The 72,089-nt window shown below is 31.4% G+C and overlaps 4 protein-coding genes across 8 annotated transcripts; 3 read left to right on the top strand and 1 right to left on the bottom strand.

Annotated features, from left to right (window-relative positions):
• Positions 1-1,329: 1,329 nt before the first annotated feature.
• On the top strand, positions 1,330-6,371 carry LOC105766384 (tRNA dimethylallyltransferase 9). Of its 2 annotated transcripts, none has more exons than XM_012585820.2 (12): positions 1,330-1,737; positions 1,947-2,000; positions 2,731-2,773; positions 2,911-3,019; positions 3,278-3,476; positions 3,599-3,824; positions 4,093-4,181; positions 4,710-4,804; positions 5,073-5,148; positions 5,555-5,694; positions 5,867-5,927; positions 6,130-6,371. In XM_012585820.2, the coding sequence occupies exons 1-12, from the start codon at positions 1,501-1,503 to the stop codon at positions 6,142-6,144; spliced, it is 1,344 nt and encodes a 447-aa protein (XP_012441274.1). In that variant the 5' UTR covers positions 1,330-1,500; the 3' UTR covers positions 6,145-6,371. The 2 variants fall into 2 exon arrangements, 1 of the variants encoding a protein (XP_012441274.1); XR_001125204.2 differs by having other exon boundaries at positions 1,332-1,737; positions 5,867-6,027.
• Positions 6,372-15,342: 8,971 nt separating this feature from the next.
• On the top strand, positions 15,343-18,343 carry LOC105766386 (malate dehydrogenase, mitochondrial). Its single transcript, XM_012585825.2, has 7 exons — positions 15,343-15,667; positions 16,240-16,413; positions 16,783-16,951; positions 17,171-17,232; positions 17,357-17,478; positions 17,589-17,706; positions 17,934-18,343. Exons 1-7 carry the CDS (start codon positions 15,437-15,439, stop codon positions 18,072-18,074), a joined length of 1,017 nt encoding a protein of 338 aa, XP_012441279.1. The 5' UTR covers positions 15,343-15,436; the 3' UTR covers positions 18,075-18,343.
• Positions 17,924-21,541, bottom strand: LOC105766385 (transcription factor GTE4). Of its 4 annotated transcripts, none has more exons than XM_012585823.2 (5): positions 19,648-21,541; positions 19,507-19,552; positions 19,277-19,390; positions 19,096-19,155; positions 17,924-18,798 (listed from the first exon to the last, which is right to left on the bottom strand). In XM_012585823.2, the coding sequence occupies exons 1-4, from the start codon at positions 21,259-21,261 to the stop codon at positions 19,127-19,129; spliced, it is 1,803 nt and encodes a 600-aa protein (XP_012441277.1). In that variant the 5' UTR covers positions 21,262-21,541; the 3' UTR covers positions 17,924-18,798; positions 19,096-19,126. The 4 variants fall into 4 exon arrangements, with proteins under 4 accessions (XP_012441277.1, XP_012441278.1, XP_052485991.1 ...); XM_012585824.2 differs by having other exon boundaries at positions 17,924-18,836; XM_052630031.1 differs by lacking the exon at positions 17,924-18,798 and adding an exon at positions 18,859-18,927.
• Positions 21,542-25,247: 3,706 nt separating this feature from the next.
• LOC105766387 (uncharacterized) lies at positions 25,248-26,903 on the top strand. Its single transcript, XM_012585826.2, has one exon. It carries the CDS (start codon positions 25,269-25,271, stop codon positions 26,733-26,735), a length of 1,467 nt encoding a protein of 488 aa, XP_012441280.1. The 5' UTR covers positions 25,248-25,268; the 3' UTR covers positions 26,736-26,903.
• The last annotated feature ends 45,186 nt before the right edge of the window (positions 26,904-72,089 follow it).

Below are 72,089 nucleotides of genomic sequence, written 5' to 3' on the forward strand. Positions count from 1 at the left end.
TGAAGCCACGGATCCACGCTCCTCTCTCATCACGCACCAGACCGTTAGTTGAAGCCACTGTATCGTCGCGCTAAACGCGCCATTTGTGTTCAGAATGCAGCAACCCAAACGGAGGTGGTTGTCATTGTACCCAGCGAGGAGTATGTTGTTTTCTTGGAACCGCTAACTGATACTCTTTGCCAATCTCCCAGGTAAATTGTTGCGCATAACCAATGACCTGTATTGGCAATGTAAGCTCCCCTTAAAGCACTCTTATTACGAGCTTTCCATATCCCTCATAAAGCCATAATGAATAAAATATCCTATAGTGACCATCAAAATGAGGAATAGATGGTTAATCAAAGTTGTCGGTGACCATCACTTTGTTTGTTGCTGCTGCTGCAAAACAAAAATTAACCCAGCTCGGATACCACTATTAGAATGAATAGGAATTAAAAATAGAGACAGGAGAAATGAACTCAAAGTTCTTGTAAAACTGATCTAATTTATTATTCGCATATCAAAGCTTTAAAAAGACGAAAGAAAAAATTATGAACTAGAAAATATGAGCCACTACTAGCAGATATTCGAAAATAGTGGAATAAATTAGTAAAAATATTAACTAAATCACTAACAACTCAACTCCTAAATTTAAGATTTGCGAACCACCTATTTTTGACTTAATCAAACCCCACAATTGACATGTAACTAGCAGATACAGTTTATTTTGTCTCAAGAAGGCCGATGACTTTTGCGATATATCCCTCTGGAATACAACTAGGTTGTAAATTCTTTAGCAAAATTGACTTTTGGCTAATAAAGAAGACTTGCAGACATTTGATCTCCCTTCAAAGGAAACTCTGGTTTCTCTCGAAGCAGATCAAGCAAAGGGTGTTTTCTCCTTTCAGTTTAATTCTATGTAATTTTTTTAAGTAATTGTTTTTATTCAAAAAAAAAAGTTACTGACTAGTGAGATAAAACTTTCAAAAGGTGTAATTTTTAGGTTGATATATGTTATTAGTTCTTCTACTTCTTTAAAATTTGAGATCTAATTGTATATTTTAAAGTTAAAATTTAATCCTTCTACTTTTAATTAAAAATTCTAGTCCGATATTATTGCCATTGATAATTTTCATAAAAGAATTGTCTATTTAAATATATTTATTTTCTATCAATCATTTACAATATTATATGAGAACAGTCTAATCAACATACCAAGTTGATAAATTTTAGCGACTTAATTTTTAATTATTTAAGTATAGTGATTAAATTTTAGATTTTGTAAAAGTACAAAGACTTTATGCAATTTTGACCAATTTTTTGTTAACCAAACTGTCACAAAGGGGCAAAAGAAAAAAAAATGGATATCTTCTGAGTTCCCATAGAAAATCTAATCTAAAACCCTTGATAAAACCTTACCCACTCCACCAGTTTAGTCCCTAAGACATACCACACCAAATCAAATCCTTTGAACACCCAAAAAAGAAAGAAAAGTAGTCATAACACATTCATTTTGAAGAGATGATATTGAGTGGAATTTACAGCCTTCGAAGCATACGATTGCCTCAAAGACCCATTTTTCCTTCACTTCGTAATGGTAGAAAAACCTTAGTTACAAGCTCAACTTCTGTTTCTGTCAACCAGAAGAAAGAGAAGGTGATTGTAATATCAGGGCCAACTGGGGCAGGCAAAACTAGGCTTGCTTTGGAACTTGCTAAGCGTCTCAATGGTGAAATCATCAGTGCTGACTCTGTTCAGGTTACTTCCTTCATTGAACAATACTGTTGTTGTGTTTTCGGAAATAAAATGAAAAAGGAAAGGAAAATTGGGTTTTTGTTTTGGTGAGGTTTGAGTTTGGTTTTTGGTTGTGCTCCATTTGGTTGCTGATAAAATTTCTGGGTTTTAGTTGTTTCTTAAGCATTGCTTGTTTTCTGTTTAAGTGGATTATCGGATGTTATTAATTGCAGGTTTATCGAGGTCTTGATGTGGGATCTGCAAAGCCTTCTCCATCTGATAGACAGGTGCCTAATTGTAGTAGATTGCTACATATTTTGCATTTTTCTTTTTTGTCTAACGGTGGGTTTGGATGGGCGATTGGGTGCGGTGCGGTTCGTTTAGTTTACTTTTTGTCTCATACTAGAGTATTGCTACAGTATTTAATCTCACCGCCACCGTTATTTTTACACTAACCACAAGTAAACGCACCGCTCATCTAAACTCATCCTAAGATTTCCATTTTCTGGCTTATACAATTGAGTATGTTTGTAATGTTCTTTGAAGCTTTATTTATTAATATATAAAGGGGTAGGGGTTGTCCAGAGATGGAATCCATGAGTGGTGTCAATTGAAGTTTTGAACACAAATTTTTTGCCATTCTACCCGCGGTTCAATCAACATGTTCTTTGAAGCTTTTGCAGTTTTCTATATTGTTGTTCTTTGACATTTCAGTGCTTTAATGCCATTCTATATATGGACACACGTTCAGATTTTTCAACCATAATTTTCTCATCAGTTCAGAGTTTATTAAAAGATATATGTATTTTTTTGGCGAAATATGTACCTAGTCTTAGGGCGGCATTAAGTTTTTTTCTCTCTTTTAAAGTTATCCAGAAAAAGAATACTATGTATTGTTTACAAGTTAGTTGCCATTCACATCATGTATTGTTTTGTCTAGGAAGAACTTCTTTGAAAGTTCCTCAAAACTTTGATGCATTTAAAGGGAAGGCTTTATGACTTCAAATCTTTCTGCAGGAAGTGCCACATCATCTGATTGATATTTTACACCCATCTGAAGGTGACTTTCCAGTGATCCCACTATTGTCAATAAGGCATATTAAGTCATTCTCTTTGTTTTTAGGCGACTTTTAGTTCTGCTTTTCTGATTTACTTCACTGATTATATATATATATATATATATATATTCGAATGCAGACTATTCTGTAGGACAATTTTTTGAGGATGCTAGGCAAGCGACAAAAGATATTCTTCGTAGTGGCCATGTTCCCATCGTTACTGGTGGGACTGGATTGTATTTGCGATGGTATGTTACCACATATCCTTTTGTATAGGTGAGCTGTAATTTATCCTGAAAAGCAATCTGGATTTTTTGTCTTGATTTTCTTCTTCCAGCTTTATAAATGTCTCTTATTAGAACACCTAGGGTAGCGCTGGTTCACGATATGGTTTAGTTGCAGAATTTTTATTGGTACTTCATTAGTAGTTGGCTTTCCTTGCTCAAAAGGTGGTGAAAAACATCAATGGAGATAATTACTATTTTCATTTTTTTAATATATGTTAGGTATATATATGGAAAACCAGATGTTCCAAAGGCCTCTCGAGAAGTTGCAGCTCAAGTATATTCTGAGCTTGCCAATTTTGAGAGAGATGGAGACTGGGAGGCTGCCGTGGAATTGGTGGTTGATGCAGGTGATCCGAAGGCCCAGTCTTTGGCTGCCAATGATTGGTATCGCTTAAAACGTAGCCTTGAGATAATCAGGGTATGAATATTGAGTTGTTTTAACCTACATAAATAATTGGACTTTCTGTTCTGTGTCCGTGTCTATTACCAGACTTGAGAATTGGTATTCATCTTTATTTGGTCTCTCTTTTGGGTTGACAGTCTAGTGGATCACCTCCATCTGCTTTTCAAGTACCATATGATTCTTTTCGAAATCAAAATGACCCAAGTGAAACAAGTGACACTTGTGACTTAAAGCCTTCTGCTGATGAACTCGAGCAACATAAAGTAAAGGATTTGGACTATGAATTCATTTGTTTTTTCCTCTCAAGTCCCAGACTTGATCTCTATAGGCTTATTGATCTGCGGTGTGAACATATGCTTTCGGGTAGGTCATATTGCTCTGGTCTATATTTTATACAATTCTCAAATATTGTATTCATTTAACTTTGAGTGACGTATAAGATGAACTTCGTGTTACATATGTCATAGATTCCCAACAGATTTGGGTTTTGCTGTCTGAATAAAATGTTGTATTTGATCAAATTTTCAACAATTGGCCGGATTATTAGTTTGTAGTATTTTTCTTCCTTTGCGAAAAACAAAAATTCTTTAGTGGTATTCATTCTAGTTGCTTGGCTTCAATGATATAACAGATGGTATTTTGTCCGAGGCTAGATGGCTTCTGGAGACGGGCCTTCTTCCAAATTCAAACTCTGCAACTCGAGCAATCGGTTATAGACAGGTATAATTTTATACCCCCTCCTTTTTCATAATAATTTATTTTAGGATGTGCAAATAAATTGTACCTTTTCATTTCTTCTGCCATAGAATAAGTTTTGTGAATTTATCTGGTGTCCTACACCAATGCTTATAATTTAACAAGACAAAATCTATCGGTTTTCTTCTAATTGATTTCATGTGAAATTAAATTAAAATTAGTGAAAAAGGAAAAGACAATCAAAGTTGAAGCCAAATTTTTTGAAACTAGCAGTCCGGACAAGGCAAATGCTTGTAGTTACCAACTCAATGGTTGCTCATACATCCTTCCTAGGGTTCCAACTTCCAACAATTAACTCTGTCTCGTATTTATGTCTTCAAGTCATGAATGTATTTGCTTGTAATATAGCTGCAGCCTTGCAACTTTAACATCTTAATAGATTTCTGGTTAAGTCTCCATATATTGGTTTTTAAAAATGATTATGCCCTTATTCAGTTCTTTACTTGTTTTGCTGAAGTTTTTTTCCTTTTTTGTTTGATAAAATGATTTCAGGCAATGGAATACCTACTGCACTGTAGGGAACAAGGGGGCATAAGTTCCACTAGAGACTTCTATTATTTTTTATCCGAATTTCAGAAAGCGTCTAGGTATCATATTTATAACTTCTGAAGCTACATTTATTTACTTTGCCTTGCAAATTTGAATTTGTTTCGGAATGCCATATTCTACTTTTTGGTTTTCCAACGTTTAAGTTGTTGCGGCTTTAAATTAGGTAAAACTAATTAGATTTATCTTTTCATGGATTGAAACTAGTTTGCTTCATCTATTCATACATCAAACAGCCATCTTATATTACTTACTTTAAAAAATGTATCCTGCAGATTTGAATCCAGCTGCCCTTAATCTGTTTTGCAGGAATTTTGCGAAAAGACAAGTAACTTGGTTTCGAAACGAGCGTATTTATCACTGGCTGAATGCTTCTAGACCACTGGTATCTCACTTCTACCTTTCTTTCTTTATGTTGTTTAATGAAGTCTTACTTTGTAATGATTATCGTAGATGGTTAAACAATTACGCTAAGTGATTTCTTTGAAATTCCTAATCTACCCTTTACCTCCCTGTGCTTCTCTACTTAACTCACCTAAAAAGCTCATGACATGCCTATAACCTCTAGGAGCCGCTCCAGCATTCATGCCATTGAGTGGCATCATCATGCTAAGTGATTCACAAAGATGTTCTATTTTTCCTTTCCAGAATGCCTTTTAGAATCAAATTTTTGGTCCGGTATTTATGTGACTCTAGATTGCAGCTTCCAAGCCCTGAACATTATGCTTAAATGGTTTAGTTGAAATCCTTTTGAGCCCTACAATACTAAATTCTTAGAGGTCAATTTTCAGGATAAGGTGCTTAACTTCATTTGCAATGCATACAATGACCAAAGTGGAACTCTACATGTGCCTGAATTACTTCAAATGAAGAAATATATGTCAAACAAACGAGAAGCTGCTGAACTAAAGGCTTATCGTGCTAAAAACAGGTACCGTTCAAGAACATTAAGCTTTGTATGTATCTCTCAGTTTACATGTTTGTATTCGTACACAAGTGACATGTAAACACGCACTTGCATTTTTTATATTATATAACATGTCCGTGATTTACGAATCGGCTATAACTGTTTCCATTTCCTTCTTTTTTTAATAAATATGAAGGCATTTTGTCCACCGCGAAGATTGTTCAGATATTCTAGACTGGATAAGGAGTACTCAAGAGGTGAAGAGCTAAATTCATTCTTTCAATTTGATGTGATTCCATTTTGTTCTTATAGAACTGGACGTCAGACATCCTTATCATCCAACTTTTTTGCCATAAGGTGTGGTTTTTTTGGACTATTTGCTTTCCAAAAATCTCTTGAATCTTTCTTTCACTATTCACTTCAAGGCTTACTGATATTTTCATGCATCGATCCCGTCAGCTAAACGTTGTTTAAAAAGTCATCTTCGGATTGGAAGAATACCGATATAATCTGCCCCCCGGAGATGGAAGGAATTGTATGTATTTCTCCGAATATAGTGTTACCAAACCGGTCGCTTCGTTTTTTCTTCTTTGCCTAATCTTTTTTTGGTAAGTTCAGGAACTGATTACTTGTTGTAATATGAGATCAAGTACATTAAGTGATTGATGTTGTTCATAAAGTTTCAAAACAATTGTTTTTAATTGTGTTTTACTGGTAATGTGAAATTTTGTTGGTGATATTATCATGGGAGGGAGCTGGCCCTAGTGTTACAAGTTCTTTTGACAAACCCAAAAAAAAAAAAAAAAAAACACTGTTGTCAATGCTTGGTTGTGTTCTATCTGATGAAACGAGAGACAGCTTTTAGATGATGACAAAGGCCTATCATCAAAATTATTCCCCATGATTGTTTTGATAAATAAAAAAAACAATGACCTTTGCCAGCCAGACATCTATTTCCCAATCCAATGTTTAGAACAAGGATCATACATACATACATATATATATATATATATATATATATATATATGCAAAAGGTTCAATGTTTACACAAATTCAGGAGGTTCGATGTTTCAATTTTGTTACATAGAGAAAAAAATTAAAAATAAAGTTTAAAACCGAATTTTACAATTTTTATGCAAAAGGTTACCTGTAAATAGTTTAAGAAAACACAGTATAAATGCAACATGTTTCATAAACTAAAAAAACATCATAAAAATATTAATTTATATTTGATGCAGTGTTTATATACATCATGGATGACTTTTAAAATTTTATTTTAAATAATTTTATCATTTAATTTATTAATATTATCTATATTTAAAGGGTTAACGAGCTAATGTTACTCATCAATCGGTTTTAAAAATGTATCAATTTTACAAAATAATTTTTTTATATAAAATCTAAAAATACATACACATTATGGTGGAGACATCATAATTTTGGGTAATTTACCAAAAAAAGCCGTTTTTTTTTAAATTTACCGAAATGGGCCAATTTTTTTATTATTTACCGGAATGGTCCATTTTTCGAGAAATCGCGTCCACGTTAGCGCGATGCCAGGGTACATGGCAGGACATCGCGTCCACGTCAGCAGGTCACGCTGACGTGGACGCGATGTCCTACCACGTAGCACGTTCCTGGGGACGCGATTTTGACGTATTTTTCACGTTTGGTTTTTTTGGCTTTTAGGGTTTAGGGTTTAGGCTTTTTAGGGTTTTTAGGTCCCGGAATAAATTATTTCGAGTTCACGTTTCTGGTCAAATTGTATAAAATCGCTTCTACCAGGATGCTATTTGAGAAGAAATTGTGAAATCGTGCCCTCGTGGACGCGATTTTGCTATAGTAGGTCATGTAAGAAATAATTTTTTTTGACGTTTCTGAGCAAATAGTATAAAATTACTTCTACGAGGATGCTACTTGAGAAGAAATTGTGAAATCGCGCCCTCGTGGACGCGATTTTGCTACAGTAGCAAGTTTGGGCTAAGGCTATAAATTAGGCAGAAAATGTTCTTAGAATGCATAAGTCATAGCAGAAACAATTTAAAGAGGCTAAGAAAGTTAGAGTTTCAAAATGAGTGAACGTATTAGTGCTGTTATTTACTACGATGGTGAGGTTTGCCACACCGAGAATAGTGTTATTTTTTTGTCGGAGAATACGGTGCGACTGTCATTTAACCAGAACATAGATTTGACAGAACTTTGTAAAAGAATTAGGCGTAAAATCTTCGGAACGATGCCAATGAAAATTCTGTCAATCACGTATCGATTTTGTTCTTGTGTTGATCCGGTGACATATGACTCGTTCGACATAAAAGGTGCTCGTAGCTTGGAGGCAATAGTGCAGACTCATCTTGCTAGTGGAGCAACTTATATTGAGTTATATGTACACTTTACGTCGCCAAATGGTGTACTTCCGTCCGGTGTTTGAGATGTATACACGACCCTTGGCCGACACTCGGTTAGCGGGTTACAAAATACGGAACAGCCCATGTTCGGTAGCGGTGTCGAATGCACATCCCCCGCAAGACACTCTGTCGGTGGATGGGACATGTACATCAGTGGCTCGACGTTTGATGCTGGAAATACGTACTGGGGAACTGCATCAAGTTCTAGTGAATGGCAATCTACATCCAATTGGGGACGTTATCAAATGCCCAGAAGAAGGGATGACGTACTACCTACGACGTCAACTGGTAAGGGGACGTCGTATGCTGCAGATGATTATGGGTTAGAAGATGACTCCGATGTGGATCCACCTCGAGAGCCCGGGTCGGATGGTGCAGAAGTGGGATTATTTTCTGAACCGAGGCCTATTCCAACAGAAGGTGATGATGCTGAAAGGAGTTCGATGATGAAGAAAATCCACGATTCAGAGCATACTCACCTCCAGCCCACATGCATAATGTCGATCTATCAGCAGATGATGCGTTAGAGTTTCCAGATCTACCACACTGGTTGTGCGATCGTACAAGTTCAGGGGTAGATTTTGGTGAACTTGAAGTTGGTAATCAGTTTACCAACAATGATAGTTTTATTGGTGCTTTGAAACAGCATAGCATCAAAAACGGCGTTAATTACCACGTCGTTAAATCAAAATCTGATAAGTTTGAGGCGAAGTGTGCGGTGCAAGACGGCACATATTCATGGAAAATCGTCGCCTCGTTAAGGAAAAGGACAGGGTTGTGGGAGATAAAAAAGTACAAAGGTCCACATACATGTGCTGCAGGTACAGGATTGAATGTATCTGAATAATAATTTTATTTTGCAATGTTGCATTATTTAATGTACTCCCTCTGTAGGTGTTTCACAAGATCATCCCAAAATGGATTCAGCTATGTTAGCTAGCTTGATACGCCAGATAAAAGCGAGATCCTGTGACTTCATGCGGTGATAATTACCAATATCCGTAGCCAAATAGGGTACACGCCTTCTTACCGCAAGGCTTGGATAGCTAAGCAAAAGGCGTTGGAGAAGATGCATAGTGGGTGGGATGCCTCATATAATGAAATATGGCAGTAGTGTCAGGTGCTAGAGAGATACGTCCCAGGTGCCATCACAGACCTTAAAACGGAACATGCGTACTACAACGGTCGATTGCTACGTGGATGCCAAGTGTTCAAACGCCTATTTTGGACCTTTAAGCAATGTCGAGACGCATTTCCATACTGCAAGTCGTTGGTACAAATTGACGGTACATTCATGTTCGGTAGGTATACTCATCGGCTATTGGTTGCAGTGGCACAGGACGACGGTGGGAGAATTCTTCCAATTGTATTTGCAATAACACCGGGGGAGTCGTCTGATGACTGGGATTTCTTTCTTTCTAGGTTAAGGAGGTATGTCTTCCCCCAACCTGATATCTATGTTATTTCAGATCGGGGCGTCGGTATACTAGCTGCATTTGATCGAGAGGGAAGCTTGTGGCAGTGCACACACCATAGATATTGCCTAAGACACGTTGCTTCGAACTACTACAGGCAATATCCATCTAAGAGCGAACGACAACAAGTGACCAACATGGGTATTTAGTTTATAACTGTATTATTTCGTTTGTCAATTTGAATTAGTTTTATTGGTAGAAGTGGTATAAAATATTTGCTATTATCTTATATTGGCAGGGTATGAAATAAATAAAGATCGTTTTCAAGAGATGTTGGCAATTTTATGATCCCAAAACGGAGAAGGAGCGGACTACCTTTGTAACATACGTTTCGAACAGTGGACACAAGCATACGACGGAGGCCTACGATATGGCCATATGACGTCGAACCTGGCTGAATGCATAAATTATGTTATTAAAGGAACGCGCCATCTACCGATAACATCGGTTGTGCGAGAGACATATTTCCGTTTGGCGGCGCTATTTCCAAAGCGAGCAGCAACTTATGCAGGCCAGATGCAGGATGGCCATGTATGGTGCAGTAAGGTAGTTGAAGAAATTAACAAGGCGAAGGCGAGGGTAAACATCATGCACACAGTGTGTCACGATCGAGACAATTTATGGTTTCGCGTGACGGAGTTTGACAGACCGCACCAAGGTGTTGTTAGCGGCAGTATCGTGTACACTTGCGAAACAAGACTTGTGACTGTGGGAAGTTTGATGCACTTCGTTATCCATGTGCTCATGTTATTGCAGCTTGTCAGAAACTCCGTCTAGATCCGGTGAGTTATGTGGACGAAGTGTACAAACTAGAAAACATGTACAACGTATGGAGACAGGTTTTCCCACCGGTCCCAGATGAACGTAAGTGGCCGCCCGTATCTCTTGCTCCTTTTAAGCTGTTACCGGATAAAGAATTACGTCGCAAACCAAATGGTTGACCTTGCTCCACCAGAATACGGATCCGAGAAACAGCCAGTTAATAGAAGTTGTGCGGATGGTGTAGGAACCCAAGCCATACAAGTCGAACATGCCCTAATCGCAATAGCTGAATGTAATTTTAGAAAAAAATTATATTTTCTTCAATTATTAATTGATAATTGTATTAATTGTTAGTAAAATTATCAAATTAGTTTAATTTCTTAATTGTTAGTACCAGTCAAAACATTTTACCAAATCTAACATTATGTAAAATTATTAAGCCAAAAAATTTTGTTAATGGTTAGTAAAATTATCAAAATATGTAAAATTATTAAGCCAAAAATTGTGTTAATGATTAGTAAAATTATCAAATTATGTAAAATTATTAAGTCCAAAAATTGTGTTAATGGTTAGTAAAGTTATCAAATTATGTAAAATTATTAAGTCCAAAATTGTGTTAATGGTTAGTAAAATTAAGTTAGGTTAGGGTTAGGGTTTTAATTTAGTTAGTTTAGGGTTAGGGTTTTTAATTAAGTTAGGTTAGGGTTAGGGTTAGGATTTTTAATTAAGTTCGGTTAGGGTTAGGATTTTTAATTAAGTTAGTTTAGGGTTAGGGTTTTTAATTAAGTTAGGTTAGGGTTTTTAATTAAGTTAGGTTAGGGTTAGGGTTTTAATTAAGTTAGTTTAGGGTTAGGGTTTTTAATTAAGTTAGGTTAGGGTTAGGGTTTTTAATTAAGTTAGGTTAGGGTTAGGGTTTTTAATTAAGTTAGGTTAGGGTTAGGGTTAGGGTTTTTAATTAAGTTAGGTTAAGGTTAAGGTTTTTAATTAAGTTAGTTTAGAGTTAGGGTTTTTAATTAAGTTAGGTTAGGGTTAGGGTAGGGTTTTTAATTAAGTTAGTTTAGGGTTAGGATTTTTAATTAATTTAGGTTAGGGTTAGGATTAGGATTTTTAATTAAGTTAGGTTAGGGTTAGGGTTTTTAATTAAGTTAGGTTAGGGTTAGGTTAGGGTTTTCAATTAAATTAGGGTTTTTATTTTATTATATCAAATAATATCAAAATAACTCAAAAAAATTTCTATGCCTATTATATCAAATAAACTTCTATTTTATTACATCAAATAATATCAAAATAACTCGAAAAAATTTCTATGCATATTACATCAAATAAACTTCTATTTTATTACATCAAATAATAAATTTAAATACGGCAATCAATGTCTATGCTCGGGGGATTCGGTTCCACATGGCGACCGTTGACTGTTGCGCGCTGGATTCCTCCTTCCTCTAGCTTTCGGCAGCAGTTGTTCTTCTTCCGGTGGTGATTGTGCTTCTTCCGGTGGTGATTGTGCTTCTTCCGGTTCGACATCTGGTTGTCGGACTTGGGACGATGATCCACATTCAAAGAATAGTGTATGTGGAGGTGTTTGCATCATAAACGGTGACGGTGTTTGAAAGCCATACGTTGCTGGCGATTGGTAAAAAGGAAAGCTCCCCGAAGGCATGTGCGATCCCTCCTGCGCCGCTGGCCTAGATATCGACTGTCCACTCGGCATAACAGGAAATGGAGCTGAACCGGGCATTTGGCTCCAACCTGCCATAGTATTCAGAAAAGGATACATGTAAGGGTTAGGGTATATATAAGGGCTAGGAAACACACCTGGCATCATAGGGAAAAGCGGTTGCGTGGGTATCATCTGTTGAATTGCTGCGTCAGGTGACTGCGTCGGTGCTCTCATTGGGGCTGGTGATTGCATGGCCGCTGATGATGAGCCGGGTGACTGTCTGGGCCTCATTGAGGGGCTGCCTTCGTAGTCTTCTCATCTTGGATTTAGAGGCCCGCGCCTTTCCCTTCTGACACGTATTTGCCGCTGCCTCTCCTCTGGCGTAAGTAAATACGGCTTGCCATGGATCCTAAACCTAGGCATGTATTCTGGAATGCACGCTAACTCCGGAACGATGATTTGTTCCCGAGTAGGTAGATATTTATGCCGATTTTCCCATATTTTCGTGTACTCGGACCAGTATCTAGGCCAATCCGTACCTAATAGCCGAAGGTCGATTTTGTGGTGCTCGTCAAACTCCTCAGGGTCCGCAGGAATCGGTTGTCTACATCCAAACTGTCGTAGCACTCTGTCTGTCTGGTGGGGCTCCACGGTTGCATAGTTGATCAACACCACTTTCACGTGCCAAGCATTCGGATTTTGTAAAAACTCTTCCGGGATTACTGCCCGAATTGCCGGATACTCGTATGGTGTCCATTGAAACTATATGAACATGATAGAAATATTAGTTATATACATAATACTAAATACTAAATACTAAATATCAATCGACTAGCGAATGTATGGAAATATCTATTTGCAATAATACTTACTTCTGCTTCCGACCGTTGGTCCAATAGAAGCCATATATCTTCAAGTTCAGACGGTAATCCACGATAACTTGCTGGATGGTTCCACCTAATTAAATAAATTTTTAGCATACTTTTATTCTTACAAAATCTACATAATAATTCCAAAATGTAATATAAAATTTACCTCGTTACGAGTGGGAATGTATATGGGTGGTTCACTCGAGGACGTAGAAATGGAAAGCGAAACCGTGCCCATGATTGCAGTAGTGACAGGCAACCTCCGATGTTTGCTCTCCTCGGTCACGTCGCCCCGTACATCTCCCGATATAATCTTGCCAAGACAGCAGACCCCCAACTAAATTCACCGGCTCTTCTAAAATCAACGAGTTTTAGCAACCACCTTAGATGTACACGGCTCCGTGACGTGTCCGGCATCAGATAGCCTCCAATTATTTGAAGAATGTATGATTGAACATATCAGATTCTTTCAATTTCGGTTGAATTTGCATTCGGATTGGGGAAGGTGGCATGTAACCAGCTCATCTCGACCTTACCTCCATCTATTTTTTCCGGAATAGCGCCCAAAAGCTCGTAGCACACTGTCTCCCAATTGCTAGATTGGGTATACCCGGTGACTGGGTGCCCGTCCACCGGCAATCCCAACTGCATGCTGACATCTTCTAGAGTGATAGTGCACTCTCCACATGGAAGATGAAATGTGTGCGTCTTGGGTCTCCACCTCTTGATCAACGTACTAATCAGTTTCGGGTCCAACTTGCATCCCCGGCCTACCATCGCCACGTGCCAAAAACCCGCTTCCCGCAGGTAGTTCTCTACTAACGGTGATGGAGGAGCATGCATATTCCGGATATTGCATTCCAATACTCGATCTTCAGACTTTTATAACAAATAATAAATTAATAATTATCTAAAAATACATAAATAAAAAATCTTAAATAATAATTAAAAATTAAATTTAATATTTACCATTTTCATTTGCTCCATCGATATGTGATTCCTATCAAGACGAATCAATGATCCGCCATTGATGAAAATATAAAAATTTTAAAATTATTTTTAAAAATATAAAAAACTAAAATTATTTTAAAAATGAAATTGAGGGAAATTGAAATTAAATATGGATTTGTGAGAATTTTCAAGGAAATTGAGAGGAAATTGAAATTAAATATGGGTTTCAGAGAATTTTGGAAGGAAATTGAGAGAATTTTGAAAGGAAATTGAGAGGATTAGAGATGAAATATTAGATAGGATTTGTTTGTGAAAAAAATAAAGGGGTGGGGGTATTTATAGTTTTTTTTTTTGACCGTTGGGGGGGAACGATCAAATTTTTGACCGTTGGGGTACTGTTCACGCGCGGAGGACATCGCGTTCACGTCAGCGCGACCTGCTAACGTGGAAGGAAATCGCGTCCTTGACGTGGACGCGATGTCCTGACATGTACCCTGATATCGCGCTGACGTGGACGCGATTTCCCGGAAAATGGACCATTCCGATAAATAATCAAAAAATCGGCCCATTTCGGTAAATTTTGAAAAAAACCGGCTTTTATTGGTAATTTCCCCCATAATTTTATTATCTCAACTTTAAGGTGATAATTTGGTATAAAAATTTATTGTGACAAGTCACTTTTCCATTTAAGGTGATAAATTGGTATAAAAATTTAACGTGACAATTCACTTCTCCATTAAATTTAGGTGGCCATTATATTATATCACGTCACTTCTCTGTTAAGATAGTAACGACTATTAATAAGTGGATGATCATAATGTTATAATTTGATAGCGTTTGACTAAAACATAATATTTTATAGTTAATTATTTCTATAGTTTACCCTAAATTATATACTTTTTTAACTAAAAATATTCATGGGCAAGACCGAGTCAGGCTTAAGCATGATATTAACACATTTTATGTTTGCCTAAATCAGATTAGACCTGAAATATCAGTTTAAAATTTTAAACAAATCCGCTTATATTTGTAAATGGCTAAATTAAATTCTATTTTAAAGCCCAAACATATTATTCTTTATTATTTATAAATATATTTATATTATTTTTATTTACTATTTAGCAATTAATATATTTCTATTTATTAAAATTTTATATATATACATATTAGCATTTTCTCAATCTTTACATCAAAACATTGTACATTACTATAAATTTGATTTTTGTGTAATAAATAATACAACATAAAAATAAACATAATATAATATATTTGAAATTTAAATATTCAAATTCAAATTCAATTCATATTTTAAACAAATCTATTTTTTACGAATTAATCTTCGAATAAATTAACTCATGAACAGATCTATTCTAGAATCACGATTGCTTTTTTTGTGGAACATTTTAAATGCTACGTGTCTACATCTTAACCTATTATAACGTTCATGTTTTAAGATTTTTTTGAAATAATAAAAAGACGCTTTTATTTTTATTAATATTTTTTATATTATTTTATTTTCAACTTGACTAAATAAATACACAATAAAACCCCAATACTACTCCTCGAAGCCATCAAACCAGACTCCCCCAAAACCCTCGCCACAAAAGCAATCTCTTTTCTATTTTTCCCCACTCTCCTGCAAAAATGTTTCGATCCGTTGCTAGATCGGCCGCCGGTAAGAACCTCCTCCGACGAGGATATGCAACCGCCGTACCTGAACGGAAAGTCGCTGTCTTGGGCGCAGCTGGAGGGATCGGCCAACCCTTGGCTCTCCTCATGAAGCTTAACCCTCTTGTTTCTCAACTGGCTCTCTATGATATCGCTAACACTCCCGGTGTTGCCGCTGATGTCAGCCACATCAACTCTAGATCTGAGGTCCATATTAAAGAAAAAAACTCTTCATTTCTTTTCTTGATTTAAAAATGTATGCTTATGAGATTCAAATTTCCTTGTTTTTAGTTCACAACGTTAGTTTAAGCTATTTACGATATGGGTTTTGTCTTGATTTTGGTGTTTTATGTTGGATTTTCATTTTTATTTTATGTATTTACCTGATAATAGAACTTATTTTTTGCTTTTATAATGTGATATTCTGTATGGATGTGAATCTATAGTGAAGTTTTGAATAGATCTAATATTTTGTATACGTGGTTTAAGTATAACGATTTAGTTCTTTGGTTCCTTTCAATCTGACTTTGCTATACGTTTTTCTTCTGTGTAAGTGTATATGCTAATCTATTTACGACTTCATCATTTTACCCATTTGTCTTTGATACCTGATCATGCACCCTATCTTTAATTTGATTCAAATAGACTACTCTGTTTTTGTACATGGTCATTCTTCCTTCAGGATTATGATCTGCATTCTAATTGATAATATTATGGGCCTTAATTTGTATGTTTCTTTGCTCTTTTGTCAATTTAATTCTTTCTTGTATTTGCTTTAGGTTGCCGGATATGTAGGTGAAGAGCAATTGGGGAAAGCTTTAGAGGGATGTGATGTTGTCATCATTCCAGCTGGGGTGCCTAGAAAGCCCGGTATGACTCGTGATGATCTTTTCAACATTAATGCCGGAATCGTCAAGGGTCTATGTTCTGCAATTGCTAAATATTGCCCCAATGTGAGTGTCTGGCCTTTTCTTTTAATTTGAAAACTTATTTTATCAGGGTCCTTGATGCTTCTAAGAATTTAACTAGTGTTGGTTCTAGTTCTTGTATAATGACTATTAAAAGTCTTGTCTTACCAAGGTGGGGTAACCATAGAAATGATCGGAGAAGCTAAAACTGAACTTTAGAATCTGATTTAGTAATGAGTTATGTTTGATCTACCAACATCACTCATTTCTCTTTGATTTGTAAAATGTAATAAACAACTTTGATAATTGAAAGATATTGCTTACTTTCAAAGATCTACATGTATATATATTTTGCTTTCTGTTGTGAGCTTCTATAAGGCTAGAATATTTTAATGAAACAAATTTGTGGCACAGGCACTTGTCAATATGATCAGCAACCCTGTCAATTCAACTGTTCCTATCGCAGCTGAGGTTTTCAAGAAGGCAGGGACATATGATGAAAAAAAGTTGTTTGGCGTAACCACCCTTGATGTGGTTCGGGCTAAGACTTTCTATGCTGGGAAGGCTAAAGTAAATGTTGCAGGTTTGTTTACTACGTCTCCTTTCCTCACCTCACCTCACCTCTCTTATTTTCTTTAAAAAAGAGAGCAAATTCTGAGGCTTATCAATGATTTCTGGGGTTCAGGATTTATGTCTTAGTAGTAGATATTGTCGCTCTCTCATGCAAAATAGTCATAGCATAAGAGTATTTTGATTATATGAGGGATTTGCTGGTTGATTAAGTTTCTTCACTTGCTTGCAGATGTTAATGTCCCTGTTGTTGGTGGTCATGCTGGAATTACCATTCTCCCACTATTTTCTCAAGTATTTCCTTGTTCCTTTATGCCTTTAATCATGGATTTTATTTCATATCAATTGTTTTTTTCATTTCAGTTTCTTGTTGATCAGTCACCTTTGCTGATTTTTAGTGGCATTTTAAACTTTTTAGGCCACACCAAAAGCCAATTTACCTGAAGAGGATATCAAGGCTCTCACAAAGAGGACACAAGATGGAGGCACTGAAGTTGTGGAAGCCAAGGCTGGAAAGGGTTCAGCAACATTATCAATGGCGTAAGTTTCGGTTATGGCTTCACTGAATGGTTTTCTCCTAATCAAAAGATGGAAGTGTATAATTTTAGTTTACTTTTAGCCTGATGAATTTGTGTTGTTTCTTTGCACAGCTATGCTGGAGCCATTTTCGCTGATGCTTGCCTTAAGGGACTGAATGGCGTTCCCGACGTAGTGGAGTGCTCATTTGTGCAGTCAACTGTCACTGAACTCCCTTTCTTTGCTTCCAAGGTAATTTTCCCCGGCTCATATAGTTGATTTGTTCAATGTTACCTGTGCTCTACTTTGTTAACCTTCATGGAAAGGAAAGCTCCGAGTTTTGAATTCATGATCTCTACTGAAACTTGCTCCCACCGTACAGCCACTGCGAGGATATTAGCCTTGTACATTTTGCCATCCTATTAGGCTTTTAAAGGGTTCCACTTTATTTTGATCACTTAACACTGTCTGGCTCGCAGGTGAGGCTTGGAAAGAACGGTGTCGAGGAAGTTTTGGGGTTAGGCCCTCTCTCTGAGTACGAGAAAGAAGGGCTGGAGAGCCTCAAACCAGAACTTAAATCATCTATTGAGAAGGGGATCAAGTTCGCCAACCAGAGTTAAACCTGAACTACTTATGATTTCTTCCATTAGCCCAATCCGAAATTCTTAAAAAGTTTTTTTTGTGTTACTGTTGTATTTCATGCTGCAAGCAGCATCGGCTTTACTGAATAGGATAGGCCCTACATACCATCAAGTTTTCAAGTAATAATTCCCAGTGACCTGTTACAAAGGAGGGTTTGGTTTTAAAAAAAATCTATTTTTCCAGTTTAGTTGGGGTGTTCCATTCATTTAACTATATAAATTATGAAATCACATTTGCTCTGGGGAAACTGCTTTTTGGCTTGTGTTTTTATTTATTCTGCAGCCCATCTTTTTTGCAGTCAAATCACCCGGATTTGAAAACACCTTAACCTCATATTGGCTTATAACATCTTTAATAAGAGAAATTGATGCTTTATCTTTAAAAACTTGTGTTATATCCTAAAGGAATGAAGGCTAGCCAAAGAGATAAACAAAAGTAGCCATAACTAATACTACAATTTGTTTGAAAAGAGGTTTACCATTGGATAAGGTTTGTATGATCCAGCTTTGGTGAGTTCAGTGATGGAAAACAAATGCATTGCTTGACATCCATCCATTTCAATATGTTAGAACAGACGGGATTTGTTCACGCATTTCGATAGGGGTACTCTTGTCGCAGTTTTAGAAGTTTTTGGCTTCTACTTGGTAATGATCTTGAGTCAGCTTCCCTTCTTAAAATGATCTACAAAAGCAACACGTGGAACTAGGAGCAAATAGGTTAACTCCGACGCATGTCAAACTCTGAGAAGCATGCACACAATGGTTAAAAACGATTCATCGTATCTTAGAGTTCCTTTTCATCTCGTATAACAAGGGAAAGCAATTAAAGGCTCTACACAGAAGCAAAGAACTAATTTTCAGAAACCAAGTGCTCTGGTGCCTTGGTATAATTTCAAATGCAACTCAACTTAGCACCATCAAGAAATTGCACAACTTTTTTGTGGGAAATAAGAACTGAAAAGTTTTCAGTTAGTTCATTAGCCAAGAAAATATCCCCTACCTCAGTTAAGTCCATCAAAGACAGGGTCACCTTATCCGGATAAATTATCACTGTCAGAGTCTGCACAAAGTTTTAGCGTTAGATCCTAACAAGAAAGTATTAGCGTGAAAAATCTGGCATATATACAGTATACACTCATAAGTCGTAAGAGCAAAACAAAAGGAAAAACTTTAGTATTTACCTCTTGATGAGGATCCAGAGCCACTACTAGAACTGCTTGAACTACTTGATCCACTCTGATTATTTTGTAGCCTTTCTCCATGAACTGAAGGTGATGTGGGAACAATCCTCTCCACTGCTTAACAATCAAACCAGTTCGATAATGAATGCAAGAACATTTCATCTTCTTCAGAACCAAACAAGTGAAGAATAGACCAAAGCGAGCAAATTCTTGTAGGTCATGGTAATTACCTGTTTCAGCTACTTTTGGTACCTCTTTAGTAGGTGGTTCCGGATTCTGCAAAAAGAATAACAACAAAATGTTCCAGTGAGCAACAATTCAAAACAGGGAAAACAGTTAGGTGTTTCAAAATCACTTGTTCATCATCTTACAGTCTCCTGAATATCATCATTTTCAGCATTTGCTTGATGTGCAACTTCAGCTTTTCTCTTGTGTTTGCTCAAACTCTTCTTATAGTTGGTCATAAATCTATCAAGTTCCCAAAGTGTTTCTGGATCAAAACTGTCAATATCCACCTCGATCTCATCTTCTTGCTGGAAAAGTGCTGGGTTCCTCTTCTTAATAATCTGGACAATGCTATCAAGTTTATCCGAAGGCAAGTTCTGGAGGTTTACACTGAGTCTCTGTTTCTCATCATAAGTCATATCCCTCTTATCAGGATCCTTTGCCTTGGGTTCCTTTGGTGCTGCAATCCTACCAGTAGGAGTCAAGTCAACATCTCTTGACTTGGGATCATCGGGCATTGCCATGGATCCTGGTCCCTCCAAAGTCCTAGCTTCTAATGATAGCGATGAAGTAGGAGGAGCTTGAATCGGAGCTGAAGCTGGAGCCAGAGCAAGAATTTTCCTTGAAGGGGGAGTTGGCAAACTATAGTCGTGAGTCCTTTCAAACCTCCTATTAAGATTATACTCGGACTCTATAGCTGCCCAGTTTTCTTCAAATATCTCCAACAATTTTTCAGCCATAAAATGTACATCCTGTCCTTTTGGGTTATAAAGCATTGCATTATTGAAAGTTAGTCTCACATCCTCTGCAAACTTCCTAGGTGACTTGTACCAATTCTTGTTCAACCTAGTCTTCACCGTACCCAAATCCATAGGATGCTTAACAATTGAACAATAATCATGCAACCCAAGTCCCTTCACATCCACCGGTTTATTAAACACCCAACCAAACTTATGTTTCATTAACTTCCCCAGCAAATTACTACATCTCTTCAACAACCGATTTGAGAACTTCTCCGATGCAATCCCACCTCCCATTTGATCACCGTTACTCTTCCCAACGGTCGGCTTCATCTTCTTATTACTCTCCCTAGGCTTCAACTTCTCCATCCCTAAAGCAAACTCTGGATTCTTATAATACGGATTTGCCTTCGGGTTTCTCTTCCGTATCTCCACAAACTCGCTTCCACCAACATCATCATCGTTACAAAGATCATGCTCTGCCATTGCCATAGGTAACCCATGAAAAGACCTCGAACTAGGCAATCCTACAGAACCGACATCCGAGTTCACTCTAACTAAACACCCACCACCTCTATCAACATTCTCATTCCCCGAAACCCGAGAATTCGCATACCCCCCACTAAGCCTACTTTCTTTACCTTCAAATTTCTTAACTAAATCCCGAACTTGTTTAAGTTCACTAGCTAGCTTCCTCTTCAAACCTCTCACCTCATTCTTTGACAAAACATTCAAGCTAATCTTAACAAGATTATCATATTTTACATACCCAGATGTTGAAACCCCATCGGTAACATTCCGTACACCCTGCTGCAACCTATTATGAATAGAAGAATCATCAGACGCCACAGCATCGAAGGGTTGGAGTGGCAACTGCTGAGAGTTGTTATCATCAGTTGTAGTAGTAGTAGCAAGAGTTTGCTGAGGGACGAAAGTGGAATTTTTGGGTTTATTGTGGTTTTTCCTGGTATAAACCTTATTGTTCTTTGCTTCTTCACCTTCAATTTGCCCCGTAGCCATTCATATAAGATTAAAAAATTGGTAAAACCCTAATTGAGATAGGTTAAAGGCTTAAAAAAGGGGGGGTATGTTGGGATCGTACGGAAATATTAGGGTTTATGAGAGTGATAAAAGGTAAATTGATAATTAGGGTTTAGGGTTTTTTCCTAACACTGTTGAAAGAGGGAATTTTGGAGGGGCATTGGATCCGTACGATTTTTGGGGTTCTTTTTGTTTGTTTTCAGAGTGGAGAAGACTAGAGAGAGTTGAGAGTCTGAGACTGGAAGATGAGTCTCCACGCGCTGAACAGAGCGAGTGGGAGAAAAGGGACAGAATGTTCAGGGGGGTATTGCCACGTCAGATGGGACCTATAATGCAATTTGGCTAATAATAACAGGGTTATCCTGAATTTAATTTTAGGTCGAAAATCGTGGATTTAATTTCATATTATATCGCCCTAAACTTTTCAAATTTTAAAATTTCAGTCCTTACTAAACTATATTTGTTAAATTCACTACGTTAAGTTTAGTTATTTCCAAAATCCGATATGGTAAACATTTTATCCTATGTGCAATACTATGTTAGCTTATTATTTTCTCATATTATTCACTAAAAATTTAATTAATCGATTAACGACTAATATTTTTGTCAAAATTGATATTTTAAAATTCAAAACATATAGGGACTTAAAATGATCCAATTAGAGAAAATAGACTAGTTCTATAACTATACGCATAAGACAAGACTAATAATTTAACTACGATTGTTTGAATTAGGACTTCAATTTCAAAATATGAAATGTGTAGGGATTAAAATTGGCCAATTTGAATCAAATTAAAGTACAATGACTAAATCCACTAATTTCACAAAGCACAAGGACTAATAGTAGAATTTAATCATAATTCTATTTTATTTTATTTTTACAAAATTTAGAATATTTAGTATGTTATGTTTCATAGACTGAAAAATTAAGTGTTGAATTTAAGTTATAAACTTTGTCTGGTATTTTAATTAAAATTAAATACTAAATATAATTAGATTGTTTGATAAATGATAATATAATCTTAAATGAAATATAATAAAATAAAAAAGAATGTCTTTATTTACTTTTATCACTTTTTATATTTTTCAAGAAAAAAATTATTTAATAGGTTTTTTTTTTGGGTTCTCAACGTGTTTAATAAATTAAGTTAGTGAAAATTAAAAGTGGTTTTATTTAAAAATTAAAATATTTTTATATAAGGTGTAAAACTACCTATAATCTTTTCCAATCATTAAATAGAAGGATAATGCGTTGTAGCATATTCAAACCCACAATCTTCTGCATTGAAAATAATGTTAATACCAATACTAATCGAGCTAAAACTCAATAATAAAAAAGTCCTAAAATTTTGAATATAATTTGGTCCCTCAGTTATCAAAATTTTCAATTTCATCACTAAACCTTTTAAATTGGTTTTTTTTAGTCACTGTGTTAAATGTTAACACCGTGATGATGTGGCTTTTATTTCTTTTTCTTTCCTTAAAAAAAAACATTTTGGTTTCTTCCCCATATCTTGCTACCGCCGCCGTCGTCGGAATCGTTGTTCTTTGGAATCTTCTTTGGTCACTCTAGGTATTGACGAACTCGTCTCATCGTTCTCTACCACTCTATTGGTTTAGATTTTTCGAAACCCTCTTTAAAACTTACAGAGCTTCAAGCCGAAATCCAAAGGAAAATGATTTCGATATGCAAGGTCAATCGTCTGATCAACATGGAATCGAGTTATAATTCTCTTCTCCTCCTGCCGTTGGCATTAAGAGGAAGATGCTATAGCGCTGAAGAATTAAGGGAGTTTGAAAACGAGTAGCCTCCTCTATTTTTTGTTTTGGGGGTTCGTCGGATTTTAGGGGTTCGAGGTGTCCGTCAGAGAATCCCAACAGTGAGAAGCACTTGTTCAAGAAGAAGAACAACATATGACGAAACCAACCCCATCGAGGGTCGCCGACAGAGATTGGACCAAGATACGGACGAAGCTTTGGCTTAATTTTTATTATTTTTGAGTGGGTTTCAAGGGAAACCAAACTGAGAAGAAGAAAGAGGGGAGAAAGGGGACTGTTTTGGTGCCAGTTATGTCGCGAACGATGACTGGTGACCAGCATCGACAGAACGGTAGTGGAGGAAAGCTTAAGGCTTTTTGGGAAAAATGCCCGTCAAGTGACCAAAAAAAACTAATTCGAAAAATTTAGTAATTAAATTAAAAATTTTAATAGTTAGATGATGAAAATAAAAATATAATAAAAATTAAGGGACTAATTAAATAGTTTACCCTCAAAGCTTATCAAAACTGGGAATTAAAGTTTTAATGTTTTCGAATGTGTTAATTAACCAAAAAAAAGATATATATATATACTCTAACATATAACGGCAATGTGATATTCTTAAAGAGATTGATTTTGAAATTGAAATTTGAAAGTACGTTTGATTAAATTTTGAAAAAGAAAATAATTTTAAATTTTAAAGACTTTCAAAATTAGAGAAACGAGTTTTGATCTTTGTATTCAGTATTTCAAGTCGTGCCCTTCATTCTAAATTTGTTAGCCTTTTATAGAGGGTTATTATCTCTTTACTTCATTTGAAATGAAAAATTTAATCCCGTACATCATTACATAATTGAAACTTTTCAGAGAATATATTCTCTGGTTACAAAAATACAAATTACAGAGAATTTTCACTGTTCATGCTAGAGAATCTTACTGTTTCGGTTAGAGATTTCTACTGTTCATGCCAGAGAATATTTCTTATTCATCTTTATTCATTACTTTTGCATTAATTTTTCTTTATCCTAATAATGAATACTGAGGTGATATCGTCTGCAAGATTTGAATATTTGTAATTGGATTTTGTCAAGGATTTAGCCTGAGAATTTATTACATCGGACAAGTTGTAAGAGAGAAAAGCAAATGCATAAACTACATTGATTACTACAAATGTGTCATCGGAGTTGTCATTCTATTATTCTCCTTATACCAATATTTCATATGAAGATTTCTTTAAAAGATTTTTCTTGAGATATTTTTATCAACACCCAATTCTTCAATATTTATAATTTTATAATTTTTTATAATTTTCATAAATTTTATAGTTTTATTATTAATATTAATATATTAATATATTTATGATTTTAAATAATCAAGCACAGAATGAACTTAGACTAATAATATCTAGATTCAAATGAACTTGGATGTTCATTTGTCAAAATAGAAGAGTTTAATTGATTTTATTTTCATCATTGAGGGTTCAAGTGGATGCACATTTTCCATAAAAGACTTGTTTAAATTTTTTTTTTTATAAACCATATGTATCTTCATTCGTTTTATGGTTTGAATATAATCATATTCAAACCAGAGATGATATTTAAATAAAGCCTTTTCAACGATACCAGTTTAAATATAATCTTATTCGGGTTGGGGTGATATTTAACTAAAGCCCTCCCAATAATATTGACTCCAAAATTCGAACTTAATTCAAATGACGGGAGAAGAAGTCAACTCTTGAAACTAATATTTTATCTATACTTGAGAAATAAAATTAAATATTAACAATTTAGTTAACATGCTACTAAGCATACTTTAACAACAATTTGTGTAATTTAGCCCCTTTGTAATTAAGCACTTGCTATAAATATTATAGATAGCAAAAAAGTGAAATGCAATCCATACTCAGTTCAATGTTTAGAGTGATAGGGACGAATTTGGAATACAAACAGAAATAATAGAGAATCTAAAATTGCAATAAATTAGGCTTTTTTGACATTAAAATATACAAACAAATTCAGAAGTATCCTTCACTTCATCACTTGCAAGCTTTGAAATCAGTGTAGCAGGCGTTGACAAAATCTCATGTATCACCCATGTGCATCCGCATAAAAACTTGCAAAAGCTCGGAATAGATCCACCATTAATGGTACCTTGCATTAATATCATGCACAATTCCACATTTTTCAATCTCATAGATCACCTTTTCTTCTTGAAAACTGCAGGCAGCCATGGGTTCTAAACACCAAAGCTCCAGATTCTCTTCTTCATCGTCTTCTCCTTCAATTTGTTTCTCTAATAGATTTTCCACCATTTTAACTGTAACCATCCTCTTTACTTCGCTTTATCTTTTCATTTCACCCATCAAGCATGGCTCTGAACCATTGGCTAGGACAATAATGGAGACAGGATTCAATGGTGATCTTAGAGATGCTAACTTCCCATGGAATAGCCTTTTTTTTGGTAACAATTTTGAGAAGCTTAAGCTTGCTGTATTCTCCAAAACATGGCCTATTGGTGCTGCCCCTGGTGGCATGGAGCGTCATGCTGCAACATTATACCAAGCTTTAGCTGCTAAAGGCCATGAAATCCACGTCTTCACCGTGCCGTCCGATCGAAAGCCTCACATTGACATCCATCAAGGTAATCTCCATGTATATTTTGCAGCCAATGATCATGGTTCTGTCAATTGTTCATTAGCATTCGAGATATTCAACACAATAAACGCTAATGGACAGTTTGATTACGTGCATACCGAGAGCGTTTCCTTGCCTCATTGGCGTGCGAAAATGGTGCCTCATGTAGCAGTAACTTGGCATGGAATCTGGTATGAAATTATGCACTCAAAGTTATTTGAAGAACTTGTTTTTAACTCACAGGAGACAATACCAAAACCAGTAAGTGAACTTCACGAAGCAATGCCGAGATTAGTCGATGAAATCCGGTTTTTCCCGAGCTATACGCAACATATATGTATCAGCAAGAGTGCTGGTGAAGTACTAGTTAACATCTATCAACTCCCTCAAAGGAATGTCCATGTGATACTTAATGGTGTTGATGAGACCAAATTTGTTCATGATCCTGAATCCGGCACAAGGTTCCGGAAAAAGCACGGTATCCCCATAAATGCAAGCATCGTAATGGGGGTTGCCGGACGTTTAGTTAGAGACAAAGGCCACCCATTTCTACATGAAGCTTTCTCAAAGATTACCAAAACATACACTGGTGTTTATCTACTTGTTGCAGGATCTGGTCCATGGGGGAAAAGATATGCAGAGTTAGGCTCAAATGTGAAAGTTTTAGGTGCATTGGAGCCTTCGGAGCTTTCCGAGTTCTACAATGCGATCGACGTGTTTGTAAACCCGACGTTAAGACCTCAAGGGCTTGATCTTACGTTAATGGAAGCAATGCATTGTGGGAAACCAGTTTTGACACCAAATTATCCTAGCATAGTTGGGTCAGTAGTTGTGAACCAAAGTTATGGATACACATTTTCACCCAATGTAGAGTCCCTTGTTGAAGCATTGAAATCAGTGATAAAAGATGGGGCAAAAGTGTTGAAGAACAAAGGGATTGCTTGTAGACAACATGCATTATCAATGTTTACTGCTACTAAAATGGCGGATGCTTATGAAAGGTTCTTTCTATGTATGAAGAATGATAGATTCTGTCACTACCCTCTTCCCACAGATTGTTAGAAAAACATTCATTTTCTTAACCTTTTTTTTTCTTTTCTGAAATTCATGTAGGTATATGAAGATTTAATATACTATTTGATTATGTACTTAGTTGTTATTCTTATACTTCAACACTGTATCTTTTCTTGAATCATTTCAGAAATAAAAATGTGTTAATCCACAGATAAATTTCATCTTATCATCATCAAAAGCTTCCATTTCTCTACCTCAGGCAATGCCATGTCCCAAGTTATTACATAAACATCTGAAAACCTGTAAGAATGGTAAAAGTACCATGAGAGCCTTAACTAGGAGTTAGATTTGCTCTGTAGGTACGAGCAAAATGCAATCTGAATACTACTAGTATAGGGGCTTTGTAACATTAAACTGGTGCAATCACCAACCAATCAAGCATTGTTGTGAGACAACCTAGATTCTTTACTATGAGCTGCAGATCAATTAATGGCTGTTTCAACAAGTGATCAATGAGCTTGAATGTGGCAGAAAACTGTAATTCTCTATAAAACAGAGGTAATCTCTGATAGGAGCATATCGTTATATGAGTTGGATAAATAGATTTGGGTTTCAAGAATCAAGCAAGAACCATTATTTTTGAGCCCATTTTGCTTGAATGGTTCTGCGTCAATCCCCATTACCTTTATTCATTTCCAACCCTTAGTTGCACTGCAAAGTTCAATTCAGTATGATTAAATTTGGGCTGGCTCTATTCTATAAACTTAAACGACTACTTTAACAAGGCTTTATTATTTTAATGTGTTTGTATTTATATATTGCTTGTTGAATCGGATTTTTTATTTTTTTAAAATTTCAATAATTTATTGGGTAAACTACACCCATTGCCACTTTTATTTACCTTATGTTACGTTTTAGTCACTTATGTTTGAAATGTTACGTTTTAGTCATTTACGTTATCATGTTGTAACATTTTAGTCACTGAAACTTTAATCGTCGTTAATGGTGTAACGGTAAGCTGACGTGGCACATTAAATCATCATTTCAAACAAAATTTTAGGTTAAATTATACAATTGGTCCCCATATTTTTTTCGTTTTAAGTAATTTAATTTTTTTTCTTTTATGTTCTTTAAACTTTCCTCTTTTTTTCCATTCTCTTTTGTTTCTCCCTTTGTTTTCATACCTTTCCCATTTCTTTTAACATATTAGGAAGTCGAATTGGCAATGAAAAAAGAAGTAGGAAGTCGACTGTCATCATTTGCCTATAACCAAAACCTTATAACTAAAACCCATAAACCCATACCATGCTTCTTTCTTCACTACCAATTCGACTTCCTGGTATGTTAAAAGAAATAAAGAAGGTAGAAAAAGCAGAGGAGAAGCGAAGAGAATGGAAAAAAAAAAAAAAAAAAAGAAAGTTAAAAGAACATAAAAGAATTAAATTGCTCAAAATGAAAAATTATGGGGACCAATTGTATAATTTAACCTAAAGTTTTGTTTGAAATGATGATTTAACGTACACGTCACTACCATTACACCATTAACGACAATTAACGGCTCAATGACTAAAATGTTACAACACGATAACGTAAGTGACTAAAACGTAACATTTCAAACATAAGTGACTGAAATGTAACCTAAGGTAAACAAAATTGACCATGTGTGTAGTTTACCCTAATTTATTTAATTAAACTGGATGGATCAAGGAAATCGGTGATTAGCAATCATTAGTCTGATTTTGAAATTTTTCTAGAAATAAATTTACTAATTTATGTGATGATTTAATTTAGATTTGTTGAAGGATGGATTATATATGCAAACTTCATTCTAAATATTTTATAGTTAAAATTTATTAAATATTTATAAATATTATTCATATATATTAAATATATTTTAAATACTATATTAAAAATTATACATCAAAATATATCAACACCAATATATTTTAATACAAATATACGATATTATAATGATTTTTCTGAATTACATTTCGGTTGTGGCGACTTGAAAATCTAGTCGTTCTTGTCCTCTAGTGCCTATCTCAAACTATGAACAATATGACAGAGTCACAGTGATTGACTCATACTCCATTTGTCTGCTTCTAAGCTTTTTCTATCAGTGGAAGGAAAACCTGTATACCTATATCGAAAATATACCTTCTTTAATCTGTTTGTGGACTGTGGTCAAGCATGCACAATTCATTAGTTTATAGATGGGATCTGAAACTTATGTTACTTGGAATTGAGGGTTGTTATGGTGTTGGTATGACACGATCCTATTATTTTTGTATAGTTTATTTATATGGGTTCGTATTATCATGCAGGTTAATCTATATTAAGGAGATTCATGTTGGTCCTATAGTATGATATGTGTCGATATACATAAGATTTAGTTAATCTTAGTACATCAAATCGAGAAATCATGCCTTGTAAATAGAAAAATTGGTGTTCATGAAAAGACTCACGAAAACACACAACAATATTAGGTATGTTAATGCTGGTCAACAATATGGGCAGAAAGAGAGGGTAATGATTTTTGTATTGAATTTTATAATATTTAAAATTTAGGGTTTGAGTAAGAATTGTGAACAAAGTATCAAATAAACTTTGAATTCTACTAATTAGTGAAGATAGAGTCATACATCACATCAGCTTATCTCGTCTACATGGAACAAATAAGTGACTAAGACAACATATGAATCTTATTACATGCATGTATATCTGCAAATATATATAGATATAGTCCAAAGATTACTCAACTATACTCACGTTTAATGGTCCAAGTTTCATCATTCATCATTGAATTTTGATATGTTAAGATCATGAGTCCTAAGATTAATAGTATTATAAAAGTTTTGTATGAAAAATCAGATTATATTTTGTCTTCTCTGTTAAAAATTTAGGAAAATTAATCTCCATATATAAGATTAAAGAGCAAATTTTGGATCCTGGACATCAATATGTGCCAACCACGTTAGTTTTTAACAGTAAAATAGATGAAATTTCAATAGAAAAATTAGTTTGCTCTTTGATCTAACGTACATGGATTAATTTTCTTATTTTTAAGTAAAAAATATAAAATATAATCTAATTCCTAATATAAAATTCTACATGATATTTTTACAACCTAACGTTTATATCTCAAAAATATAATGGAAATTGCAGATAGAATCAATATATGTGTCATAACAATGTATTTACAACTTGTTATATCTCGAAAATAGCAGACAAAATTCAAGTGTTGCACAAAGGTTTCACGGATGCAACTGTTTGAGATTTGTTGGTGGAATCGAAGGAAAGTCAGATCCGATTAAGTGTTGCATGTTATCCTATATGGATAACATCTATGTGAGTAACACATGAAGCATTGGAAGTTTCTATAAGATACTGCAAATTAAGGACTTTATATAGCATATTGGATGTCTACTTTGAAAAGCAGATCCATTAATCTAACTATAGCTACCATATCCATGACACCATCTTCCACTTATATATTCTTCACAAAATCGATATTTTATTTAAAGGAATTGAAATATATCACTACACGAATAGAAAGTTGTCATAACTCCTTTATATATTCTTCACAAGGACTTATGACATGATTTAACCAGATAGGAATTACCATTGTGTAAAGTTGTTATGAAAGGTTGAATTATAGTTACACAAATTTTACTGTAATGACAAAAAAGTCATTGCTGGGTATATCGATAACTTTTGTAATTTAATTTTAAATATTTGAGGTAAACTACACTGTCAGTCCTTAATTTTGTCTCAAATTACATACATAGTAGCCAACTATCCTACAATCTTTACTTTTGCTATATGCTAAGTTTGATTAGGTAATCCTAAATATTGGAGTCTTATTTCACTGAGGTTACTAAGGGTTAAAGAAATTAAACTTTAACAATAAATGAATGAATAAACATTTAATGAGAATAAATTTCCTAATTTGCTTTATGAAGCAAAAGTGATTTGTAATGAATTGTAAATAAGTAAAAGCATTTGGAGTTATGAAATCGAATTGATGGAAGGTTTAAATTTGATCATCATAAAATGATGGAGTTAATAGATAGAATGCATAAACATAAATTTAGCACATAACTTTTACTCATTTTGTCATTTTGGTCTTTTTTTTTTGGGGTTTCATTTAGTCCCTCAACTTTTGAAATTTAGTTAAATTGCTTGCTTTTTAACGGAAAAACTGATTGAACTATTAAAGTTTTAATGACATTGGCATGGCAACTCACGTGGCATTTTACGTATATATCACTGCTAATATGGATAAATTTGTTAAAAGTTTTTATGAACTTTTTTAAATTTGCTAATTACTTTTTATTAATTTTTAAATTTTTATGAATTATATGTGGACTGTCACGCTAGTGGTCACATCAATACCATTAAAATTTTAATAGTTTAGTTAAATTTTCCATCTAAAAGTAAGCAAATTGACTAAAATTTAAAGTTTGTGGGTAAAATGATCTAAAAAGAATAAATGCCATAATGACAAAGTGAGTAATCATTATGGGCTATATTTTTATTATGCCTAGATAGAATAACTTAGTTTGATACTTAACAACCGTTTAATGAGGAAAGTAAATTGATAAGAAGAAATTGTAAAATGGTGTAAGATTTAGTTAAAGTGATTGAATAAGTATATAATTCAAAAAAGAACTTATAAGTTAAATGATTAAGTAAATGATATAATTTCAAACCATAATTCCTTATTTATAAAAGATCTGTCATAAGCTTAAGAAAAGGTTAAGTAGAGAATTCTTGTGTACTTACTAAACTCATCGAGCTTAACATGTTAATTGTTGAAACGTGTAGGTGAAAGGTTTATTTTGAGAAAGCATTCGGACTTGGCTATATCAATTGGATCACATCGCACCCTCTCAAAAATGCAAGGTCAATTCCTTGGTATCATCTAAGGGCTCTAGAGTGGCACGTACATGGATTGTATGGATTTATAGTGAGTAATGTATTGAGTGTTTATTAAGTTATTTATAAATGTGTCTTTATTGATCATATGATGTTTCAAATAATAATGTGATGTTCTTTAAGGTTCAAAAAGGTCTTGTTATGATTGGAATTGATATGAGGATGATAGGGGATGTTCTGAAGTGTTTTTGAACTAATTTTGAGTTCAGTACACCTTAGACTCGAGACATGACACTTAAGTCTGGAGAGGCAAATAAGTTCAGAAACTCACTTTTTTTCTTCAAGGGTCCAAAGTCTCGAGCATAGACTTTTATCTTGAGACAGAAAAGTTTGAAGTAAACAATCTTGATCACTGTCTCAAGACATATAGCTCAAAGTCTTTGAGACATGCCAGGCATGTCTCAAGACATGCTCCATTATTCATATACAACTTGTATTTTTTGACATTTTGGGTCACCAAACGTTCGTTTTATGCATTTTCCATGTCGAAATACCTAGAATATGGTTTAATATGATTTTAAAATGGGTTTAAAGCTTTATAAATGTTGAGAATTGATTTAAAGGATTTTACCAACTAGTTCAAATGATGACTTTATTAAAAAAAAATTTGTAAATGCAAAGAATGAGTCAATATGACATCACTTATTCATGATAGTCATCGAATCGGGTAAGGGTATTACAATATGTAATTGACTAAGGTACCATAACCTTGAAATTGTTTAGGTTAACACTTCTATTATAGGCCCATAGCTAAAGTATTATTGGATTTGCACACATACCAAACCAAAAAGTATATTTACATGTTCATTTGTACTAATGTTTGTACTAAAGTTTTAACCTTTGGAACTTAAGGTGACAATAAAGAAGTCTGAACCACTATCCAAAAAATGTTAACAATTTTAATTTTAAAGATAATATATATTTTTTTCTTTCACTCACATCGTGGATATCACATAATCTAATATAATTAATACTTTATTAAGTTAGATAATTAGACTCCTGTAATTGACATCAAACTTATATAAAATTATATTATAGGGTTATGGTGCAAATTTGCCACCTTACTATAAGTGAACATTTAAATCTGCCTCTACATTTTATTATGATTGATATTCGTCATTATACTTAAAAATATTGGTAAATTTACCATTAAACTTTTATATGACTGAAAATTGTCATTAAACTTTGAATTTTACTAAAATTTGCCACTAACTTTTATTTTTTATTAAAATTTATAATTTGATATTGATATTGATGGTTTAAGGAAAAATATTATTTTAATATTTTATTTTAATAGTTAACAATAAATTAATTTATAGAAGAACTAAAATTAATAAATTAATAACTTCTAGTTTTCATTTGATGAAAGACTTAAAAATTTAAAAAAAAGATATTTTATTTTTATAAATAAGAGTTTTATTATTCTTTAACATTTTATTAATAAAATTATTATCGTTAATTATATAAGTAAAATATTAAAAAATATTTTTATTAAATTTTTCTTCAAATTATTTAAAATAAAAATGAATAGTAAAATATAATAACATAATCAAACTTTAATTTCAAAATTCACACAAGCAAAAGTGAAGTGATAGAATTCAACATAAAGTTAAAAATAGAGTGACCAATATACCTTGAGTTGAAAAGTATAAAAACAAATATCAATAAAACTAAAATAGTATGACAAATTTCAATTTTTAGCTGACATATTTACACATTAACCCATTATAATAATATGTGAGTCTATTAAACAAAAACTTTCCAACACCAAAAAGGTAGGAGGGTAGGGAATTGGCATTCATGTTATCATGCTAATGAATATGATCTCCTTTGGGTCGTTTTCTTCTTTGACAAAATGGAAAAAGGTACAGTTGTGTAAATTATTGAAATCCTTTGGGTTGTTTTTGTTGAAACTTCAAAAGGCAAAAGGTACACAATTATGTGGAATATTGATGAAAGAAGGAAAAAGTGACAAACACCTGAATATTTGGATAATAGAGAAGGAAGATTCAAATAGCCAACCTTTGTTTTCATAAGATTCTCAAAATCTAATCCTTTGGAAATCCCAAACCCAGAATTTTTGCTGTCTCGACAGCAAATTAAATCATATTTTGCCTTCAAAATCTCATAGTTGCCAAAATGTAGAAGCTTGAAAGATTCTTTGTTTAATTGTTAGGTAGATTTCACAAGTACTGAAAACTACAACAATACCTCCAAACAATTTCATCATTTAGTTTGGAGTTGGAAATTTTTAAAGAAAATTAATCCCATTTTACCAAAGCATTTTATTTGTTCAAATTTTTTATAATCACAATTTTTCACATACGTTTTACGGTCTCAGCTTAATTTTGTTCAGATTAGGAATGATATTCATGTAAAGCACTCCTAATAACATTGACTTCAGAATTTAAATTTGATCCAAATATCTAAGAAAGAAATCCACTTTCACTTCTTTGAATAATTGAGAATGCATGAACTAACATTTTAAAAGAGTAGAATTTAATCAACCTTTCAAAAAAATCGAATTATTGTTTTAGTTGAAATACTGATTAAAATGTTAAATTTTTAAACATGACAGCACACATGACAATCCATGTGTACTTGATTTTTTATATTTATATTTGAATTTTTAATTTTATGAATATTTTTATAAATTTTAAATTATTTGTTGATGTAACATATAAGATAAATTGTGTCATATCAATATAAAGTACACACAAACCACTATGTGGATTATCATATTAACATCATTAAAAATTAATGTTATTAAAATAGGTGATTTAACTTTTTAAAAACTAATAATAAATTTAATTTAAAAATAAATTTACAAAATATAATTATCCTTTTAGAAGAAAGAACATAACTTTTGACTTCATCGACAAAGTCTGGCTGCTTATAAATTTGGTTTCCTAGAATATTCTTGCGGTAAGGCTTATTAGATTAGAATTTAACTTCATTGATAGATACGTAAAGATACTGGAACCTAGTGAGTAGGGAACGTTTCTTATAATTAATGTTTTTAGAATTCCATTTGTAGTTGAATTAATTACATTATCTGTTCATCAGTTTAATTAGTTTGATTAAGAATTAATAAAATTTAAAACATATTTAAAATATCTAAAAAATAACAAAAAATATTGATTCAACCGTCGATTCAATCAGTTTTTCAGTCGATGCAACTGATTTGTACTGGTTCGAGGTTCAATCAATCTGATGGCTTTCTTCATATCGTTACCTTAGGCGGTTCATGTGTCGAGTCGGGTTTAAGCATGATACTAATACACTTTATGCTTGCCCAAGTCAAATCCGACTCAGAATATGAGCCTAAAATTTTATCTAAGCTCGTCCATATTTTTCAATGACTAATCCAAGCCCATTTAGGTCTACTAAATTTTTTGAAAAATATTTATATTACTTTAATACGATATTTAATAATTTTATAAATTTTTCATTTTTTAAAATTTTATATATTCATTTAAGCCTACCGATTATAGGGTATGATATGCAAATGTGAATGATACAAGGTATGAAAATGTTAATATATATGATAGTTGCCCAAACAAATTTAGTAAAATGTTAGGATACGGTTAACATGCCAATAGGTCATATGCACGCTTGTATGGGATATGTGATGATACGAAGATTATGATAGGTTATATCAAGATCTCTACGATGACTTACATTGATTTGATACGCAACGAGGGCGCGAACGATAACTGACCTCAATATTGGTCCAGGACATTCAGATCAACACCAACCTTTAAAATAATACTAAAATTTAGTAACTTAAAATGAATATAAACCCTAAAACAACCGCCCAACACATCCCCTTCTAAATGAAAACAAAACTACACACTTCCTTGCAACCAACTGCACTTATCAAATTCGAGTTTCCAAACTATTGGAATCGAATACTCCTATAAAAAATAAGATCAGAAGCTGATTAGAGTGAAGAAATATAAATCTTAACCTTGTTGGAGAAGCGGCAAAAAGAAGAAAAACCAACACCCCATAATGGTGGTTCTAAGGATGACACACCACCATAATCGACCACAACAAGGGTTATTTTTGTATGGCACCAAAAGGAAGATTTAGGGGCAGATTAGGGATTATTTTTAGGCAGGTAAAACTCAGAAAAAGAGGGCTGGAACCACAACACAAATAAGCAAATAATGGCTCAAATTGGCAACCAACAAAAGGAGTTCCTAGGGGCGACAAACATCACTCACGACGGTGGATCTAGGAATTGTTTTGAGTGGCTTAAAAGAACTGTTTAGGGGCTAAAGGGGATTGATTAGAACTGTTGGATCGCCGGTACATTCCATGGCACAACAAAAAGATTATTCCGACGATCGTCAACCAAGGATCCATGTACATGGAACGAATCGGGTTGAAACAAAGGTTGAAAATATACCTTTCAAAATTGAAAAGCAACGAATGGCGTTGTTGATAGGATCCCTTCTAGAGATGTCGATTACAAGCTGCAACAATAACATCTCTGTAACAACCTGATTTTCAGTGGCGTCGGAAACAGTGGTACGGGACCACCAAATACGACGAGTAAGCTCATAAATTTTATTATTTAGTATTTAAGAGTCAAATGTGGTTTTAGGAAGATTTTTGAATTAGTAATTTGTGTTTAATAAGGGTTTAATTGGTTAAGTGGTTTAGAAAATGAGGTATCGAGACCTCGACTTTATAAACCGAGCCGTAAATATTTTTATAAATATTTACGAAGTGTCATTAAGGTAGTATTAAAGTTTCGTTAGAAAATTTTAACGTTTTGATAGTTAATTAATTAAAAGGTCTAAATTAAAAAGGTGCAAAACTTGCTAATTAAAAGAAATAGTAATTAAATGACTTAAATGGTAAATAGGAAGGACTTAAAGAGTAAATAAGCCACAAAGAAATGGCTGAGGCGACATAAGAGTTAAAAATAATAAAACAATGTGAACTAATTTTAAATTTTATGAAATTAAACTTAAATAAATTGAAATCTAAAGAATATTCTTCTTCAATTCTCAGCTAAAACAATCATAAGAGCTCTTAAAGCTAGTTTTTATATTTTAGCTCTATCTCCATATCAAGAGCCCGTAGACAATCGTGAAAAAGGAAAATTGGAAAAATAGTCCTTGAACTACTACAAATTTTATAATTTAACTCAGGTAAGTTCGTATGGTTAAACTTTAATGTTTATATATTAAATTGATGAATGATATTATGTATTTATTCATATCTATTGTTGAAAATAAAAAAAAATTATTGTTAAAATTATGAAATTGAATTGAATATTCAAAATGAGTGGAACGCGGGATTGAGTACAATCGTTCTGTGGCGAAAGATAGTAAAGGAAGAATTGACGGCAAATTACCCAAGTAAACCGAAGTTCAGCATTTGTTGCTAACTTTCGTGTTTACTTTCCGTTTAGCTCTCACGAGCTTCTGTTTAACTCATATGAGTTTCCGATTAACCTTAATGAGTTTCCGTTCATCTCTTTTAAGCTTTTGTTTAACCCTAATGGGTTTTCGTTCAGCACTTTTGAGCTCCCGTTCAATCCTTATGGGCTTCTCTTAACATTTATGTGCTTCTGTGCAGCCTTTGGGCTTCTGAATATGATGTACTCATATCCGTAAGTCGTTCTCAAATTCAGTAAGGATTGGTAAGTGAAATTATGAAATTAATATTGAAAGACTTATTGTAATTATTGGTAAGTGTAATTATTGGTATTAATATATGATGTAAAATAAAATGAATATACAGTAATTAAATGAGTCTCGAATTATAGAAATACAACTGGAAATTTCGAGCTACTCGTCGATGGCTTTGGATTTTCTTTTCCCTCTAAATGAATTTGGGTCAATGATAGTTACAGATTAACATAGGACATATGACACTATCAATAATCAGCCAATTCACAATAAATTATCAATTGATTAAATTTTTACAATTTATTCAATTTATTCAATTTAGTTCCTAAAATCAGAACTAACATAACTTTCAATTTAAAGCTTCAAGTTGAATTCCAATTTCACTATTACTCATTAGGGACCTCCTATTTCTTATTTCTATAGCCAATTTTACATTTTATTCAATTTGGTCCATAATGTAGGAAACTATCAATTAAAATTTGCAATTTAATCCCTTTTCAAATCCAAGCTTAAAATCTATTAATTTAACACCTAAAACCTCCAATTCTCAATAATTGCATCTTTCAAAACTTAATAGATTTACAAATTGATACATGGGCTAGCTAAATTAAACTCCCATGACATCAAAAATATAAAAATTACAAGAAAATGACTTAATTTCCATACCTAATTATGAAGTTAAAAGCTTGAAAAACTTGAACTCCCTTCAATGGCGTTTGGCCTTGTGAGGAGTCCTCAAGCTATTTTCTAATTAAAAATCTATACCGATTGGACTTTACAAATTGATCCCTAAGCCCTAATTAACCATAATTTGGCTAAATTGAATATCTAAAATATAATTCACTTATATAATAACTCTGCAAATATCTCTATTTAATATTTACGAGTTCGATTTACGAAAATAGGGTCTCAAAACCACATTTTTTTGGACACCACTGACTTTTAGGTTGTTACATCCATCCCCATCCCATCCCATCTCATCCGACCTCAATTTGATTTTTGCTAGTTATTTTTAACATTTTCATTTGTTTAAAGGCAAACAAATATTTCCAAATAAATCTTCAAAAAAAAAATTAAACATAAAACATAAGGTTTTTTTTTTATAATATTTTCTTTTTCATATTTTTACCCTTTTAATAGTTATACATACACAAAACTAAAACAATAATTTTATATAGCAAACAGAGCATAGTAGAACAAGCAATTACCATAAATGCTTTATAAACCTTGTCCAAAAAAGACCCATTTGCCTTGCCTCACATACACCCTTTAGAAAAAATTGCTCAATTCAAAGTAGATAACCCACAGAACAATCGAGGTTTTGCCATCTCTACTTAATTAAAGTAATTGACCTTGTGAAATACTCGAGTGAGGTGTTTATGTATAATATACATTAGTTTAATCACATAAATTCATTTTTTTTTTAATTTCAATTGAAATTCAAATTTTAAAAGTAAAGTGATGGTTCGAATCTTCTAACCTACAACTCTCGACTCGTTTATACTAGGCATAACAATTCAAAATACAATTTAGATATTTCTAGACAACAAATTTATTTTTATGGATTTGATTAGTGTGGATTCAAATAATATTCAATTTCAGATTTTAAATTTGTTGTCTATCGTAGATTCGAACATATACATATAAATACTTTAGATATCCATTATCAAAATCCAAATTGCTTTATTCAAAGAATAGATGCGGATTCATAATCAAAATATTTGAATCCACTAACTATATAATTCTTATCGAAATTAAAATATATCTCATTATTACTATAATAACTAATTTTATAGCACTATTTTTTAAAATCTTATCGAAACTAATCACATCGCTTGTGTATTTACCAAAGTAGTCTTAATTTAGGCCCTACGTTTGGAAGCCGTCAATATTACTGAAAATATAATTTCCTCTCAAAAAGAGAATAAAGTAAGTGTTGATAATTGTCGCTTTAGTAGTGTTGATAAAGACAAGGTCATGTGGAAGTTACCTAATTGGATTCGATAGTTTGTGTTCTTCCATACCAGTGTTTAGCCATTTCTAGTTTTAAAGTTGAAGAACATGCTTAAAGCGAAATATTATACAAAAACGTAAATAAAATATTATATGATATGATAAGGATATATGCATGAATATAATACCAACATAAAGGAAAATACACACATTTTTATATGTACATTTGTCACCTTCAATCAAATGATGAAATCTCATAAGAAAAGAATTATTGTTTTGCCGCTTTCATGCATCTGGTCAGTTCAATTCAGCCGACTTGCATGTTAATTTCTATCTTCATCATTTCTTTAGTATTATCCCACACTTAAACCCCACTTTCTTCTTTTTATTTATTTTTAAAGTTTTAATTAATTTGTTGAATTCATGGTAATCCATGCTAGATATAAATTAACATAGCATGGAAATATTAGCAAAGTAATGTTATTATGGAATGAATATTAGTTCGGTTGGAATCAGTATTATTATTAACGTAGGAGGATAAGTGAATTCAAACACGTTAAAGCGCGTTTATCTTCCTTTCTTTTAAAAAGGAAAATCATATTATATTCAACATCATATTTCACTTACTTCTGTATGTGTTCATAGCACATGACGCATCTTACCCTAAACTTACTAGGTCTACTAGGTAAGTTCAATTTATAATTGCTTTATTTTTCTCATAAAGTCAAAAGTTATTCTTAATTTGGATTCATGATGACCTTATTGAATCTAAAATCCTCAACAACAACAAAAAAAAGTGAAACTTCTTTATTTAGTTCTTTGTTTTGATATGTATAAATTCATATATACATATGGGTCTGAACTTAATGGTGGTTCCTATTGCTGAAATAGTACAATGCACATAGCAACGTTTCCACATTTTAAATCCCATCACATCAATATTAAAATGTTTATGTTGTTTTATTCCAATTCCAATATCCTTTTTAATGAAAAAGATATCATAGATCCAAGTCGATATGACAGTTGATGTAAAGATTGGAGAAAAAAACTATTTGGATTTCAATTTGTTGTTTCATGAAAAAAAAATTTAAACTGTAAAAGAGAAGGGGATAAGAGCTTTCGGTCGGTACGCGCAGACATTGTAAACAGAGAAGACCATAAAACAATGATTTTAACAACCCAATAACCTAAATAAAAATTTTCAAATAACTCAATAACTATTTTATAGCTTTTTAAAGTTGAGTAAACAAGACATAAACTTAACATCAGATACAATTTACTCTTGATATTATAACTTAAAAAAGTACTCATTTATGAGAAATTTTTGTGTGTGGTTATTTTCATAATCATGTACATTCTTCGCACATACTATGGTTTGAATTTCGAGACTGAAATTGTGTCCTAGTATTGAGGGGCGAAGACGTGGCAAAGGCCTTCACCCCAGAATGGTAAGTCATCTTTTAGCCCTTTACGATTTCATAAAATTGTATAATAACATTAAGGTAAAGTTGCATTTAACTCTCAAAAAATTATCTCCAACGTAATTTTTTAACTTCGTCCTTACTAACTTAAATATATGAAAAAAAAAATCATATCATACACATATTTGTATTTGTTATTCGCCGGAATCAGGTGACATTAGGATAGTACTATCTTTGCTGGTGGTGAGGAATGAAACAGAGCAATGTAGCTAACACCAACATATGAATGCATTTCATAGCTATATCACTTAAGTTTGTAGGTGAATGTCAGATATGGATCATGTCAATATTTTGTTGATATTCAAGTGCAATGGAGATGGCCTAAGGACCCACCATCTTAAAAATGGTTAAGGAAGAAAAATTTAGGAAAAAAAAAAAAACTTTATCTGATTAATGGAGCCCACTTAGTTATAACATTAAAAAGAAAAAGAACTGCAGAAAGTTGATGGTACTTTGAAAATGATGGATATAAAGATTAAATAAGAAAAGGAAAAGTTCATCTCTGAACTTTAATGGTGATGATGGAAGAAAAATACCAAATGATCTACACTCTGTAATCCAGAAAACGTATGCAAAAATACAGTTTCTCTTTTTATGGTGTAAATCACCGGCACCTACCAGAAAAAAATGATATGATTTGATTATCATTGATTAGTGATGATGTGGGTCAGGTCCCCCTGGACTTAATCTTTTAGACTCCAATGGATTCCCAGCATTTCTTTCAATGCTTGCTTTAATGGCTTCTCTTGCTTCTTTCATTAATGTATGCTTGCTATTGCTTCGAAACTGCTCGGATTCGGCTCCTTCGTTAGCTCTGACCGCCAATGGTGATAACCGTGTGGTGACCGAAAATTTCTTGAATTCGATGTTTAGCTCTAGTTTTTGATCTTTCGATGTTTGATCGGAGATCGAAAATGGATGAGATGGGAACAATCGGATTCCGGAACTGGGAATCAAGAAGAAAGCATGAAGGCAAAGGGTGAAGAAAAGCTTGAAGGTTGCCATTAGGAATGTTGAAAATAGAGAGTTTATTGAAGTTGTAGAGCTTGGAAATGCATGGATAGGTATATATAGACCCCATTGCCATGTTTTTTTTTTCCTTATAATATTTAAAAGTTTGGTCATACCGTTTTATTGGAAGGATAACCTCTTTTTCATTTTTTTTCCTTTTTTGCCAAAAAAAATTATATTTTTTTAAGGCAGCTCCACTTTCAGATTAATATTTTAATAATTTAATTATTGAATTAATTAAGATATTTGTACTTATCAAGCATATAAAATTTTGAAACAATCTAATATCTCTATCATATTGATCTAAAATATTATTTGTATTAATAAATAGTTATAAATTTTAATTTATACTAAACTTGACATGTATAATTTACATAAATAGAGCATGAAATTTGAGGTTTATGGTTACATTACAATCACAAATCATATTGCGAATCAGTAGAATCAAACTATTATAATACAGTTACCAATATAAATAAATATTTGAATAAGTAGAATCAAATTATTACAGCACAAATGTACTAAAAATTGAAAAATCCAAACTAAAATCAACTAATTAATCTAATAAAATTTAAAATCTACGTATATAATTACACATAAAAATCCGAAATTCTCCTTCCTACTAAATATATATGTTTGAAATTATTAGCAAAATATTAGAAGAAGAGTAATACATAAATAAATGCAGATAAAAGAGTTTTCCTTTGGATAATGTTTTTAGCCGACTTGGAAGATTAAAAGAATCCGAATGTTCAAAGTGTAGCCTAAAGATAAAGTAAAGAATAACCCCAAATTTTCATTCAGACTCCAGGAAACCAACTTTTTATTTATTTATGGGTAAATTCCAACAACAGTCTTTAAGATTTGTTTAAAATTATGTTTAGGTCACTTAACTTTTAAAAATTACGTATAATTCATTAACATTTACATTTTTATGACTTGTCCCTTAACTTCCATTATGTGGGTTACATAGCATCTTAATTCAAAGAGTTTATATCAAATTTAGTCTTTAAACTATCGCTAAAATATCATTTTGATAGTTCTAAAATATTATAGAATCATTATTAAGATTCTTTTATCAAAACGATATTTTAGTTATAGCTCAACAGCCAAAATTGTTATTACCCATTGACTTAGCGTGGCATGTCGGAAGAATGATCAAAATGTAAGAATTAAATAACTCTCAAAAATTAAGTGACCGATGGTGACATTTACCCTTTATTTATTTATATTTTAAAAGCAAAGAAAAGAAGTTTTTGTCACAAGGTCCTAGTCAGGGGCCCTGAGGTTTTGCATCAGCATTTGTTGGAAAGCAGTGTAATTTGGATTCCCATTTTCTCACTGAATCTTTCTTGTCAAAACAAAAGCGCTTTCTCTCTCTAGATTATCTGGTTCAATATATATAAAAAAGAAATCAACGTTGTTCGAACCGAATCACTATCGAACCCATCAAATCGTCGACTCTTGATTCAATTATTAAAAAATATTTTTAATTTGATTCAACTGATTTATCTAATTTTGATAAATACAAATTCAATTTGTAGTAACATGATTCCAATAAAAAAAAATGTTTTAGGAACATTAGAAAATGGAGAAGGAGAAACATGGTAAAAGGCTGCACATTTAGCCACCGAATTCATGCATCTTTTCATTTGAAGTTTTATTCAGATTATTTGACTTTAAACAACTTCTTTCCTCCACTTAACTGTTCAACTATATACAATATTCACTTGGGGACCCCTTTATTATTTTATCTTAACCAAAACAAAACTTGTGCATCTTCAGAGCCTTCATGGGGCACTTTAATTAAAATAATAAACAAATAATTAATATAGGTTAATACCATAAATAGAAATGAACCTCAACATTTGTTTGGGCTGCTTATAGATAGGAAGTTTGCTGTGGTATATTTAATTAATTACTCCACTTTCACTGGTTATTAAAGTGTCATTGTATATTAGATTAAAAAATAAATCAATTCCTTTTGTTTAAAATTTTATTTATTTTTTCTGTTAAAAACTGTCATGATTGATGGAATAACGAGACAAATACGCGTAACTCATCATATGTACCTCACTCTAATATAGTAGAAATGGATGGAATTTTTAACATACTTGTGAAAAATAACATGTAAATGTTAATTATTGATAATTTGAGGGAAAATAAAATATATATATAAGATAAGCTTAAGAATATGAAATGGTAAATAAATTTATGGTGGATACCAACTAAAGTGATCATCCAACTTACTTATGGGTTTAACAAAGTGGAAAAAGCTGTATGCGAACAAGAGGTTTAATTTTATAATTTATGTTCTACTATTTAACTTATTCGATATAGCTAAGCTAATTAATGGTGCCAGATTGGTGAAGTCTTGGCTCTACCGAAACAAACAAATTCTCATAATTTATGGCCAAAAATTTTATATTATCATCGTTCATAAGTGCCTAACCTAAATCTTTTATTTGCTTAACACCTTCTTCCATTTAGCTTTCATGCAAATGGATGCCCCAATATTCACACAAGAATGTTTATTGATAATGTATAATTTTAGTCCATTATTTCATGGTTTTTATTTTGTCCTCTTTGTTTTCCCTAAAAGTTATCATCATTCTTGTCAACTTTGTTCTCTCTAAAATTAGTAGCAGCGATGGTTTTAGTTTTTAGTTTCTAGTCATATCTTGACGTATATATGAGATTTCTCAAGATAAAGCTATTAGATTTGTTGAAAATTGTTCTTAGAGAGTTTTATTATGATAAAGCACAGTGATGGTGTTTGTAAATTTGAAATTTGAAATGATGATGGGAATAGACCATCTGAGACTTGATCTTTTGTACATCACTGATGCAGGTCTTTTGGTGCTCTTGATAGAGATTTCTTGATTGACTGGAGTTCATTATTAGGTTAGTCTAATGATAGCGGGAAGGTGATGCATATTTAGTTTATTTCAAACTTCTTCTAGTATTGCAAGTACTGCCATTTTACCTTTCTCCTCTTTTAATATTATTCCACGGATATAACATTTGCCATTTAATTTGTATTCTCTTTTTTACGGGTTGTACCATATGCCATATTTTTTTACATTATTATTCATGATTCTTATTAATTATAATATTTTTTTCAAAATAAATAAATTCATATTCATTGGACCAACTGTAATTTCTTTTTCTTTTTAGTTTTCTTAACCAAAATTCAACAGGCTCGAGATCCCAATTTACTATTTACAAAATAATATTATATTAAAATATTTTTATATTAATATTTATATGTATATATTATAAAGTAAAGCTTCAAATCAATCCACTTGAATTTGTAAAATTGTGTACGACAATGTTAAAAATTAAAACAGTTTTATTGGGATATATAATCAGCTTGAAAATTGGTTTTATGATCAAATCTTACTATTAATCCTATACTATGCATAATTTATATATTTAATCATTATATTTTTGAAATTTAAAATTATACAATGGCTAATGATATAATAAAAGGTTAAACTACAAGAATAGTCACCTAACTATGCACTTAGTTCTATTTTTGTCACTCAAGTATTCAATTTTTAAATTTAATCACTTAATTTTTCAAAGTAAATATTTTAATCACTCTCTCGTTAGTTTATGTATACTGAAAAATAAAAATCTAATGTGAATTTTTTTTATTGTCCTAATAATAAATTTATACCTTAACAAAATTGTATTTAATTGTTGGCCCTTTAAAAGAGGTGGACAAAAAGAAAAAGTAAGTATAAGTACACAATATAGTGTATGGGTGGTGGAGAATATGATCGCAGGCACCGCCGGCCAATCACTGGACAGACAAGTCAGGTACGTCGCAGAGTTTGATCGGTAACCGACGCAGATACGTTGTCGTCATGTGACTGATGATGTGGATATATATTCATTCAGTTGACTACCACAAACCTTAATCTATATTTTCAAATACTTTAATATATGGATTTGACCTTATTAAATTTAATTAATTAGTGCTTTAGCATGTGATCACCACTTTCATTCTTATATATATATTTATTGTTAGATTTAGATTCCTTTTAGTTGTTTCCGTTACCCTCTCTATCTCACATTTTAAAAATTATCCCGAAACTCATGTGATGGTTTGATAGTCAATGGTGTTCATCATCTTAGGTGTAATTTGGATTCGAGTCACAGTAGTTGTATTGTTGTTCAAACTTTACCCTGTTATCCACTATTTTTTTTTCATTTAATGATGAAGTAATGAATATTAAATTAAATGAAAGGATTTAACACCAATCAAATGAAACCTTAATGATTCCAAAGTGATTGCAATTAGCTTAAATGGATGCGACGCTTAAACATGGTTTTGGGCCACTAATCTTTGTTTTATTATTTTCTTAAGGGGTCTTGTGTATCTTTTTTTTTTTTAAAAAAGCCAACGAGAGCTAGAATTTATTAGTTAATTAACTTCCAATATATACAAAACAGTGTACTATAATAAAAAATTTCCCTTTTTTGGTTGGGTGTGGCTTTCGAAATTAACTCTTGTGACTATCAGCAGTCGACAGCAATCTCCATAGACCATATCTATCTCTATATATATATATTTTTTAAATTGATTTATCTAGTCACTATCGACTTTCAGTGCATAATTCTATATGTTTTTCCTGGGCAAAATTGTACTAGGAACATGATTTTTAAGAAAAATAAGTACTAAAAGGTCATCCAAAACTATAATTAAATTAGTGATAATCTGTGGCTCTCGTGAATCATGCAATTATATAGTAGTCGAGTGAAAGTAAAAGTAAAAATAAAAATATTGGTTAATTGTTGGGTTTAATTACTTAATAGGAGATCAAAGTTTGAGCAAATTTTCATTATCTATAAATGTAATTGAAAAATTAAAATTGAATTATAATTTTTGGAAGATTAATTTTTGATAGAATTTATCTATACTTAATTCATGAATCATGAATTAAGTAAATGACTTGTATAATGATATAGAGCTTACGTTATTTGATAAGGGATTGTATAAAACCGTGATTCTACGTTATTCCTATCCCTTTCCAATAGTCACTCGCTGCCGTTACTCTTCAGTTTTTTCTTAACGTCAATCCTGTAGAGGTACTCAAATTGGATCAGTGATCGATTTTTAGGTTTCATTGTAAACCTAATTGGTTCCTTCTAATTACGTAAATCAATAGTTCAAATCACACTCAAAGGTAGGGCATTTCCCATTTTTATAGGAACTTCTGTACCAAAAACAATGGTATCTCCAATTATAGCCCCTCTAGGATGTAAAATATATCTCTTCTCACCATCCCCATAGTGTATGAGGCAAATGTATGCATTTCGACTAGGGTCATATTCTATGGTTACGATTCTACCATATATGTCTTTTTCATTTCGTTGAAAATCAATTTTACGGTATAGACGCTTATGACCTCCCCCTCTATGCCTTGCGATAATGATTCCTCTGGCATTACGACCTTTACCACAATGATGCTGTCCATAGATTGGAAAGTGATAGGAACGGAATGACGTGGAATCACAGTTTTATACCATTCTTTCTCACATTATTTAATATGTTCTTTATTTAATTTTTTTTCTCATTTCATGATTAAATAATTAAATAATATTATTTTTATAGAAAAAATGATTTTTTTAGCTTTTTGATATTTATCTTTCTTTTAGGGTTTTGGTAATGAGGTATTAATACTGTATTAAATACAGTAATTAACAATTTTATTTGTCATTTACAATGTTTAAAATGAAAATATTATTTAAAAGTATTTTAGAACTTTTCTTAGTAAAATTCCTTATTTTATCAATCAAAATTAAAATAGAAAAATTAGAAAAATGTTGTACAATCAATTTGCCTGACAATTTGAAAAAATTACCTTTAAAAGTGTTAACATTGCCCAACTTTCTTTTTTTTAAAGAAAGCTATGAATAAGCTCGAGAGGTTGGAAATTATTTATTTTATCTAAGACTGCTAAGGCACGAGCAATAATTTCTTAAGTAATGTACTTTACATTTATATAACTTTGAATGGTTACTGATTTGTGTTATTGAAGGGACATTAATTATGTAGGGAGGAGTTTGGGAAATTTCGTTAATTATTTTAAGTCATGAACATTTTCAATAGGTTAGCAATCAATCTTTCAATCATGTGAGTATCTGAAGAGGTAATTTGAAGAAGCAACGGATTAATAAAGTTGGAGTGGCTAAAAATGTGAATCAAGCATGTTCCATATGATTGGACTCAAATTCATGCCTAAAGCTAGTTTATAGAGCATTAATACTCGAAAAAAGCAACCACATTCCCTTTTATTAGATTACTCATAGTATCATCCTGAGGAAGACAACCATAGTAGGCAACCTCCTTTCTATCAAGGCCATTTAGCCCCCCAGGCATTCATCCACACACGAGCTCGTTGTCCATTGCTAATTCGCCAACGAAAACATGGGTGCAAAAAATTAAGTGCAGTGATGAAATCGTTCCAAATATAATAGGCTTTACAACATTCTTATATTGAAAGATATCCACCTGAGAAGAAATCTTTGGTCGAGAGGACTTTAGAGCAAAGAGTTTCCTTCCGGTGTACTTGTCTCCAAACTTGTTTCCCCTATAGTACTGAAATGTTGAAAAGCTCAATATCCCTAAGACCAAGTCCACCCATCCCTTTTAGTTGTTGGATAACTCTCGACCAACCACATGTAAGTGGGTAAAGCTTGAAAATTGGATTTAATAAAAATCTCTTTCCGGCCGTCAGAGAGAAGCCTCTTAGACCAGTCCTAAATCCGATATTGGAGCCTCTTGATAATTCTCTAAAATCATTATTTTTATTTTTACGTACAACCAAGGGAAGCCATAGATATAAATTAGGCTCCTCCACAACTCAAACCCCTAAGATGTCCCTCAGTGACCCTTTAGCCTCCTCTTTGGTGTTGGTGTTGATGTAAAGTATATACTTATCCAGATTAAATTTTTGCTCCGAACTGATCTTGAATGCATCAAGGATTGCTTTAATGGTCTTGACCCCTCCCTTCTTGTTGCAACTGAATACCAAGCTATCATCAAAAGAGAGAGAGAGAGAGAGAGGTGATTGACTCTTGCGCCATTCTGGCTCACGTAGAAAGCCCCATCATCACCTTCTATGATGTGCATGGATAGTAGACCAAGATCAAATTCAAGTTGTTCGACATAAGAAAAAACCGATTGAAGGTAGGAAAACTCCTTCCTTAGCCACAAAGAAACCTGTGCTTGATTGTTAGAACAATTCAAGAAAACAAACTAATAATATTAAGCAATCAAAAAACAAAATTAAATGGATGAATGGAAAGATTGAATCAAATGGAAGATGGATAGTAGATAGTTGTCCAATTGAACCCTTTGAGATATAAACTTCACTGAATTCAATTAACAATTCTAATCAACCCTCCAAGAAATAATCCTTAGCAAATTGAAGGATGAAGTATGGATTCTCACTACTCCTTGAAGAAAATCGAGAAGAAAAATAACTTCTATATAAATAAAATTAAAAAGCAATCTTGCATGAAAGAAATTAACTCCAAGAAGAGTTAAAATTTTATTAATGAATAAATGCCTTTAATGAATAATCAAGAAGCCTTTGTATAGGCTAGATAATTACATTCAAATAAATTCTCAAGTATGATGAAACTCTAATTAATCTAAATAAAAAGTAGTTTTAGTATAATTGAACTTTATTATTTGACTAAGAAACATAAAACTCACAAATAACTTAAAAATATCTACAATTTGTAATAAATAAATAAATACAAAACACAATAGATACAATATTGGACTCATAGATAATAAAATTAAGCCAAAAAATCGAACCTAATATGACTTAAACTTGAATTAAAGCCCGGAACTTGTAATTTCTCGTAATAATTCTGCCCAAAAATTCTACTCGTGTAATATTCACTAAAATAGTCATAACTTTAGCTCATAGAGTTGAAATCAAGTTATTCAAAGTGAATTGCGAAGCTGAGAGACAGATATTCGATCAATATGCAGACATACTGACCTAGAAATGTCTGGATCCCTTTAAAAAATGCATCGCAAGTCAATTAATTATAACATGGGGTAGGCATGTGAGCTTGATTGGGCTCCTTGAAGTGTAACGCCAAAGCTTGTTAACATCTTCCACATGAGCTTATCCTTATGAATTGAGATTTTAAGTCCATGAACGAACTTGGACCCTTCTAATTCATCCTTGCTTCGTATTGGACTCCAAATTTCATCGTCTTGAAGCTTCAACTCTTCTTCTTGAAATTTTTTCATGATAATGTTTTGAATGAATAACTTGAGTTTTAACTTCAATTGCTTGGATTTGGATCTTGTGATTAGGCCTTGAGGGAAACTAAGCGCATCCCCATAATGGGCTTTGAATTGGATCAGATCGCTCATATCTCCCCTCTTCCTCAAAAGGATTCGTCCTCGAATCTGCAATATCAAAAGGAGAAACATCAACATTAAAAGTGGTACTCACATTATACTCACCAGAAAAATCGATTTGATATGCATTGTTGTTGATCCTTTGGGGTACTTGAAAAGGATCATCACTACGTAGGTCCAATTTCATCTTACGTTTAGTCAAAAATTGTTCTTTTCTCATATGGACCCAAACCCAATTGTTAGGTTCAAAGACCACATCTTTGTGCCCTTTGTTGACTTTATTTACATTGCCTTGGTTCATCTTGTCTATTTTTTATCTCTCTTTTTTTGTGTATAAGCTTAACCAATTCTTCTTTCTTTGTGCCATCTAAGCTAGTAATAGAATCAAGAGACAAAGACACAAGATCACGTACAATAAGGGGTTAAAACTATAAACAATCTCAAAAGGGAATTACTAGTAGAAGAGTGAATGAAATGATTATAAGCAAATTCTACAAATGGTAAACTTTCCTCCCAATTATGAAGATCCTTACCAACCACATCTCTAAGTAAAGCCCTCAAAATTTGGTTCACTACTCAATTTTTCCATCTGTTTGTGATTGACATATAGTAGAAAATAAGAGTTTGGTTCTAATTCCCCCCCCCCACAAGACTTTCCAAAAGTGACTTAGAAACAAATCTGAAACATAAGTAGCACCATCTATTTTGTGGCATGGAATAAAGTGAGTCATCTTTGAAAACTTGTCAACCACAAAAAAGACAGTATTTCGACCTCTTTTAGTTCTAGGTAAGCCCAAAATAAAGTCCATTGAAATATCAATCCATGGTGAAGTAGAAATAGGAAGTAGAGTATACAAACCATGTAGCAATACCTTATACTTAGCCATCTTACATGCATTACATTTAAAACATACCCTTTCGACATATTTGTGAATATGTAGCCAAAAGAAGTGTTCTTGAAGGGCATTTAGTGTTTTAGTAACACCGAAGTGTCCCATGAGTCCTCCATATGCCTCACAAACAAGTAGCTCTCAAAGCGAACATTGAGTCACACATAGCTGATTTAACCTAAAAAGGAACCTATCTGCAAGATAGAACTTGTGAAAGGCACCTTTGCCGCATGAGGTATAAATAGATGCAAAATCAACATCATCATAGTACAATCCTTAACATGTTCAAATCCAAAAATTCTTGCATTCAAATTAGTTATTAATGAATACTATTTTGATAATGCATCAGTGACAATGTTATCTTTATCGACTTGGTAGTTAATCACATAATGGTATCATTTGCTAGAGCCTTTGGCTTAGACGAAACAATAGAATTTTTAACAAAGATTTTGTTGAGAGAGAGTGTTTCAGATAAGAGCTCATGGCTTCTAGAATAGGTGAGTCCAGCAAAGTGTGATTGGTATTGTATAAATGGATCGAAACGAAGCAAGGTGTGTAAACAAGTCAGTTCGGAGTGAGTGTTGTAGGGGTGGTGGAAAGTTAATAATGATGGTGCACTAAAACGAGAGAATGGGTTAGCTTTTTGTGGGGAGTGATAAGGGATAGTGGATGATTGGTTTTGTAAGAAATATTGATCTTTGTACTATGTTTAAGGCAAAAACGAGAGAACGGGTTAGCTTACAATGTGTTATGCGAAGCTTGGGCTATTAGAGCTAGGAAAGTGGTACCGAAAATGGATAATGTAGAAATAGAGTGGAAGAGGAGCAGCATAATGTTGGTTCATGTATTCAGGGAAGGGAAATGGCACTGAGTTGACCCCTAGGTGTTCATATGGCATAGTTTTAAATCTAGAAGATAAGTGGAGGGGTTATTTGCAACATAAACCCCTCCACAATTTTTATAAGGCCTTTTGTCTTTTTTATTTACTAATTTAATTCCTACAGTTTTATATTTTTTCTCAATTTAGGAATAACTTAACAATACTATCTACATTAGTCCACATATATTTGCAATTACTTAAGTCTATATGATATTCATTTCCAACGATACCAAGTCTAAAATATTAGGTAAGTTTCGGGCAACAATTTTAGGTTCAGATCATATCCTTCCCTCTTTCTAGTATATTTTCTTTTCCGGATTAGTATTTAATATACCGGTAAAGTACAAAAATGGTCACTAAAGTGTTGTTCGCATTTTGTTTCGGTCATTGAACTTTTAAATTGTTTCCTATTTTTGTCTCTAAACTATACGAAATCAAATATTTTCACCACCGAACATTAAGAGTCATTTGAATATTAACGGAAGTGTTGACATGGGTTTTTTTATTGGTCTAATTATAAATTTCGCCCTCTAATATTTATATATTCTATCAATCTGATCTTAAATATAAAATATTCAACAAATTTAGCCCCAATGTTTATAAGATTTCTCATTTTAGTTCAAATTCTAAAAAAATCAATAAATTTAGCCCTCAACATTTGCAAAATGATAATTTTTTTCCTCTTTTAGCCATTGAACTAAGGTCGTTTGCCAAAGCACCCTAAAATGGATGGAAAAATTAACGTCTTTTAACTTTGCTAACGTGATAGTCCACATGCGCGTCACATCATCAATTATTTAAAATTTGTAAAAAGATTTAAAAATTAATATAGAAACTTATAGAAAATATTTTAAAATTCAAATATATATTATTAAATTTTCAAAAATAATATATGAAATATGGTTAAAAAAAGTAAAATATTATAAAACTCTCGTTTCAAACAGGTAAAAAAAACCCCTTTCAATGTTTTCGCTGTCATCTTTTTTTGAAATAAACAAAACTCTCTAATTTTCTTCTATTCTTGGGAGCCACCGTTACTATAGTATTAACATTGGTGGCTTCTTCTAATCTAAAATCTTGAAATATTAGTGTCAACATTAATGATCACTTCTTCCAACAAAGGTCGAGACTAGTTTTTCAAATTCAAAATTCAGAAATACCAATCAACAATACTTCAAACTAACATGGCATTAGGTCGGTCAAATGAAATTTGTTAGAATGATTATGAGTTTCTTTTTATTTTAGGTGAATTAAGTGGTTTGAAAATTTTGAAATGTTTGCTTTACATTTCCGGCGTGTCTTTCAGTGTGTTTGATTTAGGTTTTTGAGTTTTTGAGATTGATGAGTAAAAATTGAAATTGAGGCTTGATTATGTTCATCAATTTTGGGGATAGAGTTTTTTTAATTTTGTCCATTTTTAATGCTTTTAACTGAGATTGAAACTGAAATAAAGAAGAATGTTTTGTGTTTAAGATTTGCAGTGTTGGGTTGAATCAAGCGATTTAAATAAAATTTTCAAACAAATTTTTTGTTCATTTTCAATTTCTATTTCAATTTTCATTTAACAACAAGGCTTGATTCTTTTTATTGCTCATCGATGAAGCTTTTGGAGGTGATGGTTATGTTAAAAAGCAAAGAAAATGGTATTAATAATTGAGAAATTAAATAAAAACAATTTGTTCCAAAAAGAATGAGTTAAATATTGGCTCATGCAAACACTTTATAATTTTAGTGAAAGATTATTTTATTTTTAAGAATTTATAGAATTTATTATATTTTATATAATTTTTAGATTAAATTGATGAAATGTGTAAATATTAGAGGGCTAAATTTATTATTAGTCCAATAAAAATGCTCACGCCAGCACTTTTATCAAATGTCAAACGGTTGTTTACGTTTGATGACTAGAAAAATTGATTTCAAATAGTTTAGTGACCAAAATAGAAAAAATCAAAAGTTTAGTAACCAAAATAGAACGCAAGCAATAGCTTCGTGGCTATTTATGTACTTTACCCTTAACATACGGACAGTGTATTTCTTTTTAGGCATAATAACTTATTTGACCTTCTAACTTTATTAAAAAAAAACCAATTTAGCACTCCATTTAATTTTTTCTCTTTTAGCCCTTGAACTCGCGTTATTTGTCAAATCACTGCCAAAATGGATGAAAAAGTTAATATCTATTAGCTTTGCTAACGTGGAATCCACGTGTATGTCACATCAACAATTAATTAAATTTTTTTAAAGAAATAAAAAAATTATTAAAAATATATAAGTAATAAAATTAATTTAAAAGTAAAAAATTATAATAATATTCTAGAATTTTTTAAAGAATTTAATTAATTGTTGACATGGCATACACATGGACTACCATGTTTGTGAAGTTAACAACTCCATTCATTTCGGGTTGTTTTAACAAAAAAAGTGCTAGTTAAGGACTAAAAAAGGTGAAAAATTAAATGAATAACTAAAATAAATTTTTTCAAATTGAATGGTCAAATAAATCATTATTTTAAAAAAATTTACAAGTAGAGTTAATAACTACTATATATCCCTGTTTATATTTTTATTTTTATTTACTATATATACATTCACTTCGCATTCCTCTAACTCTACTTGTAAAATTTTATATAAATATTGTACCAAATATTTTGCTTTTCAATTTTTTAAACACAAAAAAGGTAATTTTCTTATTATGGTAATAAAATTTGGATGGAGATATTTCCTTCCTAAAATACACAATCTTAAGGCCCAACAGCTTAGTATAAAAAAGGTAATTTTCTTATTACCAATTTATTTAATTTTAAATGGATCCAAAATTCTTTATTTTGTTTTTGACAGCTTCTCTTCAGTTTTTCATGTTGTTCAATCCAGGTTTGATATGAAGTTGTCTTTCTAATTTCTAACTTTGTTATATAATATTATAATAAAAATAATCTTACCCGGAATCCGACCTTATATAATAAAATTTTATGGACATCCTAAGGAGAGTGGCTTCTTCTTCTCTACTTTTGGATCAAAATCTCCTCCACATTCACATCCGTTGATTCAATATATCAACAAACTTTTTTTGCTTTTAAATTAATTCTTATTTCAAAATATTTATTCTTAAAATTTAGTAAAAGTCTTTTATAGTTCCAACAATATAAGCTTATTTGCTTTTAAATTTGATAAATAAAATGAAATTATACCATTATTAATTACTAATTAATTATTTTTCTATTTACCTTTTATTCATTTTATTAGTTTACCTGCATTTTCTATAATTTTAGTTTTAGTTTATATCTAATGCATTCACTCATCATAACAAGATTTTAAAATTAAGAGAGAATGATTTCTTTGGCCCTTCAACTTTACAAAAAATAACTATTTTAGCCTTCCATTTAATTTTTAGCTTATTTTACCTATTAAACTTGTATTTTATTGTCAAATCATCCTAAAATAGATAGAAAAGTTAATGTTTGTTAACTTTATTTAGAGGTGTTCATGCCGCCCGGCCCGACGGCCCGCCCTAAATATGGGAGGGTTCGGGTCTCGGGCACCACTTTTTTAGCCCGAGCCCGGCCCAGCCTGAATATAATAATTATATTTTTTATTTTAAAATATTTTAAAATAAATTTTTGGTGTTTATTAAATAAATGGGCCGGGCCAGGCTCGGGCTTAGAAATATTTTACTTCAATATTTTATTTTTAAATAAAGGTCATTCTCGTCAGTTTAAAATTTTCTTTAAATTCATATTTATATATATTATAGATTATTATTACTATTATTATTGATTTTGTTTATATTTTAAATTAATTTGAATTAAGAAATACTTTTAAGATAAGATTTGAATGTTGATATAGATAATATGTAATCTCAATGTGTTGTTTTAACAGGAAAGCAATGGCGGCCGCGTTGTTCCGATGAAAGATCCTCCAAAGCCGCCTACTAGTGAAGGAGCACCTGGTCAGATCCACCGGGGCAGGCCCCCGATGTTCACTTCCTCTTAGCTTAAAAGCTTCATGCTTATTTTAAGATTTATTATTTTTTGTATTGAATAATTATAATTATTTGTTGATGTAATATAAAAACATAAAATAATGTTATATCAATAATTGTATTAATTTTTTTCGAGAATTGGACCAAATCAAAATTTCATATATAAAATTACACAAAATCAAATTTCACATAGAGAATTACACATTAAACCAAAACTCATGTATAATTTTAAGATTTATTCAAAAATAAATGATATCATCAAATGAAATAATCTTTTCTAATCTTACATTTTGCTATTAATCATATTTATTTGAAATTTAAATATAAGAATTTTTTGTAATCAAATATTAATATTTTTGCAATTTGTATTCAATTAAAATATTAATATTAATATTTTGCTATTAATAATATGAACAAAAAAAGAGTCATGCATATTTTGTAACTTCATAACAAATCAAAAGGTCCAATTTAAGATGAACCCAATTAAAATTCAAAGCCCAAAAAGTAAAAAAACCAAAGGCCTAGCAAACATTTTAAGCCCATGAAGCCATAACATCAAAATTGAATGGAGTTTTGATTTTTGAAACAAGGAAAAGAGGTTGAAGATGAAGTTATTTCTGCAATAACTTTTCTTTTCTCTCATTTTTTGGGAACTTCTAAAACATTTGTTTCAATCAAATAGTACACATGTCTAAGGGTTAATTTATCATTCGGTTTTTAAGTTTGGCTTCAATGTTTAATTTAGTATTTAAGATATACCTGAGTTTGGCTTTGGTACTCGGTTTGCTACTCATACTAAACATCATGTGGCTTAATAAATACTTGAGGCATGTTTTAGTAAAAAAATATTAAGTACTTAATTGGAACAGAAAAAAAAAACTCAGGTTCCAAATTAAACATTGAAGTCAAACTCAAGTACGTAAATTTATCAGTATATTATAAGCGAATATAAATTTGCCACTATATTTTATTGTAATTGATATTTTTATTATATTTTAATCATATTTAAATTTCTTTTATGTGATTAATTTTTCCATTAATTTTATTTTTAATTAAATATTACCATTTAATATTAATTTTGATGATTTAACAATAAAATTTTAAAAAATTCAAACATTTTATTTTTAAAGTTCAAAATGAGTTCAATTATAAATATTAAAATGGGGAGAGATTCACTTATACTTATGTAAAATTTAAGTGATTTTACACCATTCTGTAACTTTCTATATGATTAATGTTTTAACACTCCAATCCGATGAATTTATCAAATATATTTGTACTTGTCATGCATATAAATTTTTAATCAATCGATATTCATATTATATTGATCTAAAATATTGTGCATATTAATGTGTATTTAACTATTCAAAATTTTTACATAAAACTAACAACTAGGAATTTTAATTTATGTCAAACTTGATATGCATGATCTATATGAAAAGAGCATGAAATATTATCGGTGGATTATTAAAGTATTAATAGTATAAAAACTACGGAATGATGTAAAATCATTCATATTTTACATTAGTGTAAGTGAATCACTTCCCATTGAAAATTAATAAACTAACTTAGAATTGAAAATTGAAAATTTTAATGATAAAATTCAGGATAAAATTAAAATATAGTGATAAATTTATATTTTCACTTAAAAACATAATGACAACAATGAATAAAAATAAAATAAAATAAAATAGTAAAAATAACTTTAATGGTAAATTTAGGCTATTTTACCCATCTAACCCAAAAAATTTAATATTTATAAAAATGACTCTGGTTCAAAAACATTAATCAAAATGACCTGAAATGAACAGTCGATTTGGGTATTGGGAACCCAATGGCCAGCGCTACTTAGTGTTTTGGCCCCATCATTACCTGATGATTGTGCCAGGTTTTAAAAAAATAATTTTTTTAAGTTTGGGAATCTAATGGCCGGCACCAGGATTTTTTTTTAAATCGTATCATACTGGTATACAAAAATACCAATATTTAAAAAATTTTGGTTCTGGCCATGTAATGGCCGGCACCAGAGACAATAAAAAAAATTTGGTGCTGGCTAGTAGATGGCCAGCACCAGGTACAATTTTCGGTTCCTAAGGCACTTTTATTTTTATTTTTTTTACTTTGGGACACTAATAGCCGGCACCAGTGTATTTTAAAAAAATTTGGATGCTGGCCATGTAATGGTCGACACCAAGTACAATTTTTGGCTCCCAATGCATTTTTTATTTTGGAACACCGATGGCCAACACCAATGTATTTAAAAAAAAATTAGGTGCTAACCTACACCAAAAGTAAAATTTAAAAAAAAAAAAAAAAGCATTGCTAGTGCCCGCCAATGGAAAGCCATACTGGCCCTAGTCAATGTTGACACAAGCCTGACACAGGGTCTTTCCTTTCAACTTTTTATTTTTCATTTCATTTCATTTTTATTTCCATTTCATTTCATTTACATTTCTATTCCATTTAAATAATTTTTTTCCATTTAAATTTAATTATTTCTCATTTCAATTTTTTTTTCATTTCAGTTTTTGTTTTCATTTCAATTTATAATTTACTTTCATTTAAACTTTCATTCCATTTCATAATCACCATTTCATTTCATATTCATTTAACATTTCATTTTATTATTTTTTCATTTAAATTTATTTTTTCCTAATATACAATTTTTTTCATATTAATCACAAATAGTCTCATTTCAAGTTATCTTTTTCAATTCAATATTTTTTTCAATTCATTTCATATTTTTTCATATCAATCCGAAGTAGCCTTAAATTTTCTCAATTTAAATATCATTCCATTACAAAATTTTAAACTTCATTTAAATTAAAAAAAAAAATCTCATTTCATTTGTTTTGGTTTCTTTGGGTTTTTTAGACTTGAAATGTTGGGTCAAATCGTAGGCACTAGGCTTACTGCGCCGGCATATGATATACCATTTCCCAAGCTTGCCGCAAGCTGACGCAGGCCTAGCCTAACATGTCCTATCATCTTCTTTTTTTTTTTTTTTCAATTTTATTTCCATTTCATTTCATTTCTTCCATTTCATTCCATTTGTATTTCCATTTAATTTCATTTCATTTAAATTATCTTTTTTTCCATTTAAATTTAATTTTTTTCTCATTTTATTTAAATTATTTTTTCCATTTAAATTTAATTTTTTCTCATTTCATTTAAATTATCTTTCTTCCCATTTTAATTTAATTTTTTCTCATTTCATTTAAATTATCTTTTTTTCCATTTAAATTTATTTTTCCCATTTCACTTAAATTATCTTTCTTTCCATTCTAATTTAATTTTTTCTCATTTCATCTAAATTTCATTCTTTTCTTTTCATTTAAATTAACTTTCTTTCCATTTTAATTTACGTTTATTACATATTAAATTTTCTCTCATTGTAATTTATTTCATTTAATGTGTTTTAAATTAAATATGTATGTATATTGTATTATATTTAATCAATTGTATAATTTGAATAAAGTATATCATTTGTATAATTTTTCATATTTTTACAATGTTTTTACAAGAACATGCGCTCAATAATATATCATTCGCCATCTTCGAGTCCGGCATTACGAGACGATTGACCGAAAACATAGACACGATGTGGGAAAGTTGATCGATTGTGTTCAAATGTTCGACACACAGTATACAGCTTGGGTTTGCCCGTCTCCCTGATGTCCATGTCATTTCGAATTCTTGTCAATTGTGGTCGACCTTTAGGATGTCTACGGAGATTACGGTCAGGCACCATCTCGAAAGTAAGCGGTGGAACTTCCTAGTTTAAGACATCAGGGATCAATGGAAATTCGTTCCCCATATATGCAATGTGTGTTGCAATGTGTTGATCTAGTCTATGAATTGTTCAACATTTAAGTTTGCTCTCGCACACGCTGCATGAACATACATACATGGATATCGAAGAGTCTGAAATATCCCACACTCGCATCGCCTGTTTCGCAGATCAATTGCATACGACCTAGGTGGAAGACCTGAACGATGGCGATGTACTCTTGAACTCGAAAAGTCTTCAAGTCACACAAATACAATTATGTGTTTATTGTTTGTGCCATTCGACTATTTATCGCATGGCCTTTCGGACGGCCTCAACGTACACGTGCCCAGCCTCAATCTGCGTAGCTTGTCTCAATCCCATCCTAGGCATCAATGTGGCCAACCTATAGAAAGTTGCCGAGAAAACAACAAAAATCGACAGATGACGTGTGCGCCTCAATACAGAGTTGACCGCCTCTACTAGGTTGGTCGTCATCTGCCCATATCGAAACCCCTAATCGTAACTTTGAGTGCATTACTAGTTCTCTATGCTACCCAATCATGTCAGGAGATCTGTTGGTAAAGATGACATCTGAGATTCAAGCCTCGCGAACCTCTGCCTAAATTTTCGTAGTTCTAACTCATAAGCTGCATATGCAATTTGGAATCAATATTTTAAAAACTTACAGGCTGAAAAAAAATTAAAAATGAATTTTTGAAATAAATACAAACAAAATTTTTTTACCCATATTCACGAGTTCTTTTTTTCCAATATTTATCCTTATAATATTTGTGAAAGTTTGTCGCGATGTGCCGCATGCAATAAACAGACCTCCACGGAACCCCCAATCGCTTTATCGCAGCAAGTAATCCTTTTGATCTATCTGATTTAAGGCAAATGTTGTCTTCTCTAACAACGTGCCTCCGTAGATTTCTGAAGAAAAATTCCCAAGACTCCAAGCACTCACGCTCTACGATGGTAAAAGTGATCGAAAATACATTTTGGTTGTTGTCTTGTGTAACAGTAATCAGGAGTATTTGCGTGTATTTGCCGTAAAACCAGGTCCTATCCACATGTTCCATCTGCTTGCAGTGAAGGAAGGCCTTAACACATGGCTCGAACGTCCAAAACAATCGGTGAAAAAACTCGTTTCCTCTATTGTATCTCCCTGTCTGAGCCTTTATACAGTAGTGTTTACAAATCAGTCACTATCCCAAGCACATACTCCCATATCCCAACTATCCACTTGTGAAGCTCATTGTATGATGCATTCCAGTCACCATACAACTCTCATATCGCCATTTGCTTTGCCCACCATGCCTTTCAGTACGACCCTTTATACTTGAATCGAGCTTGCATGTTCGCAATAAGGACCAACACTTGAATGGTGGGCGACTTTTTCACCAAAGGGATGATGCAGTTGCATATAGTTTTTGCATCTAAATTTTGATGGTCTTGCGACATATAAGCAAACGTGCATGTGTGTGGACCTTCTAGTTTTCTTATCATCCACATCTGTGTCCACTGCATTAACGCGGCTCGAACACGTCAGTTACAACCACTTGAGGCTTTCCATCATTCTCCTATGTACAAAGACTGCGTCAACTTCATTATTTTATAATCCACACCTAACTTCAAACTAAGTTATTTTATAGCATGTAAGCAGTCTTTTTTGTTATCGAATTGTTGTACTACGAACAACTCTTCATTGTCAAATTCATTATCAAGTAGGTGAGCCGACACAATGTTTGTATATTATGGGAACTCGCGTACAATAGCTGCATCAAGATCCACGTTGGTTATGAAGGACCCAGTATTATTTCTTATAACTATACTAAGGCCTGTGTTTCCGGCCGAATGAGAGTTTGCATTTTCACCCTCTACCGGCCCTTCCTCGTCTATGTCTTCAGGGATGTCATCCAAATTGAGGTTACTAAAATCATCGTTGGGATCACGGTAGGACTGACCATCATTATCAAACCATTTATCACCATCTTTTATGGTGGCCAACACCTTTGGATGGATCTCAAGTACAAGAGTTTGGGATGTTATACGAACATTTATCGGTGTTTGGATTTTCGAGAGTTGGCATTAACCGTCCAAAAACCTGACTGATCTTCCCAAGAGAAGTTAAGATCAAAATCAATTCCAGAGCGCTGACTTGCTGGAATTACAACTTGAATGGGATTCAGTTCAGCTATCTCCGCAAACAACTCAACCAGGCTGAGATTTTCTATCTCAAGGGCAATAAATTGCTATTATTGTAACAAGATAATCATCATCTTCAAGTTCCATTTCTTAGAATTTGTGCGCATCTGTTGAAATCAGAAATTTGTAAAACAGTCTCAACATTTGCTTTCCGCAACTGGTTGCTATCTTTGTACTGATTTTTTGTTTTAAATTCGCCAGCGAAACACGCTTGTTAAATCTCATTCCTATTTTTTTTGACTTTGAAATACACAGCCTTCTTCAGTTGTATTTATCATTTCTCCATCGAAATGAACATAAAAAAACAAAATTTGGGAACTCATCTTAAAATTTTTTTGCTTCCTTCTCAACAAAGAAAAAACTAATATTTTTTAATCTCAATTTTTAACTAATAAAGCAAACAAAAAAAGCAAAAAAAAAAAAACTCAAATGGAAGACAAAACACCTATATATATCTGATAAATTTGGAAGTCAAATATTTTTTTTGTCAAATATTTTTTTTAAATGACACTGGTGCCGACCATCAGTGTCCCAAAGTAAAAAAAAAATGCATTAGGAGCCGAAAATTGTACTTGATGCTGGTTATCTACTGGCTATCACCCAAAATATTTTTTTTCTTTTTTTTAAATACACTGGTGCCGGCCATCAGTGTCCCAAAGTAAAAAAAAAATTTACCTTGGGGACCAAAAATATTACCTGGTGCCGGCCATCTATTGGCCAGCACCAAAATTTTTTTTTATTAAATATATTTGGTGCCAGCCATTACATGGCCAGCACCTAAATTTTTTTTTAAATATACTGGTGTCAAGCATCAGTGTTCCAAAATTAAAAAAATACATTGGGAGCCGGAAATTGTACTTGGTGCCGACCATTACATGGCCATCACCAAATTTTATTTTAAATATCTGGTGCCAGCCATCAGTGTTTCAAAATAAAAAAAATGCATTGAGAGCCGAAAATTGTACCTGGTGCCGGCCATTACATGGCCAGCACCCAATTTTTTTTTTTTAAATACACTGGTGCCAGTCATCAATGTCCCAAAGTAAAAAAAAAATGTGGCTTGAAAACCGAAAATTGTACATGCATGCCATCTACTGGCCAACACTAAAATTTCTTTTTATTGTCTCTAGTGCCGAACATTACATGGCCAGAACTAGTTTTTTTAAATATTGGTATTTTTGTATACCAGTATGATACGATTTAAAAAAAAAAACCTTGGTGCCGGCCATTGGGTTCTCAAACTCAAAAAAATCATTTTTTAAACCTAACACAATCATCAAGTAATGATGGGGCCAAAACACTAGGTAGTGTCAGCTATTGGGCTCCCAAAACCCAAATCTACTGTTCATTTCAGGTAATTTTAGTGAATATTTTTAAACTAAGGTTATTTTTATAAATATTAAAATTTTTTTAGTTTAGATGAGTAAAATTAATAAACTAACTTAGAATTAAAAATTGAAAATTAAAAATTTTAATGATAAAATTCAAGATAAAATTAAAATATAGTGATAAATTTACCTTTGACTTAAATAATGACAAAAATGAATAAAAATAAAATAAAATAGTAAAAACTAACTTTAATGGTAAATTTAGCATTATCCCAAAAAGAAAAGAAAAAAAGCATAATATCTATATAGAGAGTAATGGGATATATGCTAAAATTGTGATATTTGACTTTAGGGACAGATGGTATTGGTGTTGGTATTGGATCACGAGCCTCTATGATAAGCTGTGCAGAAAGGACAAATGCTGAGCTTCCACAGCTTTACTGCTCTCTTTCTTTTCATATATTAATTTCAGAGTTGAGAGCTACTTTTCACATTTCTATCAATCAAATGCATGATAAAAGAAAATAAAGTTGTTTAGGTTTAATTTTAAAATTTAATAAGGAAAGATTAATTTCAGTGTTATTATACGACATTATTTGTATATTATACGTCGATAATAACAGTAAAAATGATCGCAAAATAATAAAAAGGAAAAATTATGTTGAAATTCACTAATATTAAAAAGTTAACAATATAAGGGATTTGTGATTATGTATAATTTTAAGAGTTAAACAATCTGTCTAATAGAAAATTATAGTTCTATACGGATTCAACTGTGAGGTAAAAACCCGTATGCTAATCTTTGCTACCATATATCCTCAAATTTGTCTCTGTATTTTATTTTTTAATAAATAAGTTGTATCTCAAATTTTTCAAACTGATTCAAACGTGATTTTCCATATGAAAAATTTGAAAAGAAAAATATGAAATAAAAAAGGGGTTATTTTGAGGTTTAAATATTAAAAAAATAAAATAAAGCATGAATGAATCTGGTCTGACTCATGCACAGATCGGCCTAATCTGTGTGTATTGAAAGAAGATGAATGGGAGACGAATAATTGAAAAGGACTTCACATAACAGTGTTAGCACAAAATTGCTGACATTTTTTGTCACTTGGGAAAACGATAACTAAGCCAATTGATTTCATATTCCTTCTTTCTTTCTTTCTTTTCTTTATATATTTCTTTGCTATACTTTTGCACAAATCTTAATTTCTACTCAAACTTCAATACCCAAAAATTTTATATCCAACTAAAAGATTATACAAAAATAGTAAAAATTTTTATTCATTTCTACTGTTAAAAACTGACATGATTGACGAAATAATTAAACAGTTATACATGGCATGTCACATGTATTTCATGATGACGATCGTAGAAATTTCAAACGGTAGAAATGAATATTTTTTAAAAAAATACTGATTTACTCTTTAATCTAATACAAGAATATTCATCCATGATAAAAACTCAAACATTCAATTTATCTCGTAAATGAAAAATAATATTATTATAAATAGTTGAAAAGAAAATGATGAAACAAAAACAATATTATTTTATTAAAATTGATGTTGCTTTTGGATTGAGGAGCATAACTGGAATACTAGCAATGATAGAGTTTTTTATCCTAGGAAATATTAACCATGATCCTCTTCCCTTTACTCCCACATCGTTGTCCTCTCCATACTAAAGAATAATTTATTAAAATAATAAAAATAAGTCTTTTAGCTATCTTCAACACATATTTTAATAAAAATTAAAATTATTTTATCTTCAACACACTCGAGCCCACATATTCCTGCATTGACAATAATACATTGTCAATTAAGTTAAGACTCAATCAACAATATACCCACAATATTACTAAAACATCTATGTTCTAAATTTTTTATAATTTCGAATATATTTTTTTATTATTAATCCAAACACACCTCTCAATCAAAATGTACCATCCAATGTAGAAATATATTCGCTTCCAATAAACTATATGACAATTCACAATCCACAAAACCATCAAATGTGTCATCACCCAAAAATCCTACCTCAATTTTTCACCACCATTTTTTAATTTATTTAAATTATGTAATGTTAATTCAAAAATATATTGTGGAAAGTAATAAATAAATACAATGAGATATACTAAGGTTAGTATATAACAACTTTATTATACACATTTTACTATTTTTCATGCAAACTTTAAAATTTTAAACTCGAATTTCATGTTATAGGTTTGTTGCGAAATGGTCATTTTGTTGTTAAGTTCCGTTACCTCCCTAATGATAATCTCACGTAGCAGTCCAAATGGGTTTTAAATGCTGATTTGGATGTCCAACTAGAACGAGAGAATAGGTTTTTAATTAAATAAATTTAATTAATTGAAATTTTTAAATGAATTACACTTTGAACTAGAAAAGAAAAATCATTCGTCTCCTTTTCTTTTAGTTTTCTTTTCCATTTTGATTGAAAAACTATTCTTATCTCAATTTGACATCCAAGTTGGCATTTAAAACCCATTTGGACTGCCACGTAGGATTGCCGTTAGGGAGGTAACGGCAGAGTGACTACTTCGTAACAAAACAATAACATAAATGACTAAAATGTAACATTTCAAACATAAGTGACTAAAATGTAATATGAAGCAAACAAAAGTGACTATTTTTGTAGTTTACCCTTACAATTATTGTATTAACTAATCTAAAATATAAAAAAATAGATTAATTAAAATTTAATTATGCATTTTGGTGTAGCAATAATATAAATTATGATGAGCAATCATGGAAGTCATGAAACAACAGCTACTTTTAATTAATCCTTAAATTGATAAGGTTTATTAAGTATTAATTAAGAAGAATTAAGAAGAATAAGGCAATAATTCTTTTTGTTTTGGTCTAATTTCTTTCATTTTCTCAACAACTCCATCTCAATAAACAAAATTTTGAAGTACAAAGAAGTTGAAAATTCTAATTCTATATTAATTAAAACCTTAATTATATAGATTCTTTAGGTAAAAAGAACCAAGCAAATCATGACATAATTGATAGAAAATTAACCAATCACAATGTTCTAATAAATTCATAATTGACAAATTGAAACAACATAATCATAGTACCCCAAAAAATAAATAATAAATTGAGATCACATCTTGACCTAATTTTAAAATTTAAAACTCCAACATCATCATTTGCATTCATACAATATCATGTTTCTCATGCATGAAATAGAGCTTTCTAAGAAATATATACAATATCATCTTAACCAATATTAAACTCTCTTTTTTTTTTAAGGTTTCTCACCTCTATGCTGATAATGATGTGAGATTCCCAAAATGGGCCTGATTCAAGAGAACTAAATTTTAATTTTAAATTAACAATTAAAAAATAAATTATCAAAATAGTCACTTTTGTTTACCCCATGTTACATTTTAATCATTTATGTTTGAGATGTTACATTTTAGTCACTTAGTCGTTAATTGTGTAAGCTGATGTGACATATTAAACCACCATTTTAAACAAAAATTTTAGGTTAATTTATACAATCGGTCCCCATATTTTTTCTTTTATTTTTTAACTTCCTTTTTTTTTTCCTTTTTTTAGAAAAAATTAAATTGCTCAAAATGAAAAATATAGGGACCAATTGTAGAATTTAACCTAAAATTTTCATTTGAAATGATAATTTAACGTGTCATGCCAGCTTACCATTACACCGTTAACGACAATTAACAGCTTAGCGACTAAAATGTTACAACACAATAACGTAAGTGACTAACACGTAACATTTCAAACATAAATGACTAAAATGTAATCTGATGCAAACAAAATTAACTCTTTTAAAAAACTTTATGCTTAATGCGGTCCAATTAAGATTTATTTAATTTGATTTTTGGCTTCCAATACACACGACAAAAAATTCATTTAATATCTCCCAAAAATCTATCATAGAAAATATTAAATAATAATTCAATATTAATGTCTTTGTATTAAATTAATAAAAATAAATTTGCGATAATTCAAATCTCGAGAGCCCCAACAACTCATTCTCCCACCTTTTAATAATAAAAAAGCCCTTATTAAATAGTATTAATTAATAATATCTTTAATTTAGAGGACTCACTAATAAAATACGAAAATTAGCATATTAATAATTTATATTAAGTTTAAATTTATACAATTAACAGGAAAAAGAAGATATAAATTGCACAGATTACAAAATCTTAACTTAACATTGACCCTCCAAAATCCAACATAAACCCAAGTTGAAACAGTTAAATGTTGGTTAATTAACAACAAAAAGGACCAAAGGTCAAAGTGATCAGTGTTTAGATTTTGTGAAAGATCTTTGTCTGTAGGAAACATGTACTGTAAAGTAATATTATTATAAAACATAATTCAAAACTTTGTGATTAACTCACAGGAATGTTGTGTTCCGTACAACCGAGAATCGAAATTTTCTAATTAACAATGATTACAAAATTAAAAGAAAAAGGTATAATTCTTTTTTTTGTAAAAGGGTAAATTACATAAGTTTGTCATTCAACTTTTATGGTGCTTTCATTTTAGTCACTCAAGCTTCAAATCTCTAACAACGGTTCACTGAACATATCATATCATGTTTACGTTTTCATTTTGGTTATAGAAAGAAAAAGTATCAACGAGGTAAAAAAGCATTAAGGATTAAAGTGAAAAAGGTAAAAAATTTCAAATTGTATTTATTTATCCCATTATCGAAAATTCTAATTTTATTTTCAATATTGATATTTTAAATTTCAAAATATCAAAACCAATCAAATAAGTTGTTGAAAATTTCTTATCTCTTGATAATGTCAACTGTTTTGTTACTATAATATTGAAAAAGAGGAAATTTAAAACTTTTACAAGGGGATAAACAAGTACAACTCGATAATTTTTATTCATTATTTTAGTTTTACCATTTTTTCACTTTAATCCTTGATGTCTTTTTTTTCTTTACCTTAATCAATATTTAAAAAGGACATTTATTGGGTGGCCAAAATAAAAGTGAAAACATGATATGAAATGTACAACTGCTATTAGAGATTTAGTGCTTAATTGACTAAAATAAAAGCGCTTTAAAAGTTGAATGACAAAATTGCATTATTTCATTTTAGGTGACCAAAATGAAAGCACTCTAGAAATTGGATGACCAACTGAGAAATTTACCCTAACGAAAAGCGTTTACTTTTTACCGATTGGATGGTTGGATATTTTTTATTCAGATTTGTAGGTTGGATTAGTCCAATTTGATATTGGACGAATCATTTTATAATTCAGCTTGATTTAATTTGAATTATTAATTAAATTTTATTATTTACATTGAAATATAATTTTTTTATTTTTAGTATTAAATAAATAGCGAATTGTGAGTTTTAGGGTCTGGCCAAAGAGGAATCAAAGAGGAAAAAAACGTTGACCTGTAAACAGGCCAGATCAAATTATGCTGCATGGACCCTCCTCTTTTCTTTTTTTTTCTTTTTTTCTGGTTCAAGAATAAATTAGACCATATTTTAAAGAAGCTGATTTAACATCTTCTACCATCATTTATTATTGATTAACAGATATCCTCTTCCAACAGACCTCACACGAGAAGAGGTGGATCATCAAGAATAACTAAGTAATTAACTTTGTCTCCCTTTATTTTAGTCGGATCAAATTCTGCAGCATGAACCCTCCTATTACTAGATTTATAATCAATGTATTTTTACATATTCTTGGTGTATTATTTAAAATTATGGTGATTTGATATCCGAAGTGTCCATACTTTAATATGGAAATTTTTTGAGTTTCTTTTTAAATTTAATATGGAAATGTCGATTGATATAGGTATTGTTGTTAATACTGGAGGACGTGGGTTTAAGTATGTTGAAGTGCATTATCCTCCTATTTCTGGGTTGGGGAGGAGCTATGAGTAGTTGTCGATATTGTGTAAAAAAGAGTAGATATGATCAGAACCGATAATTAGATTTTTCAAAAAAAGAATTTAAATTTTATCTTTAAATTGAAAAAGTAAATAGTTTGGGCCATGGTTTAATTTCCACTCCCTGAAACTGCTTTTCTTAATTTGTAAATTTCATTTCTGGCCTTCATTTTTTGCATTTTATGTTATTTAGTTTCTAATTATGATAGTTAACTCATGAAATGTGGATGAACTTTCAAACTAAAAGGGACCTAATACAAAATAACCCAAAAACCTAAAATAATCCACCCCATCACGTTTATGTTAAAAAATGGGCTGTAACTTTCCTTAATAATATTATTAATTAAACCAATTATATTATGTATTTATACTTTTAATTTTAAAATTACATTATATTTTTAATAAGTTAAATTATATTTTTTATAATTAGATCCTTCTGATTTAGGTTTTAATTTCTACAAGTTGTTAACTTTAGTTTATTTTTAACACACAAACTTATTTGTAACATAATTGTTATTTATTAATATTTTACATTTTTTTTAAATTATTCACATACAACATATATATCCTAAAGACTATAATGTAATGATTCATTTATATTAGATTATAAAGAAGTATTGAAAATTGACATGGGTGTTGTTGTCAATCCAGGAGGATGTGGATTCGAGTATGCTAAAACACATTATCCTCCTATTTATGGGTCGGGGAAGGATAATGGGTAGTTTTAGGCATTGTGTTAAAAAGAGCAGATATGATCAAAACTTATAATGAGATTATTAAAAAAAACAATTTTAATATTTCTAGGATATGTGTAGCCTTGATCCTTCAAAAACTGTTATGTGTTCAATTTAATCCCTATAATTTATTAAATCCAATCTTTTATTTAGTTAACATTATTTGTAATTTAAGTTTTGATGTAGTCTTATTTAGGACATTGTTGCTAATGTAAGAAGACGTGGGTTCAAGTGTGCTGAAGCGCATTATCCTCCTATTTATGAGTTGGGGAGAGACTATGAGTAGTTCTTGGCATTGTATAAAAAAATATGTATATATGATAAAAACCTATAATGAAATTAATGTTCAAAAAAATTATTTAATGTTATAATAATGTTACTTTGTATTAGTTACATAAAGTAAAACTAAATTGTATGTTGAATATGTAAGCACACTTTAATTATTATTTAAAATTTTCTTTTATAATATTTGAATTCATAAGTTAATATATTTTAATTTATATTCAATAATTCAAATAAGAAATATTATTTTACTCTAATTACTATAATTAAAAATATAATATTTTAAAAATAAATATTAAATGTGTAAACTCACATGCAATGCATGTGACATTAGAAGCTAGTAGATAAAAATAAACTAATTTTTATCTCACATGATGCATAGATTTGATTGTATATATAAATTAAAATATATTATATTTATTCTTTAAAATTTTGGTACAACATTTATAATGTTTGAAAAATATTATGATTGAGAATATGAAAACAAAATATATATAAATATTTAATTTTAGAATTTTTATGCCAAATATTAATGTCGTTATATTATTTTAATAAGTATTGTATATTAAAGTTTATTATGTTTTTAAAAAAGTTTATACATAGAGAGTTATAATGTCTCATAGTTTCTAAAATATATTTTATTCAAATTTTCTTAAATTATTGAATGTATTTCATTTTACCTTTATTCAATTTTTAAAAATTTATTTGAATTGAATTTCTTTTAATTTATTTTTGAAGTTATATTTAATATTATTAAATATGTGTGCAGTTAATTCAAAAGAACATTTAATGCAATATCGATGCATAAGTTTCATATACCATCGATGAATAATATAACATGGCACATTATCATTAAATAAATCAAAAATAATAAACGACTTATATTCAAATATTTTGACCAATAAACATTTTTATATTTTTATTTTTATGTTAAGACATTACATGTAATGAGTACAAAATTTGCCAATATTTTGACTCAAACATTTAATGTACATGTGTCGTATAAATAGAATGTCACTTGTTAGACAATAAAGCTTGTAACTTAGGATTGTTGCCATTTTTGTTTGGACACCTTGTTGTAGATTATATATTAGTTTTCTTTTCCATGCAATGCACGATTGTAGATGTTGATGTTTAGATATTTAGGATTATATATATGATTTAGGAAGACGTGAGTTTGAATGTGTTGAAGTATGTTATTTTTTATTTATAGGTTGAGAAGAGGTGATGAATAATTCTAAGCATTATATCAAAAGAAAAATATTATCGAAATTTATAATGGGATTGTTTTAAAAAATGTTAAACTAATTCCATAAACTTATAAGAAATATTTAAATAAAATCTGGTGAATCTAAAATGATTATATTTATTAAAATTTTAAACTAACAAATTTAATATAGAAATGTACGTAATATTAAAAATAGTGTTGCTTCAAACAGTTTAAACGTGGCGGAATGGTCAAACTAATAGCAGACATCTTATATGAAATTTAATAATTTTATTTGTTCCTCATATATTTCACCTTCCAATTTTATAAAAAATTATTTTATTTCTTTGTTTAAAATTTAAAATTTGTTTAATTTGTCATGTGGATGACATGCCATCATTTAATTAATTTTTAAAAATAATTTTTATACATTTTAATAATTATACTTTTACCTAATTACTTTGTTGTATTCAAATAAATCTTTAAATATTATGTGAATTATTGCAAGGCGACACCACATTAATAAATATTTTCTTTTATTTATTTAATGCAAAGACATTACTATTAAATTGATATTTTATATTTTATATGATAGATTTCTTGGGGGATTAAATGAATTTTAATCCATTCTTAATCGTTTATACTTTTCAAATTTAAAATTTAACGCAAAATTGTAGTAGTGAAATTTGTTAGGTCAAATTCAGATTTTACTCTTCATCATGTATTATGCGTAAGTTGTGAATTCAAACCATATTTCCCAAATTT

Source organism: Gossypium raimondii, chromosome 5, assembly GCF_025698545.1.
Source record: "Gossypium raimondii isolate GPD5lz chromosome 5, ASM2569854v1, whole genome shotgun sequence".
Taxonomy (NCBI): domain Eukaryota; kingdom Viridiplantae; phylum Streptophyta; class Magnoliopsida; order Malvales; family Malvaceae; genus Gossypium; species Gossypium raimondii.

Excerpts from the sequence above, each read along its gene's own strand:
- LOC105766387 (XM_012585826.2), top strand. The coding sequence starts at position 25,269 with ATGGGTTCTAAACACCAAAGCTCCAGATTCTCTTCTTCATCGTCTTCT.
- LOC105766385 (XM_012585823.2), bottom strand. The coding sequence starts at position 21,261 with ATGGCTACGGGGCAAATTGAAGGTGAAGAAGCAAAGAACAATAAGGTT. Across the intron at positions 19,553-19,647 it reads ATGATGATATTCAGGAGACT|AATCCGGAACCACCTACTAA; the intron begins GTAAGATGATGA and ends TTCTTTTTGCAG. Across the intron at positions 19,391-19,506 it reads ACCAAAAGTAGCTGAAACAG|TGGAGAGGATTGTTCCCACA; the intron begins GTAATTACCATG and ends ATTGTTAAGCAG.
- LOC105766384 (XM_012585820.2), top strand. The coding sequence starts at position 1,501 with ATGATATTGAGTGGAATTTACAGCCTTCGAAGCATACGATTGCCTCAA. Across the intron at positions 1,738-1,946 it reads TCAGTGCTGACTCTGTTCAG|GTTTATCGAGGTCTTGATGT; the intron begins GTTACTTCCTTC and ends TATTAATTGCAG. Across the intron at positions 2,001-2,730 it reads CTTCTCCATCTGATAGACAG|GAAGTGCCACATCATCTGAT; the intron begins GTGCCTAATTGT and ends ATCTTTCTGCAG.
- LOC105766386 (XM_012585825.2), top strand. The coding sequence starts at position 15,437 with ATGTTTCGATCCGTTGCTAGATCGGCCGCCGGTAAGAACCTCCTCCGA. Across the intron at positions 16,414-16,782 it reads TTGCTAAATATTGCCCCAAT|GCACTTGTCAATATGATCAG; the intron begins GTGAGTGTCTGG and ends TTTGTGGCACAG. Across the intron at positions 17,233-17,356 it reads TTCTCCCACTATTTTCTCAA|GCCACACCAAAAGCCAATTT; the intron begins GTATTTCCTTGT and ends TAAACTTTTTAG.